This window comes from Populus trichocarpa, chromosome 17 (genome assembly GCF_000002775.5).
Source record: "Populus trichocarpa isolate Nisqually-1 chromosome 17, P.trichocarpa_v4.1, whole genome shotgun sequence".
NCBI classification, from domain to species: Eukaryota; Viridiplantae; Streptophyta; class Magnoliopsida; order Malpighiales; family Salicaceae; genus Populus; species Populus trichocarpa.
This window is the reverse complement of record NC_037301.2, coordinates 10,786,515-10,845,349: the sequence shown is the minus strand read 5'-3', so window position 1 is coordinate 10,845,349 and position 58,835 is coordinate 10,786,515. Positions and strand designations below refer to the sequence as shown.

The following is a 58,835-nucleotide window of genomic DNA, read 5'->3' as shown; positions in this document are numbered from 1 at the left end:
ATTTTGAGTTGTATTCTACTCAAAATAATATGTATTTGATCAATATAAAATCGAAAGACCCAAGTGGGGTCCGAAAAAATTCTTTGGCAAGTGTTGGGCTCAAATAAGGTGCCCGAGCCCATTAGAGGTGAAAGTGGGTTTGGGAGCGCAACCTGGACCAAAACACACTAAGCTCGGGCGTGACAACCCGTGCCCACGAGGGCTATAGGGTGCATGCCTAACACCATTTGGGTGTACGCCCTGCATAGGTGTACACATATTGGGGTGCACTAAGCGTACATGCACTGGGCGGCCATACGCCCATGCAGGGAGCGTGGGCTTGGGCTATTTGCTCGAGCCCATGTTCTTAGTGCGTGGGCTCAAGCTATCATGCCTAAGCTCATGTTCCTTGGGTGTTTTTTTTTTTTTTTTTTTTCTCTTTTAGAGGATTTCTTTGGGTCTATTTTAGGGGATTTTTTTAGTCAATTTTATTTATACCCATCAAATTCTGTTATCAATTTAAAAAGTTTGAAGTGATAGATTAAGAATATATTTTGTATATAAGTTTCTCATTTTCCATTCCTAACCAAACAACACATCTTGAAACACTAAACTACCTAAACCTTCAAATAAGGAACTAACTTTTAATGAAATTTAACGCCTTTCCCAATATCTGACACTAAGCAATGAATAGCTTCTACAAGGAGGATGTTTTAGGAATTTTTTATAATTTTTTTCTATTTAGTGTAAGAAGTTAAATTTTATGTTTAATATTTTTATTTTCCCTAATTTATTTAGAATTTTTATAACTTTTTTTTTATTTTTAGGTTTCTAGTTTGTTTAGGTTAGTTTTTAAGTTTATTTAAAGAGTTGTAAACCTCTTAGTGAGGAAGACTACATGAACATAAAATATTCAGTAGTAAAATTATAAATTAGGGTTCTGTGTGATAATTTTATTTAGCTTCAACGAAACCAGTGGTTATGTCTTTATAGCTTATTGTTTTTTTGTTTGTGTTTGTGTTTATTAATTGATATTAGAGTCCAATGATACCAGTGGTTATTTGCTTGCTATGTGCTAGAATAACCATGACTAGAAGAGGTAGTAGAATAAGACATGCTCGTGTAGGAGGTGATGAAAAGGTTCCTCCTGAGAAAGGGATGTTCAAAAGATGGTGATAAAATACATGTAAAGACAAATTGTAAAATTGAAAAGAGATGTTTAGATGATACAAGACATGCAAAAAACAAATTGCAATATTAACCTATTAGTTGGCGGAGGTAAGGAGCCTAGGATATCTTGAGAATAGTGATCATGAATCTATGGTTAATTTTGAGAACCTGTTTCAGATACGTAAGCACAGAGAAAATAACTTTTTGATCGAGATGAATATGACATTGAAACAAATTTTTTGAAAATTCTAATTTTTTTATGGATTAGAATCAAACATCAAAATTTGACAAGGATGATGAAAATGACGGTAAAGGAGAAGATTTAAATGCAAAATTTTTAATTAGTGAGCTCCACGAGAAGAGAACAAAATTAAAATTTTTAATTATGAAACATGCCGTGAAGGATGTGTGTTAAAGAAAAATTTTAGAATTAATGAGGTGAAAGCTGATGCTATTGCAATTCAGCTCATGAAAGACTTTGAAGTCGTTGGCAGTATCCAATCTAATATTATAGACTTCGTCAAAGGTAGTTTACAAAGAAAGTACCCATAAGACATGATTTTAATAAAAAGTCGTTGGCAGTATCTAATCGAATATTATAGACTTGTCTAAGGTAGTTTACAAAGAAAGTGCCCTTAAGACATGATTATAATAAAAAGTCTATATTTCCTGAAGAAAATAAAAAAAATAAGTTTTGTAGAATGAGTTTCGAAAATATTGAGGAGGGTGTAGGAAAACCTGAAAATGTACGAGAGAACACAACCCCATCATGGGTTGCTGTAATATGATAGAATGGAATGAAAAACATATTGGAATGATCAACAACTATTACTTGATTTTTCTATTTTCTGTTTGTGTAATTATCAATCTGTAAGTGTTTGTTTGGAATGCTAGGAATAGTAATCTAATGCATGAGAATAGCGTAGAGAAGCTCAAAATCTAATTAGAATATATCATGTTAAATTTGTGTTCAGTGGAGACTATGAATGATAAGTTGATAAATCCAATTTGGGGAATGCTAATAGGAGCTGGCAGGCATTGTATTCTGAAGGTTTATCTGGAGGCACTGTATGTGTTTGGAACACTGATTTTTCACAGCGAATTCGATTTGAGGAAGATGAAGAAAGAATCAATAACCATGCCTTTGTTCTAGGAAGCTGGGGATTAGTTTTGCTCGGTGTCTATGTATGAACTATGAAGGGCTAAAATCGAGTGATAGAATAGAGGATGGTGCATAGGATAGCCTCGTTCCTGTCTCCGTTTCTGAAGTCTCGAATCTCTTTTTGGCTGTTGTTTTAGCTGTCTTGATTTGTGGCATTTTGCCTTCTATACCTGAAGATTTGGTTCATTTTTTTTTGTCTGTTATTTTGTTCTCGCTTTCCACGATAGCTTTTGCTGTCGTGTGTTCTACAAAGATTGGCTTAAGAAGGAAAAAGAAGACATTGTCACACAATTAATTCAATCGAAAATGAAAAAAAAAACCCTTAATTAATACTTCAGAATCATGGAAACGAGTTTGGAATATCAATATTTATGAGCAATGCTATGATCATCTACACCATCAGTTGCTTGGCACTGACCGCATGCTAACCATAACATCAAGCTACAACAATATAATGGATATATGCAAAACACAAGCTCAGGATTCTACAGTGGCACCAGGTCCACTTATAACAAATTGAAGCTACTATTTATATATATAGACATGATCTAATGCTAGCAAGCTGCGAATCATATATTTTAAGCAGCCCACATTGAGAAATGATTTCAATCTCATCTTGCCTTTGGGTCAATTATTTCAGAAAACACACCCATTGCTCTTTGATCTGGATCACTTTGGGTGACACTTGCATGAGTGCTAACTGTGCTCCTTGAATGTGACTCGGCTCCACTAAACATGTCATCGTCATCAGTGGTCATGACATCTCGATGTGGTGATAATGAGCTTTTATTTTCCATATTGATCCCTTCTACACTGTTGGCATTTTTCTCAGCAGTTTGTTGAAGCTGCAATGCAAATTCAAGGCCCCAAACGACATCACCCATTTTTGGGCGTTCAATTCCTTGACCATGTAAGCAACTGTTAGCAATCTCTGCAAACTTATTTAAAGAGACAGGGGCAACCTCGCCCTTTAAATGTGGATCCACGATCTCATCAAGGGTTCCTCTTAGGTAACACTTTCTTGCCCACTCAGCTAAGCTTGCTTGCTCTTTCGGTGAACTTGGAATCACTGGTGGCCTTGCACATAGCACCTCAAACAAAACCACACCGAATGAATAAACATCAGATTTCTCTGTTAGGTGTTGCCTGCGGTAGTACTCTGGATCCACATATCCAAAGCTACCTCTAACTACAGTGCTAACATGGGTTTGGGATGTACTAGTGGGACCCAATCTGGACAGCCCAAAATCTGAAACCTTAGCCACCCAATTCTCATCTAACAATATGTTTGTTGACTTCACATCACGATGAATGATTGTGTGCTTTGCTCCTGAATGAAGATAATGCAACCCTTTTGCAGCACCAATGCATATTTCTAGCCTTTGCTTCCATGGAAGAGGAGAGCTCTTTGTTTTGTATAGATGTTCTCTAAGGGTGCCTCTGGACATGTAATCGTATACAAGGATCATCTCGCCATGATCATCACAGTATCCAATCAGTGACACTAGATGGAGGTGGCGAAGATTGGATAACATCTCAATCTCTGTCTGGAACTCTCGTGTCCCTTGCTTTGATGATGAATCTAGTCGTTTGATGGCTACTGCGGTGAAACCGTATTCAATGTATCCTTTATACACAGTACCAAATCCCCCTGAACCAATAATATTTTGATCATCAAAGTTTCTTGTTGCTTCTTTGATTTCAACAAATGTAAACCGTCGGCAAAGATCAGTAGGTAGTGATGAAGAGATTGTAGTCGTGGACCTAGATGTTTGTGATATTATAGTCCAGGAGGATTTTTCCTCACTCTTGCTAGGGTCCTTGACTCGCTTCTGCTTGAAAGCGAAGAAATAAAGAATAAGAGAGAAAGCAAATACTGCACCTATGGAACCTCCAACGATGCCTATAACCGTAAGTATTGATGATCTTTTGCCCGTTCTTCTCTCTTTTAGACTTGGATGTTGTTCTGCTGGTGGAGGAGCCACTGTTGGCTCAGGGTTGAATCCTGCAAGATTTCCATCTGTTCTATTCAGCTTGAATATTTCCAAGCCATTCAAGATTGCATCAGCATAAGTAGGTTTCAGTTCCATGTTAGGGTGTAGTTCGAGCCACAAGTCCTGCTTGCTCTGGCTCCCTTGAGGGACCTGCACGATGTAGTCTTTGTAAACTGGAATGCCGTTGCCACCGCTCATATGGATCACATCTGCATCATGCTCTGCTGTTTGATTGTTGATGAATATTAAAAATACCTGTTGATTTTCATTTTTGATCTCCATCCGAGTCTCACAAAAGTGGAGCCTAAGGAGATAATGGAAACCAGCATCAACTGGGAAGTTCCAGGTGAGATTGTAATTCAGGTTAAGAAGTGGTTCAGGACCCATTGAACGCATAGTACTATATACCATAACAGGTGCGGAGTAAGCTGGCGTTTTGGTTGTGTACTTTATCTTAACGCCTGGGAGATATGGAGTGTTTCCAGTTTGTCCACCAAGGAGATACTCTAAATCTTGATGCCATGTCCTGTACATTCCAGTATCTCCTGTGCTGCTGATATCTTTCCCCCCAACATTCAGTCGATAAACTGTCTCAAGCACAGTTGTGTTATCCAGATAGAAGAAGAGATCGGTGCCCACATAGGTCAGTGGATTATCATTGCCACGAGAATAGAAGCTGTCTGGCATGGAAACGATTTCGATACCATTAATGAAGGCAAAAGATGCTGGAGACGGAATGAAGTTTAATTCAAGCTTCTGGCTGTCCCACACGGTGATGATGAACTCTTTGGTGAAGTAGTCCACTGGAGGTCTTATAGCAGAAACTGTAAGAGAGGCACTAAAGTTGTTTAGTAGCTCGTAGTTATTGGCACTAAGCGAGAAATAGGATGTGGATATATCAAGATTTGAGTAAGAAGCTGGATAAAAGTAGAGACGCACAAATTTTGGGCCAGGCAAGACTGGAAATGTGTAAGTGAATTTAGAGTGAAAAATACGGGCTGTCATGTATGGGACTTGGTTGACAGAGGGGTCTTGATTGGAGGCTTCAAACACAGATGAGGCTTCTGGGGGGTTAGAGGCAGCAAACTTAGACTGGGAATCACCATCCCAACCACGACCATCTGGAGATAACAAATTAGAGGATGCACCACAGTTAAGGAGTATTAGATCAGTGGGGCTGTATGGCAGCAAGTAATCTGTAGTAGCAGTAACGTAGAGGAAGAGATGGAGGGGAGGGAGAAGGTAGAGAGCGATGAAGATGGACATTATGCTATTTCTTTTGTGGAATAAATTGGAGTAAGAAAACCTATGCATTAAATGCAAAGATTTTGATTTAAGGGAAGATGATCAATGGTGTTTTTGTCTCCATACAGTAGCATATTTGCTCAAGTTGAGAATAATCCAATAATATATTTGAAGCCCAGCGGAGAAGAAAATTCGACGATATGGCTAATGGGACATATTGGTCGCTGTACTTGGTCAGCTTTGGATGGCTGCTTTCCATTGTGTGGTTCTTAAAGACGCCATGAATAGTCTAATTTCAACACACTAGTTGCCATTTTTTTTATATTAGTAATGACTTGAAAGTACTCGGTTTCTATGCAACTTATTTTGCTTTTTCTTTTTTCCTTAACATGTTAATTGTTGGATTAAGATCACACGCACCACTTAATTTCTTGTTTGATTAATATTCTTAACGAGGTTGAATGTATTTCAGGTTGGTGTTCACCATAACAAATGCAGTAATCACAGCTTCGAGATTAGGCTTCAAAAGGTGCAAAGCTTCTTTTTCCTTATGGTCACCGCCTTGTTACAATGATTGTCGCAAGTGCCTTCTTTCCAATACACACATCTTCATTAATTATAGGTTGGTCTTGCTTCAGTCTTCAATAAGAAAAATCGTTCTTGTTCCTCATGAGTAGCTCTTTTACTCGCCTCAGATCCGTGGAGTCTCATTTACTCCTTTCTATTATTGTTCTTCAATGATGTCTTACTGATAAAATGCTCTTGTTTTTGGTTTTTATATATATATATAATTTTACACAGGAACTAATAGGAGGCTCAAAGGATCGACCTATTCCTTTTTGGTTCATGAGTGTGCCTTTTTGGGCTGAGCTTATAACCAAAAATCTTATCATCTGGTATAGTAATCGCTTACAAAACTTGGTTAATGATAAATCTTTCTTCCCATTAATCGAAGAATAATGGATTTACCTCTCGACATACTTGGTGCCGAATGAAATCAATAGCACTAGTAAAGAAGAGGCAAGCTGTCCTCTCTTCCCTGCAAATGGCAATTTGTTCTCTATCATCCTGTTAAGCTTGATTTCCATACATGAGGGGGAACTGAATGGAGTTCTCGGTGGATGAAAAATAATTGGAATAATAAATGAAATGAAATTGAGTTTCATTGTTGAAAATATCATGCTGAAATTACTTCAATCCTAAGGAAAATCCAAGTCCTCTACAATGAACAGGTCTAGCAGATGTTCTTATCTTGTACAAACAGGACACCTTAAGCAAACCTGTGAACATTCCAAGATCTGTTTTTCAACTTCATAGCTTGCAATAGATTAATGAGGAAGCTTCGCCATTAATTAGTGCACGAGAAAGACAATCACTAGACATCGTATCGACAAAGCAATTGCTTGCTATTTTCTTCAATTATAAATCATCATAAAGTACATTCAAATTTTATTGTTATACTCATCGGAAGCATGAGTAGAAAGAAAAAAGAAAGATTCAGACAGTCACCCTACACGAAGAGCAAACTGATCCACCCATCTTGGTGGAGCTCACATAGACGGACTGGTTCACCTTGCGCTTTATGGGTGGCTATTCAAATCGAAACCCACGCAGACAGATAAAGAACTGACCCCTTTGTCCCCTCTTCCTCGATCAACTACCACGTTTGCACCGATTGTAGTAAGTGCAAGGCCGAGAGTCACGATTGATCGGTTTTACACAGCTGCCATACATTTGTGCATTGCAAACTTGTTGTCGTTCTAAAGTCTTATAGTTAATATGATTACCCGGATAGGCCAGCAGTCTCTGATGCACTTCAGATTCCATAGAGAACTCCTCTTCATTACCTTCACCGATTGTGGCATTGAAAATGGGGCTCGAGTTGCTTTCAAGAAAGGCAGCTGTAGAAGTAGATGTGATCACAGAAACCAGCAGGATAGTTAAAGAGAGCCACCAGAGGAATTCAATACTTACGTTAGGCCTCATCTCTTTCTGTCTGTACCCTCTGTTACAGACTTTGAAGAGCACTAAATAGACGTCACTGCTAAGAAGGCTTCAAACTCTGGATATGGAGTGAAAGGCTAGCTTTTTTCCATTGACTTGCTTTTTTGTGAAGACATAGGTCTTCACATGACTGTGATTTTGACATTGTGCGCACTAATTGCTTACAGTTGGCAAACTGGTTGGATAATGGTCCTTGCCAATTCAATCGTTTCCTCATTGTTTGTTTGCGCCATGATAGTTGTTTTTATAATATTTTTTATTTAAAATATATTAAAATAATATTTTTTTAAAATTTATTTTTAATATCAATAACGGAAACACTCGCGTTTTCCAATGGGACATCTAATAATTGTCGGAACCATGTGCGAGTCAAGTGCATGGGCCATCAGCTGATGCTAAGTTCTGAAAAATTTGCAATTATTTTTTGATGTGATCCTGCTAACAAACACTACTAGCATTTCTTTTACTTTTATTTAATTAAATGGTAGGGTATAGCAGTTGGTACAAGGGACCATAGAAATGTTTTTTGAACTGGTGCTATTGGCATACATACCCATAAATCTATTGGCATAACATTTTGGAAATGGAATCTCAAGGTTTTTTCTTCTTTAACATGAAAGCTTTCTTTTTTCGTTTATTAATATTCATAAATTAAGAGAAAGTGTTGATTTTTCAATTGAATATATGTAAGGTATGAATTTGCTATGCGTTCAGAGCACATGAAAGACTTATTTATATTAGGCTTTTTGAACTTTAAAACTAATTAAATTCTGCTTGAAGTTGAAAATATGTCATGGATGACGTGATAACGTGCTAAGCACTTTTTGAATAATTGAAGTGGATGCAATTCTTTACTTTTTTATCCTAATATTTGGTACAGTTTTTATTATCTATAATTATTCATTCGATACACATGAATATTTATTTTATTATAAAAAATAGTATACTTCCATTAAAATTAACATCAATTGGAAATAGTATACACGCGAAATTTTTTAGTGGCACAAACAAAATAAAATAGAAAAATAATTTAATAATAATAATAAAATAAAAAAATTAGAAAAACCTATCATTGGTTTAAGATCCGAAACCTAATACTTACAATACCAAACAAAATATAAAACTACAAATTATAAGCAAATAGCATGCTGGCTTGTTTTTATTTCTATGCACGCAAGAAATGGTTAACTTAGAGCTAGCTTCATTATTGACCAAATCGGTTCCTTATGGCTTTTTATATGAAAATAAATTATGATACTATTAGTATATTTGTCATTCTTAACCCCATAATAATAATAATAATAATAATAATAATAATAATAATAATAATAATAATAATAATTTACAATGAAAATAACTAAAAAACTAATAAAATATTCCATATCCCGTATTAGCCTTAATAAATCATCTTTTATGCATATAATGCACATAAAGATCATATCAATTGAGTTGAAAACCTTTTAAATATGTTATTGGGTACATGTCCAAAGACGTCTTCAATCTGCGCTTCAAGCATGTGCACAGCTTTAAGAGGTTTTTTTGAAAAATAATAATTTTTTTATTTTAAATTATTTTTTTATATCTTTAGAAATTTTTTCCGTATTAACCAGACCACTCTTAAAGTTTCAATATTTAGAATTTTTTTTAGAATCAGGTTGAATAGAAGTAATAGCAATATATACTTCTATTTGAAACCATCAACAATATTTATTCTCGTATCATCAATAAAGCTATTTCTACATCATCACTTCCATTTATCAAGAGTTATTCCTAAACCATCAACAATATTCATTCTCATATCAGGTTGTATTTCTATTAATTTTTATTTCTATTTATTTTTTTATTAATGTTTTTTGAGCTTTATTTATTTTCAATTTTGACCCTAAACATTTTTTTTCATTTAATTTTTTAAATCAGTTTGGTACTCATTCTCTTAATTATTATTATTTTTTAATTTTATCCCTCATCATTTTATTTTATTTAATTTTTATATGAAATTTTGGTCTTTATTCTTTGATTGTTTTTTCATCATTTTCTTATTTTATTTTAATTTTCAATTTAGTCCCTCGTTATTTTTTTCATTTAATTTTTATGCCAAATTTGATCCTCATTTTCTTTATTACTATTTGTTTTGTTTATCTAATTTTTTATGATTAGGAATTTTGCTTAGTATTTTTTTAGAGTTTGTCTTCTATAGTTTAATCCTGGTCTCATTACACAGGTCACTAGTTTCGAGGATTAGCCCAATTTAATTTTAATTTTTTATTCTCTTTTCTTAAAATTGATTATTTTTTAATTTTATCATTTAACTTTAGGTTATTAGTCCTTGAGTTTCATGATTTTTTTCACTTTTCTTTTTTTGTCTTATCCTAGGTCATAGATTTGTTGGGTGAACCCAAGTTCATTCAAGTTTTTTTATTTAATTTTTTTATTTCATTATTTGATATTAAGTCATTGGGTCTTGAGCTTCATGATTTTTTCTACATTCTTTTATGTGGGTTTATTTCGATCTCATATCACATGTCTTAGATTTTTTATGGTTTTTTTAATTTTATTTTTTATTTCATCATTTGAAATTATATTATTGGGCCTTAAGTTTTGTGATTTTTTTCATTTTTTTAATTGGATTATCCGGAGTCACAGGTTTTTCAAGTTAACTTGGCTTGACTTTGAGTTTTTCAATATTCTTTTTATTCTACTTCAGTCTTTTTTTCTAGGTTCTTTTTATTTTAAATAATTTTTTTATCCAGATCACATTTTGTAGGTTGCGAGTTAGCTAAGCGAACTTCAGCTAACTCAATTGTTTTCACACTGTTTTTTTTAAATGATTTTTTGTTTCAATTTAATTCTTTAACATTAGATTGTTGGATCATGATCTTAATGATTTTTTCCACTTTCCTTTATATGAGGTTGACTCGAGTCATGAGTTAGTCAAGTTAATCCGGGTGGACTTAATTGTTTTCTTGACTTTTTATTTATTGATTTAACTTTGATATTTTTTTAAGTCTTAAAAAAAAACTATTTTTTATTCTGATCTCATATCGAGGGTAACGGGTAGTTGGGTGAGTCCGAGCTGACTCATGTTTTTTCTTTGATGTTTCTACTTTTGAATTTTATTTTTCTAGTTTCATCTTTTGACATTAGATTATTGAGTTTTAAGTTTTTTTTTTTCTTTCTTTTCTATAAGGTTAGCCTGATCTTTTATGATGGATCACGGGTTAGTCAAGTTAACCTGACTTAATTTAGGTTATCATCATGGGACCAAATTCTTTTATTTTTCAACACACACACACACAAACACACACACACACACACACACACACATATATATATATATATATATATATAAGAGAGAGAGAGAGAGAGAGAGAGAGAGTTCATTGAAGACATATTCATGATGAATAAAAGTACAAAATTAGATTAATTGAAATATAATTAGTTTAGTTATATAAATATTACTTAAGTTTGATGTCATTTATCTACACAACAAAAAAATTTAAAATTCTCGCAAAGATTAGAAATCACTTTTTTCCTTGACAACACAAACTCTCTCTCTATTTTTTTTTTTTTTTTTTGTGCTAGGAGTGGTAAAAAAGAGATATATAGAGAAAAGGAGATTTATCAGTAATATGCAAAGAATGATTCAAACTATTAATGTAGTTGAGCTTATAGTAATTAAAGGTTCTGAGTATTGAGATAAAGATATTATACAATTAAATGAAAATTTTATACAATTAGATAGAAATCTAATTTATAAAGACTACGTGGATAATCTAACATATGCTTTTATGAACTGGTAAGACATGTTTAGACCTAAGAGAAGGTTTTGTCACGTCAGATTGGGTTAACACATTAAGACTGCCTCTCTTATTAGACTGATGGATCTCTTGGAATTAGAAATCAAGCCTAGATGTTGTTGTTTAGGTCAATTTTGTTATTTTCCTAGGTTTTTTGGGATCTATTATTTAATTTGATTTTTTATTTTAATTTCCTTTGTGCTTTTGGATTTCTAGTTATTTTCTAGTAGATGTAGGGGTTTTTTTTTTCTATTTATAAGTCTTGTAAACATCTATTTATGGAGGTGAGGTTAAGCTCTGATTAACCTTTTTCTTCTTTCTTTTTTTTCTCTCTCTTGGCCTCAAAATTTGCACCAGCCTTTTCAAAAATTAATTATGTCCTCCAGGTTATATTTATATCAATTTTGGTTATCATTTTTTTTATTGCTATTTATTTTTGCTTTTAATGCTTTTTGAACTTTATTTTTTTCAATTTTATAACTAAACATTTTATTTTATTTAATTATTTAATCCAGTTTGGTCCTTATTCTTTTGATTGCTATTTTTTTTTTCAATTTTATTCCTCATCATTTTATTTCCTTTAATTTTTGTGTCCAATTTTGGTCCTCATTCTTTTATTGCTATTTTTTTTTATCATTTTCTTAATTTATTTTAAATTTTAATTTAGTCCCTCATTGTTTTCTTTCATTTAATTTTTATGCCAGATTTAATCTTTATTTTTTTTATTGCTATTTGTTTTGTTTATCTAATTTTGGATGATTAGGGATTTTACTTGGTATTTTTTAGAGTTTGTCTTCTATGGTTTAATCTTGATCTCATGAATCAGGTCACTAGTTTCGAGATTTAGCCCGATTTAACTTTGATATTTTTTATGCCGTTTTCTTAAAATTTATTATTTTTCAATTTTATCATTTCATTTTAGGTTATTGGATCTTGAGTTTCATGGTTTTTTTCACTTTTATTTTTCTATTTTATCCTAGGTCATAGGTTTGCTGAGTGAACCTAGATTCATTCGAGTTTTAAATTTTATTTAGTCTTGAGTTTCATGGTTTTTATTTAATTTTTTATTTCATAATTCGACATTAAATTATTGGATCGTGAGCTTCATAGTTTATTCCTCATTCTTTTATGTAAGTTTATCTTGATCTCATATCACAGGTCTTAGACTTTTTATGATTTTTTTAATTTAATTTTTTAATTTTATCATTTGAAGGTACATTATTATGCCTTAAGCTTTGTGATTTTTTTTTATTTTTCTTTTTGTGGGGTTATCCTGAGTTGCAGGTTTGTTAAGTTAACCTGGGTTGACTTCGGGTTTTTTCGATATTCCTTTTATTTTTCTTTGATCTTTTTATCTAGGTCCTTTTTATTTTAAATAATTTTTTATCCCGGTCACATTCTGTTGATCGCGAGTTAGTTGAGTGAATCTTAGCTATCTCAAATTTTTTTACATTGTTTTTTTTAAATGATTTTTTATTTCAATTTAATTCTTTGACATTAGATTGTCGGATCATGATCTTAGTGATTTTTCCACTTTCCTTTATATGAGGTTGGCCCAAGTTACGAGTTAATCAAATTAACCTGGGTGGACTCAATTGTTTTCTTGACATTAACTTTGATCTTTTTTTAAAAGTCTTTTTTTAATTTATTTTTTTATTCTGATCTCATATTGAGGGTAGCGGCTAGTTGGGTGAGCTCGGGTTAACTCGTGTTTTTTCTTCGACGTTTCTATTTTTAAATTTTATTTTTCAAGTTTTATCTTTTGATATGAAATTATTGGGCTTTAAGCATTCTTATTTTTTTCACTTAAAAGAGAAATGGGGGGGGTATTGGAATCTAAAAGTAAGTTTGACATATTCATTATGAATAAAAGTGCAAAATTAGATTAATTGAAATATTATTAGTTTAGTTATATAAATATAAATATTACGTAAAGTTCGATGTCATTTATCCACGCACAAAAAAAATCTAAAATCTTGGTAGATTAGAAATCCTTTTTTTGTTGCAGCAATAACTCTTTTTTTTTGGGGGTAAAAGTGGTAAAAAAGAGATATAGAGAGGAGATGAGATTAATCAGCTCCTTTTAATACGCAGAGATTCAAACCACTGATATAGTTGAGCTTATAATAATTAAAGGTTCTGAGCAATCGGGTAAAGATATGATACAATAAAATAGAAATTTTATACAACTAAATAGGGATTTGACCTAGACAAACTATATGGATAGCCTAACATATGTTTTTATAAATCAATGAGACACATGTTTAGACCTAAGAGAAGGTTTTGTCACGTCAGATTGGGTTAATACATTAAGACTGCGTCTCTTATCAAACTATTGGATCTCCTAGAATTAGAAATTAAGTCTAGATGTTGTTGTTTATGTCAATTTTGTTATTTTTTCTAGGTTTTTTTTGGAATTTATTATTTAATTTGATTTTTTATTTTAATTTTCTTTGTGCTTTTGGATTTCTAGTTGTTCCCTATTAGATGTAGAGTTTTATTTTTATCTATTTATAAGACTTGTAAACATCTAAGAAAGCAGACTTTATTAGTTTTATTTTTAGATAAATAAATTATAAATTTATAGTTCTTTTTCTATATATGCATAAAATTATCATTACAGGTCTCGATCGGCTGCATCAACCATGCTTTGAGTTGTTTAATTTTTTTTTTTATTATTTCATATTAAGCATAAACAGGTAGGTAGTGAAAGGGAAATTAAGAATTATGCAGAATTGAACAAAAAATGAAAGGTCAATTTTTAAAATAGGATGCCCACTCCGGAGTGGAAACTGGAATATCAAAGGCAAATACATGTTGTTGGCAAAGTTCCAAGCCTTCGAAATGTCCAATGCACGTTATGAGGCAACAAATAGAGTGGACCATTTGGAAGTGGAAGAAGTGACCTTTGAAAGGTCGTCTGTGTTGTGTCGTAAGTGACCTTTGATATGTCGTCTCGTCTGTGCTGTGTAGCAGTGACCTTTGAAAGGCATCAAAGACTTCCAAGTCGTTGGCGTTATGCAATCAATAATTCAACATTAAAAAAATCCGCACTTTCCAAGAAAATTATATTTCGCAAAATAATAACATTAAAGTCTTATAATGTTATTATCACTATATTATATACATGACAATCAATGTATTCTATTAGTTACTTCTTCAGCTGCTGACCTTTCTTTATTGATTTTCATAAATTTATTGATTTTTCGTCCCTAACATGTGAAAATTAGCTGGAAATGACGTCAGATTTTTCGTCCCTAACATGTGGACCTTTCTTTATTGATTTTCATAAATTTAGATATAACTACTAAATTCAGGTTGTTTTATCTTATTAATTTATGCAATCATTTTAATTCTTATTTAATATTTTTTTTTTCTTATTTTCTCTACAATATCACTTGATAAGTTGGCAAAGATAATGATGTCCAATATATTTCGGAAAATAATAACATGAAAGTCTTACAATATGTTATCAATTTACTATTTTAATAATACCATATATCTGCATGCAATAAATATATTTTCTAGTTTTTTTTATTGTGTGTAAAGAAAATTTTATGGTGCTCAAAAAATAACTAGTGATATTTTATTAGTTACTTCTTGAGTTGACCTTGAAAAAAAAAAGAAATTAAAACTTATAACTCATCAAAAATACTAATAATATCTATATTTAAAATATCTCTCTCTCTCTCTCTCTCTCTCTCTCTCTCTCTCTCTATATATATATATATATATATATATATATATATATATATATATATATAATTTTATTAATTGACTTTATTATTTTTTTATTGGAGAAATATTCTTTAGAAATTATTTTAAAATTAAGAAAAAATAGAAGAACTTCTTCTATTTTATTTGAATCTGAGTATATGTCAAATAATCTTGTTTTTATATGTAAAATAAAATTTGGTTTCAACATATTTTGATTAAACATGTTATGATAGGAGTAAGGAACACATTTTTTGGGAAAAAAAGTCAGCTTTTTTATTTTATAAATAAAGAGTTGCTTGCATAGAGAGAATCTTCTCAGTCTACTGATTTCCTTTCATCCAAGTGATCCGAATTTTGAATCAGATAGCTTGAGCATCCCTAACTTCTTAATTACTAAGCATGCACTTGTTCATATTGTTAGCTTGAAATTGTGGTGATCTTGCGGCTGAGTGACCAAATAACATGAAAAATTGGTTCCAATTAATGCTGAATATGCAGAGTAGTGCAATAAAATCATTCTATCAGACACAATAATTATCACTACCAAAATTATTCAAACAAGTAATGCATATATACGCATCCATAGGTATTTCAGCTAGAAACCTTTGTCTTGAGGCCTATACTAACTTAGCATGCTAACTAGCTTGCTTCTCATCGCCCTTTTGGGTTCATGATCTCAGAGAACACAGCACCAGACATCATTTTCTCCGACTCGTTGCTTAGAAAACTCTGTCCGTGGCTGCTGATTGTTGTTGCCATTTCCAAAATGCGGGAATTCACAACTAGTTCACTGCCAGTACTAAACAAATTACTGCTGTCATCGATTGAGGAGCCTTTCAGAGGACTCACCATGTCAACTTCTTTCTCAGTTTGAGCCCCTTTGACATTCTCGTCTGCGCTCCCTTGCAGTTGTAATGCAAACTCAAGGCCCCAAACCACATCCGTCATCGATGGCCTTTCGATTCCATTCTCGAGCAAGCATCTCACTGCAACATCAACAAATTTTTTCAGACAATCTGGTGAGATCTTTCCATCCAGATACGGATCAATGATTTCATTAATCGTTCCGTTGCTGTGGCTTTGTCTAGCCAACTCTGCTAGACTTGCTGGCACTGCTGATCGGTTTATTGCTGGTCTAGCACACAATACCTCGAACAACACAACCCCAAATGAATAGACATCAGATTTTTCTGTCAATTGCTGGCGTTGACAATACTCGGGATCCAAGTACCCAATGCTACCTTTCACAACGGTGCTCACGTGGCCCTTTGATGTGCTCGTAGGGCCTGTTTTGGACAATCCGAAATCCGAAACTTTGGCCACCCATTTCTCATCCAGCAAGATATTTGTTGTCTTCACATCACGATGAATGACAGTGTGCTTTGCACCTGTGTGAAGGTAATGCAACCCACGGGCAGCACCGATGCAAATCTCTAGGCGTTGAGTCCATGAAAGTGGAGGATTATCAGTTCTGTAGAGATGATCACGAAGCGTCCCCCGAGCCATATAATCAGACACCAGGATCATCTCATTATTCTCATTACAGTAACCAATTAGAGAAACCAAATGGCGGAATCTAAGCTGGGAGAGCATCTCGATCTCTGTCTTGAACTCGGTTGCACCCTGCTGTGAACTTGGATTCAATCGCTTGATCGCAGCATGAAGAGAATGATATATTCTTATTGTATTACAAAGAAAGCAAAGGTTACAATTTATATTAATGGCTTAATACAAATAGCCTACATTATAGCCTACGATCAGAACTAATTATCTATGAATAAGGAAACAAATAAGTAAAGATTCAATTACAGTATTTGCCTAAACTTGATTTCCTATTCTGTGGTTGATTTCCTATGCTGTGCTTGGTTTCCTTTAACACTCCCCCTCAAGTTGGAGTGTATGTTAATTACACCCAACTTGCTAAGTAAAGTCTCAAACTGTGTGGAGCTTAATGGCTTAGTAAACAAGTCAGCCGGTTGATGTGTAGTTTGAATGTAGGTTGTCTGAATCATTCCTGCTTGAATTTTCTCACATATCAAATGACAGTCTATTTCTATGTGCTTGGTTAGCTCATGAAAGACGGGATTCGATGCTATGTGCATTGCTGCTTGATTATCGCAGAATAAGGTTACCGGCTGTGTGTGATTTATCTGCAAGTCCTTCAAAATGTTTTTCAGCCATGTAAATTCGCAGCATGTAGTAGCCATGGAGCGATATTCTGCCTCTGCACTTGAACGTGATATTGTTGTCTGTTTCTTGGTCCTCCATGAAACTGGTGCTTCTCCAAGTAAAATGCAGTAACCAGTAACTGATCTTCTCGTGTCCTTACAACGAGCCCAATCAGCATCACAAAATGCTCGTAACTGAAGTGCACCTGTGGACGGCAACAGGATGCCTTGCCCAGGTGTTTGTTTGATATATTTGAGCACTTTATAAGCTGCATCCAGATGTGGTTGGCGGGGCTTGTCCATGAACTGACTTAGGATGTGCACAGCATAAGTCAAGTCTGGTCTAGTTATTGTAAGGTAGAGTAACCTGCCAACTAACCTCTTGTATGTTGATCCATCTTCCAAAAGCTTTCCATCGGATTGTGTTAGGGACACATTTTGCTCCAGGGAAACCGAGATGGCTTGACACCCAAAAACCCCGCATCATCCAAAATGTCGAGTGCATATTTTCTCTATGACAAACTAATGCCATGTCGTGATCTGGCAACCTCGATGCCAAGAAAGTATTTCAGTTGCCCCAAGTCCTTAAGTTTGAATTGTTTCGACAAGAAGAGTTTGGTGTTCTCTATGTCCTGCAAATTATTCCCAGCTAATATCACATCATCAACATATATCAGTAATGCTAGAAAGTTACCATGATGGCTTTGGACGAACAAGGAATAATCAGATAGGGACTGATGGAATCCTGCAGCCTTGAGTGCACCGGACAGCTTGATAAACCACTGTCTAGAGGCTTGTTTTAAGCCATACAGGGATTTATGAAGTTTGCAAACGCGTGTCTCCCCCTTTCGCCCGAAGCCAGGAGGCAAAGTCATGTATACGTCCTCATCCAAGTCACCATGCAAGAATGCATTGTTGACATCAAGTTGATGTAAATGCCAACCACGTAAAGCTGCCATACTAAGTAAGAGGCGGACAGTGACCATCTTGGCTACGGGAGCAAAGGTTTCCTGATAATCAACGATTCAACGCCTTCAACTTGGTTGTAGCCCTTAGCCACCAGTCGTGCCTTATAGCGTTACACTGTCCCATCGGCCTTCAACTTGATTTTGTATACCCATTTGCAGCCAATTGGCCGTTTGTGGGATGGTAAAGGTACCAAACTCCAAGTCCCAGTGGCCTGTAAAGCAGCTATCTCATGGTGCATGGGCTCACGCCACTGAGGATGTTGAACAGCCTGTGAAAAACTAATGGGTTCTTTGAGGAGAGTGAGTTGAGCAGTATAAGCTTTGTGATGGGAAGAAAGGTGAGTATAAGATAAATAGGCAGAGAGGGGATAAGCAGTACCTGAAGTGTGAACCATGTTCGTGGATGATGTCGGGTCAGGCCTTGAAGGGAGAGTCATGGCAAGATGAAAATCCTGCAAGTAAGAAGGAGTGGTGATAGAACGACTGCCACGACGAAGGGTAGGAATGGGCACAGGTGAAGAGGTGTTCTGTATGGGAGATAAATCGAGTAGTGGATTTTCAGTAGGACTGGCTGGAGATGGGGACTCTGTGAGGGGAGCTAGAGGAGTAGATGAGGTGGGGGAAGGATGGGTCTGGGAATTGGGTGAGTTAGGAAGTGGAGGACAGGGAAGCAGAGGAGGGGGTTCAAAATGTATGTCGAAAGGTAAGGATGGAGTGGGAGTGGGGGTGGGAGGCGAAAATGATGGGGGATTAGTAGGTGATGCAGATGTAAGAAAGGGAAATATGGATTCAAAGAAAACGACATCCCTGGAGACTATTATTCGTTGTGTAGCTAGATCAAAAACTCTATACCCCTTTTTCCCATAAGGATAGCCAAGAAAAATACACCGAGATGCTCGAGGATCAAATTTGGAGCGACTTTGGGCATGGGTGGAAACAAAACATAAGCAACCAAATACTCGTAAGTGCGAGTCATTGGGAACTATGTTGAAGAGTTTTTCATATGGTGTTTTTCCATGGAGAGTGGGGGTTGGTGTTCGATTTATGAGATAAGCGGAAGCAAGAATAGCGTCACCCCAAAATTGGTGAGGAAGACCGGCTTGAAGAAGTAAAGCACGTGCCATATTTAACAAATGCCTATGTTTGCGTTCGGTAACGCCATTTTGTTGTGGAGTGTTAATGCAACTGGTTTGATGAATAATACCTTTGTGAGCGTAAAAGCTTTCAAGTTTGAATTCAAGACCATTATCACTACGAATCATTTTGACTTTGGAATCAAATTGGTTTTCAGTCATGTTGATGAAATTGACTAGAAGATCCCTAGTGTCGGATTTGTGTTTCATAAGATAAATCCATGTGCATCTAGTATGATCATCAACGATAGTAAAAAAATATTTGGCACCTGAAATAGAAGGAATTTTATAACCACCCCAAATGTCAACATGGATTAAATCAAATGAAGATGTAGTAGTAATGGAACTTGAAGAAAATGAAAGTCTGGTTTGTTTTGCTAACGGACAAATCAAACACTTGTCTTTAGAGCAAGAATTAACTTTAGGAAATAATGGAGAGACTTTGGTTGAGGGATGCCCAAGACGTTGATGCCAAAGGTTCGGGTTAGAAGTTTTGGCATGGTTGCAGGTTCCTTTCTTGGCTTGGTCGAGAAAGTAGAGACCCTCCCGTTCAATTCCCGTCCCAATCATCTTCCTCGAACGTAGGTCCTGAATCACACAAAATTGGCTTAGAAAAATGGTTATGCAAGAAGAATCAAAGGCTAGTTTGCTAATGGAAATTAAATTCAATCGGAAATATGGGACACATAAAACATTATCAAGGATCAAATCAGGAAATAGATGAACTCTGCCTATGTGAGTTACTTGTGTTATTGATCCATTCGGTAATTCAACAGTGTGGCCATTAACCGGTCTTGAGTATGTGAGCAGATTTTGGTCATAAATCATATGATCTGTGCACCCACTATCCAAAATCCATGTGCTCCTGTTGCCATTGGAGAAGAGTGAAAAAGCTTTACCTGAGAGCTCATCATGAGTTGGACAGTTACTAACATGGTTGGCAGAGGATGTTTTAGTTTTTAACATGCTGAGTATCTGTTTGCACTCGTCAGGTGTGAAAGGAAAGTTCATCTCCTTCCTTTTATTCTCATGGGATGCAACTTGATTTCCCTTGGAAATTGCCATATTAAACTCAGCTTCAGTTACTGCTTTCTTCTTGCGACAATATTCAACCGTATGTCCCTTCCAGCGGCAGAAAGTGCATCTGAGATGTGCGCGACAATCCTTGGTGTTGTGATTTGTTCTGTTGCATCTGGAGCATCTCTGTTCAGTTTCAGTCTCATGGCTTGAATTCTTTACGGCAAAGGTAGCAGCCTCTGGTTGAGCAAGACTTTTCCCAGTTGTCACTTCTGATTGTTTTTCATGACGAAGAACCAGTGAATATGCCTTGTTTATTGTTGGTAATGGATCCTGCAACAGAGTGTTGCTACGAACACCCACATACGAATCACTAAGACCCATGAGAAATTTCATGGTTTTCTGTGTGTCCAGATATGCAGCCACTTCCTTGGTTGATCCACAAGTGCATGTTGGAAAGGTGCAGAGTGCATCACGCTCATCCCATAAACCTTTCAGTTTTGTAAAGTAGGATCCCACAGACATGTTGCCTTGCACATAGTTGTGAATTTCATTCTCAATATTAAATAACTGAACCACTTTCACATGTGAGAATCTTTCTTGTAAATCAAGCCACATTTGTCTGGTATCCTTGCAGTTGATGACGCTGGCTGCAATATCTTTGGACATAGATCCCAGCAGCCAAGTTTTAACCAAACTATTACACCGATTCCATTGTTGATGCTCATCTGGTTTCTTCTCATCAGGCTCCTTCATTGAGCCATCTATAAATCCAATCTTGTTTTTAACTGTCAGAGCCATAGTCATGGATTGGCTCCATGTGCTGTAGTTGTCTTCAACCAAAGGTTGTGGCACAAGAACAGCGCCAGGTTGATCTGAATGGTGAAGGTAAAGCTGGTGATTGGGATGATCCCATCTTGCTCCTGAAGACATGCTTCCTTGGTTTTCGTCTCCCATGGAAGTTGGCTAAAGGGTTTGTGTTTTATTTTGATACCTAGATTAATTGCTCTGATACCATGAAAAGAATGATATATTTTTATTGTATTACAGAGAAAGCAAAGGTTACAATTTATACTAATGGCTTAATACAAAGAGCCTATATTATAGCCTACGATCAAACCTAATTATCTATGAATAAGGAAACAAATAAGTAAAGATTCAATTACAGTATTTGCCTAAACTTGATTTTCTATTCTGTGGTTGATTTCCTATGCTGTGCTTTGTTTCCTTTAACACAGCACGATTGACTCCACCACCAAATATAATCCTTTGTACACGTTACCAAAGCCACCAACACCAATAATGAATGAATCGTCGAAGTTGTTTGTGGCTGCTATGATCTCGACTAGCTAGCGAGAAACGGTAGCATAGATCAGAAGGTAGAGATGACCTATGGGTCTTTGTTGACTTTCTTGAAGAGGAAACAAGAGGGCTTAAGTTTGAAGCTGCATCACCAGAAACCAAGTCCTTGAATTTTTGGACTCTTCTCCGGAAAATCAAGAGAAATAGAACAGAGACGACAACAATGCCCGAAACAGCAGAACAATAATGGCGACTGTTCTTCTTCGACTATGCTTTGGCTTTGTTGAGGTCGCGCTAGGAGTATTACTAAAGGGGCTGTCAGGATACGCGTCAGGATTTGGTCCGGCAAGATTGTCTGAGTTGCTCAATTTGAAGATTTCAGCTCCATTCAACATTGCATCAAAAAACTTAGTAGACTGAATAGGGTGCAATGCAATTGACAAATTCTGTATCTCTTCGTTTCCTCTGGCATCCATCATCACTTCGTAATCTTTGTATATGGGAACCCCATATCCATCAGCCCAAGAGATTATATCTGCATAATTCTCTGCCGTTTGATTAGCGATATATATTTTAAAGACTAGATCGCCTTTTTGCAATATAATCGGTATAAACTGACAGAAATGAAGCCTAACAAGATAGGTGAATCTGGAGTGGACCGGAAACTCCCAAGTCAGATTGTATTTCTCATTTACAGTTGAATTGTTCGCCATGGCCCTAGCAGTTCGATAGAGCACGTCAGGTGCAGCATAGCGAGTGTGGTTATTATACTGAAGTTGAATAGTGTCATTATATTCAAAAGCGCTTGGTCGAGCATCCGTCAAGTAATCGACATCGCTTAACCAACTTCGAAACATGCCAGTGTCGTAGGGCGGTGTGATCTCTCCCCCACCCACATTTACTCGGTACATGATCTCTAAAGCAGTTTTGTTTTCAAGGGGAAGATAGAACTCCCGGTCAAAATCATACGGCCCTGGGTCATCTCCTGCAGTACTGTAATAAAGATTGGTGGGCATGGATACGATTTCAATCCCGTTGATGAAAGCATATGCATCAGCTACATGAGGGCTTGGCGTGAACGTTATGCTCAGATTTTTCTGCTCATCTTCAACATTTAAGATGAATTCTCTGGCGTAACCTCCTCGTTCACCACGTGGGTCAGTGTAATGGAAGCCACTGAAGTTGCTAAGAAAGGTATAGCGACCGGTTGTGACAGAAAAAGATGCTTTAGACCTGTTGAAACCAGTGTAGGAAGCTGGATTGAAATGGAGGCGAACAAACTTAGGTCCTGTTGTTGTGACAGGAAATGTGTAGGTGAATTGGGAGAGAGAGACGCGAGCAGTATAATAAGGTACAGAGCTAGTGGAGGCTCCATTTGCTGTGAGATTTGTTGTGGGGCTGTCTTGATCTAGAAGGGCCACTTTTGAGTTGATGTCTGCAGTCCATTGCCTACCGTTTACAAAAATCTGGGAGGATGAACCACAATCAAGCGCTATGCTATCGAGAGGGACGTAAGGTGGTGGTAGATCCCCGGTTACAAGGATGGTGAGATGGAGGAACAGGAAGGAGAGGTGCAGAGGAGTGAAGAGAGATAAGTTTGTGAGAGAGAGAGATTTGCTGCTGCTGCTGCTACTCATTTTGTTTTTGGCCAGAGGAGGAGAGATGAAGAAATCAAGAGGAGAAGCTCCTTTTAATTACATGCTGAGAGGAGTTTAAGTCATGCTATAGTTGACCGATTCTAATTTTTTTATTCTAATCGTTTTCAAGTAGTAGTAATTATAAAAGTCTCATTGAGTAGAATCAATGGAGCATTTGGCAAAGGGACAATATAGGAAGACCTTCGAAAGGTCTTTGATAGTACGAGTGGGGTTCCAAGTCGTTGGCTGTATTCTATCAACTTTATCTTTAGAATAAAAATCTGATATATGTTTTTCTTTATTTTTTTAGGAATATATAATCTTTAAAGATGTTGCTCAAGTGAAGCAATTTGGTATTTCTTTATATTAAAAGCAATCTTGGATAATTTCATGATCAAAAGAATCTGTATGTAGTCATCTTATAAAATATATTAAAATAAATTTTTTATTCAATCAAACGATAATAGAAATAAACACACATATTAAATTGATTAAATAAAATAAAAGAAAAAAAAATAATATGCAAGGCTGCACATATTAGAAATATTATTTGAAAATAATCTTTTTTATTTTTAAAAATAAAATTCATCTATACAAAATATTAAAAAAAATTATAAATAAATCAGAAAAACCTCCTCAAAAATTAAATGCATAATTCAAAAATAATTGTCATTTCAAAGATGCTCTCTAAACAACATAAAAAAAAAGAGAAGGGGTATTAATCTAAATATAAATAAAAAATATTAAAAATACATATAAAAAAGAATTAATTTTAAAAAATAGAAACACAAAAAACAAAAGCAAAGGCCAGGCGCTGCTGGACCTAGCAAGTCAGGTCAGCCTGTTTGGCCCATTTTATTAGGGCCCATGCGCGTTGACCTTTTTTTTTGTTGCAAATTGTTTATGAAAAAAAATAAGATGATGCGTCACCTGTGAGCTATATTTTTTTTCTCTCTTACAAAAACGTTGTACATGCATGCTTTTTCGATGCATTTTTTACAAAAAAAAAATTAAAAGTTTAAATTAAAAAGCTCATGTATACATGTAATCAAATAAATCAACAACTATGTGAATTAATAATCGAAAAAAAAGATATTGATGATAACTAAAAATAAAATTAGAAGATTCAGATGTGTTAATAAACAAAATATTTATCCGGTTGTGTTTTTTGAATTTATTTATTAAAATTAATATTTTTATTCAATTAAATAATATTAAAAATAAACACACATATTAAATTGATTAAATAAAATAAAAGTGAAAAAAAATATTATGCAAGGCTATATATACTATGTTATCTGAAAGTAAATATTTTTTATTTTTAAAATAAAATTCTTGTATACAAAAAGATAAAAGAAAAAATTGTTGATGAATTAGAATGAGTTTTTCAAAAATTAAATACAAACAACACTATATAAAAATAATCTCTATCCAAAAAAAATCAACAAAAAAAACCACAAATGAGGGATATTAATTAAAACATAAATTTAAAACATATTAAAAAAAAAGACACTTAAAAAATACCAATAGAAAAAGCAATATCAGGAAAAAAAAATTGTTTAGTTGTTGTGGCTTAACTCGTTAAACTCATGACCCGAATAATAAATTTAACTCAATCAAGTTCAATAATTTTTTCCCTTAAATATATATTCAACTTTTAACATAAAAAAATTAAACCCGTGACTCGGACCATAAACTCAACCGGACTTAATATTTGTTTCCATTAAATTAAAAAAAAATAAAACCTTTACTCGGATCATGAACTCAACTGGATTCAATAAATTATTTTTCCTTAAGTTTATATTTAACCTTTTTAAAAAATTAAAAACACATAACATGATTGAAAAACAATTTATATCCAAAAAAAGATTAAAAAAATAAAAAAAATCATAGATAAGTAATATTAATTAAAACATAAATTTAAATTATCTAAAATCAAATATATAAAAAAAGATACCAATAAAAATAACAATATAAAAAAAATATTCAATTGTTATGGCTTAACTCATTAAATTCACATTTCAGTTTATAAACTCAATTGAATTTAATATTTTTTCTTTTAAATTTATATTTAACTTTTTTTAAAAAATTAAACATGTGATCCGGATCTACATCTGAAACAGGTAAAGTATAGTGCTGTTGATCCACGCTAGCATGAAATTGATCTCTTGTGATGTCATTTAATTTCATGTATAGGAAAATATGAGCTAACCAGTCAATCATTGCCACATTCCTCATCTTTCTTAGCTGCTTGCTTTTATATTTGATTAGATAGACAGCATTAAAAAGAGCTAGCTCAAAATAAGAGAGATACCATGAAGAGTCTTTCCTTGTCAGCTCTGACATTGTCGTCGTCGTCGTTGACGACGATGCTGCTCAACACAAAATGTTGCGGTGCTAGTATTTCACTGCCGGAAATGGACGGTGACGTCCCCTTGTACTCCATAGCTGATTCCAACTTAGATTTGGAGTTCATGATGGATTCTGAAATTAACAGGATTCTCGTTGCCCCTCGCCGTGTTGGAGGTGGTGCTCTCAATCCTCATAAACCAGCGTTTGTTACACTCAATGTTCCTCAATGTTCCTCTCATTTAAAGCAATTTTCATTGCTCGATCACTAATACCAACTTACTGTAAGTTTCTCTACAATGGGTAAAGGAAAAGGATCAAACCCATCATTTCCGTTCTTCAGAATGATTTCATGCTTCTCGTTTATTAATTATTTTCGTGGTGAAATTGGGATATGGATAGCATGGTTGCCTTGGATTTCTGGGTTACACAATCAATTTGGCAGATGAACAAGTACTCCAAGCCACATTCCATGGTTTGTTGCCAGCATGAATTCTTGGGTCCAAAATTGTTATTTTTTAAACTGAATCTAAGGAAGCTTTACATGTTGTTAATGGTTCGAGCAGTTGTCATCCATGGTATGCAATTATCATGAATATTGTTCGGTCTCTTATGCAGCAGAGTTGGGGGTGTAGGCTGTCACATACTTTGAGAGAGGGGAATGCTTGCGCTGATTTCCTTGCCAAGAGTGGTGCGCAGCAGTCTAATGATTGAGCTGGGTTATGCCTCGTTTACTTTGTGATCATTCGAGCCCTTCTTTCTTGAGACCCTAGTGTTCGTTTCTTCTTCCCCTCAATCGCTCTCTCTCTTTGTTTTTTGTGTTCCATAATGCTTTTCTTTTCCTCCTTTTTCCATCACTATCTCTAAGTATTGAGGTTTTTGTTGCATCACTGTCTCTGTGTTCCATCATCTTTTTCCCTTCCTTTTTCCATCATTATCTCTTTTAACGGGGGTGCGGCACTGTTATTAAACCCGGCCCGGCCTGGCGGGTCAACCCGGGACCCGATCGACCCGGTGACTGGACCGGTCCGGGTTTAATAAAAGACTGGCTGTGGCAACAGCCCGGCCAAACCCGGGCGACCCGGCGGGTCAACCCGGAACCCGGGTGACCCGGACGAGACCCGGTTTTTTTTTTTTTCAAATGTGGGATTTGAAACCCATTAGTATATATACTCTATGTTCCCATGAAAAAAAATCATGTTTTTTCAATATGAGATAAAAAACCTTTTGGTTTAAATATTTCAACTTAAAGGATTGGAAGCCCTTTCATATATATACACTATATTTCCATGAAAAAAAACCACGTTTTTTCAATGTGGGATAAAAAACCTTTTGGTTTAAATACTTCAACTTAAAAGGATAACATAATATCTTTTCAATGTAGGATTTGAAATCCTTTCATATATATACACTATGTTCCCATGAAAAAAACAATTTTTTTCAATGTGGGATAAAAAAGCTTTTGGTTTAAATACTTCAACTTAAAAGGATAACATGGTATCTTTTTCAATGTGGGATTTGAAACCAATTAGTATATATACTCTATGTTCCCAAGAAAAAAATCATGTTTTTTCAATGTGGGATAAAAAACCTTTTGGTTTAAATACTTCAACTTAAAAGGATAATATATTATCTTTTCAATGTGGGATTTGAAACCCTTTTATTTATATACTCTATGTTCCCATGAAAAAAGTTATATTTTTTCAATGTGGGATTTGAAACCCATTAGTATATATACTCTATGTTTCCAAGAAAAACGTTATGTTTTTTCAATGTGGGATAAAAAACTTTTTTAGTTTAAATACTTCAACTTAAAAGCTTAACATAATATCTTTTTAATGTGGGATAAAAAAAATTTAAATATTTTTTTAAACTTCATAATATGTATAATCTATATTTACATGAATTTTTTCATATGAAATATTAAAACTTTAATTTTTTTTAATTTTTCCGGGTTAATCCGGGTTGACCCGAATTGACCCATGAAACCCGGGACCCGGCCTCTTGGCCGGGTTTAATAACTATGGGGTGTGGTGTTGTTAAGACCCCACCATGTGTGTGCTTTGTTTTGTCTTTTCTGTTTCATATAACATAATTTAAAATTCATCCTTGAGTTTAGAATATCATTATGCATTCTTCAGTATAAAACTAATATTTATATTTTATTTCCCTTTAATATTCTTTTTTGTTTAATATAATTAATTGTTAATAAATGTTTATAGGGAGGGAGCTTCATTCAAGTTAGTATTAACATAACTTAGAATTTTCAAAAAACAGTTAGATTATTTTGTAGAACGGTCAAGCACATTGCATGATTTGTCGCTATATAATAGATGTCATGATTTTTAAACACGAAATCCTTAAATGTCACAATTATGAATTATAAAATATACAAATTGTGTTGTTTTACTAATTCTTTTTTAAATTATACTATTTAACCAATATTTTTAATTTTAGTGATAATTTTTTTCTTAAATCAAATATTTAATGTGCTCTTATATGCATTTTTATGCGTATTATGTTTGGTATGTGGTTTTGAGACCTTTTTCATTATAGTATCTTTAATTATTTATATTGTTTCCACTCAAAAGAAAAAAAAACTCTACATTATGCATATTTTATATTTTTTCTATTTTCAATAAAAATATTTTTTTTCCTTGGAAATACATAAATTTTAATGTAAATTTTTTAAATAATTTAATAAATTTATGCAATATTTATGAAACATTTTATAAATTAAAATATTAAATTAAATTAAGTAAGAAATCATAAAAAAATCTCATGACAAAAAAAAAAAAAAAATTAGGCGTTGGAGTTGAGCCCAGGCTCGCAAGGGCCAATGTCCATGCACGCCCAGGTCTTTTTCCAGGCCCAGTAGCCTTTTAGAAAACGAAGATATATCGATGGGCGACCATTTTTTAATCCTTATTTTTTAATCATATTTTTAATTCACCCAAAAACACTTATAAATGCCCCTTTAATTCTCTTAAATACAAATCTAACCTCAAAGCCATTTTTAAACAACAAACATACACAAAATCTGATGTGAATGTTTTTTAGATCTAGGAATTATGATAGAATTTATGATCTTAACTTTTTCGGCTAAGCAAATTCAATGGTCACAGATTCATACAAAATTAACGGTTGAGATTGGAAAGTGTATGGCATTTTTTGAGATGTTCACGAGGATAGATTTACAACAAAATTATATTTTTGGGTCCTTTGAATGCTTAATGGCAGTTACCAACGAGCCCAGTCCATCTCAAATCTTCTTAGAGTATTTTTGAAATTGTGATTACATGATAATTTAAAGTGTTATTTTTAAAAAATATATTAAAATAAAAAAAATTTAATTTTTAAAAATTATTTTTTATATCAAAACATTAAAACTATTTAAAAATATATAAAAAAATTTATTTTAAGTAAAAAAAATTAAAATATTTGAGAAGTACAATATTTCCACACACACTAAGAACCCGTTTGGCTACGTGGTGGCGTCCACGTTTCGGGTTCGGCTACGTGGTGGCGTCCACGTTTCCTGCGGCCAAATTGTGCAAGCTGTTTTGTTAATTAACAAATATTTGTTACTGTACATGAGGCCATGAAATACTGCGTTTGAAATGCAAGAAAAAAAAAGCTTCCTGCACATTTCAAAAAAAGAACCATGTTCCACTGTTCAGTGAACAGTGAATGCATGGCTCCACTGTTCACTGAACAGCGGAGGCATGCATCCACTGTTCAATGAACAGTTTTTTTTTTAATAATTAGTGCAGTCAATTAATTTTACTTGCACTGAACGTGAACAACAATTTTTTTTTGTTTTTTTTTAAAATTAGTTTAAAGTGAATTAAATTTACTTGTACTATAATCTCAATTTTATTCCTGATAATATTTTACCTAATTTTATAATTATTGTCGGATGAATTTTGTACATAATGGAATTATAGATAGTTTAATGGAACAATAATTTTTTTATATATATAAAATATGATTTATTTCATGATGTAATAACAATAGTTAAATACACAATATTTAAATTAAAAACCATCAATATTAATATATATTTTTTAAAATTATTTTATAACCTCAATTTCAAAAGTACTCTTAACCAAACACATTAAACTACTTTTTCTTCAACCTCAATTTCAACCACAGTTTTAACCAAACACCTATTTTTTCAAACCAACCTCAACTAAAAGTACTTTTTATAAAACAACTTTTTTCAAACCACAACCACAACAGCTACCGCAATACCAAACACACTCTAAAAGAGCTAAGAACATGTTTGGGAACGCCGTGCAAACCGTGTTCCTAAAAAATTTAATTTTTTTTGTTAAAATTTAATATGATTTGTATGTTTTGAATTGTTTTAATGTGCTGATGTTAAAAAAAAATTTAAAAATAAAAAAATATTATTAGTATATATTTTAATATAAAAAATTATTTAAAAAACAACTGTTATCACACGGTTAACCACCTTCTAAAAGAGGGAGAGAGAGGTGTAATTGTCCAGAGAAAAAAAGGGTACGAACGAACTGTCATTGCGTTTGTCTTTGTAGTGTGTACATAGAGATGGCCACAATAGCGCATTTGGACAAATACAAGAGACAATATATTATGCTCTGAGCACACAAGACAACAAAAGGAAATTAATTGGACCTTAGGATATATATATATATATATATATATATATATATATATATATGTGGCATGTGCATCCCCAGATCGACACCAGCATAGCTCCCCCCCAGTTGAGCCTTCGATTCCAATTTTTCATCATCTACACACCACGTTATTTTCCGCGCGGCTTCAACCAAGTTGAAACTTAAGAACATAAAATTTAGATGGATCAAAAAAAAAAAAAAAAATTTGGTGTTGTCGTTACATTTGGTATAATAATTTAAATCTAAAAATTATAACATCACTCTTTACTTATTCTTAATTTTAAATTAAATTATATAACAATTATAAAAAAATCAAATAAAAAAATCAATTTCATTTTAGTTAACTTGTCAAACTCGTATTCTAAGTTATAAATTTTACCCGGTTAAATTAATTTATTTTATTTTATTATATGATAAAAAAATAAAAATCAATTTATAATCATTACAATACTAAATAAAATAAAAATAATAGACTTATTATAGAAAAGCGTAATCACGTGAACACATATATTTAAAACAATTTTTTTTTATTTGCGCATAGCCTTCTTTTTTAAAAAATAATTATTTCTCTAATTGACCTTGAAACAAGTGTTATTTAAGAGGTAGCATTTCTACATGAAGACTTGATCGATTCTAAAATTGTAGATAAATTATTAAAGACATGCTAGCTTTTGGCTGTGAATTGCGAGAGAGAAAAAAAAGTTACGAAGAGAGGAATAATTGTTTCAATTGTGTAATTCAATAATTCAAAGAAATATGTTTGATCAAAGAAATAACTCTTTGGAAGTTTGGTTGTGATTGCTTTTTAAGTGTTTTCCATGCCGAAAATTTTATTAAAAAAATATTTTTAAGATCAGCGCATTAAAACGATTTAAAATATATAAAAAATATTATTTTTTAACAAATTTTTTTTTAAAATTTTTTAAAAAAACGGGTTGGCTGCATTTCTAAACGAGCTTTTTATCCTTGAGCTCAACTCAATAACATGAAATTTGTGACACCATAAAACATTCCTAGAATATTTTTATTTAAAAATTAAATTAATTTATTTTTAACTTAAAAGAGAAATTCACTATGAAATTGAATTAAAATTTTGACTTAATTAAAAAGCAAATAAAAAATGAAGTTATGGACTCTAACTTGTACTACCTCCCTTCTTCAAGAAAATTGATTTAAGTCATGTTTTGTCACACAAATTTTTATTTATTATTTTTTTAATAAATTATTTATGAAAAATAACATTTAAATTATAATTCAAAATAAAATATAACTTCCATATATCTTACCAAATGGTATTAAATTCAAATCCTATGATTAGATTTTTATATTCCATTAGTTATATTCGTAAAAATATTCTAAATCTCAATGGATTTTTATATTAAGAACGCATCAATTTGGGTGGGGGACCACAATAGCATTTCCTTTTAAAAAAAAACAGGTAAAAATAGACACATGCAATGGAAGTAAAGCACGTGGACTTTTTGGGTTAGCCGTTAGGGTCAGAGGATTCTATTATAATGGTTGGTTGAATTAAAATAATATTTAAAAAAAAACAAATTAATATTAATTTATTAAAACAACTTAAAAATATATGTTAAAAAATTTAAAACAATAATGAATGGTGGTTAGTACTTAAGGTGTATTTGGTTTAGTTTTTGTGGTTGAATTTAAGGTTAAGTAAAACTCTTTTATGCACAAAACTCAACTAAAAAGCTATTTTTTATTGTTTTTTTTTAACATTTTTATAATTCTATACACAAAACTCCACCTCCACCTAAAAAAACAACCACCCTTTTAATAGTTTAAATAAATAACAATCAGCAGCAACGTCAACAATAACTATAACGATAATCTTTTCTCCTCCGAGATACATTCTGAGGAGGTGGTTGTTGTTCATGGGCAAGAAAGAGTACCTGGATTGGACCTCAAGATCCATTTCATCCTCAGGAAGTGAAAGAGTCTCTCTTTTGACCTCCAAAGATGTAATTTGATTTTCCTTGTATTTCTTCTATGCCACAGGGTATTTCTTGAATCACTTGAGATTTTACTATTGTTATATGCATGTGCTCTTACGTTTTTGATTGCCTTTATTGCTTGCTACATGCATGGGGAAGTTTTTTTCTTTTCTTTCTCTTTTTTCTTTGAGAAAAAACATAAAATTTTGGTTCTTTCTTAAAATCTATTAATTTGGCGTGGTTTTCCAGTTATTTTTTATTTTTAATTATTCATCAAGCTTCTCCTTCTTCTGAGGTTTTTGAAATGCTTGTAATTTGAAATGTTACAGTTCTGTTTCGTCTTGACTGCTTTTTTTGTTGGGTCTTGAAACTTCCAGTTTCATCGAGGAGGGTGGTGTCTGATCATGGGTTTTTTGATAATTTGGTCTTTGTATGGATTCCTAAATTTTTTCCATTAATCATTCATGTGGGATATGAGAAAGGATTAATGGGATTTTGAATTGAAGTCTTCTGTTCTAGCCAAGTGCTTTGGAAATTAAATATTGGCACATTAACATGAAAGATGCAGTTGATTCACTTTGATTTTATGTAGGCAAAGAGGAAATCAAATGAAGGCGAGTCACCTGATGGTCCTGCAACTGACCTTGAGCTTGGAGGCGGAACAGAGGTGGTGGTTTTTCATGTTATGTCCTTGAACATTTATGTTCTCCATCTTCTTGAAGTTTTTATTAATGTTAAAAATTTGGAAAATTCAGGCCGCAAATGTTGGATTTTCTCGAGTTTTTGCGCTGGTGAGTGGAAGTTACTTCTGATTATTTCTTGGGAAGAATTGAAATGATACGTGTTAATCTACTATCAATCTCTTATTTTACAGGCAAAACCTGATGCAGGGAAGTTGATTGTTGGCACCATTGCACTGTTGATAGCGTCCACATCCAGTCTTCTTATCGTAATCTACTTCTCTTCCATTAGTTCTGTTCGTGTAGTTGTAGCAGTATCTTGAGCTTTACAAATCTTCTAAACAATTAACTACCTTCTCTTTTCTTCTCATTTTGCTAAGATTCTCAACTCTTTAATGACTAAGCATGAGTATTGTCTAAGGTAGTGGCATGTACAAGCAAAACATTGCAAGCTCTAAGAAGTTGAAAGAGAACTATCCTTTTGATTTTAAAATAAACCACTAGTTCAAAGTGAACTTTGACTTGTCTCTAGGCTCGTGTCCTGTTAAGATGTTTGTGCCTTTTAACATATTATGAGTTACGTTGCAGCCAAAATATGGTGGAATGATCATAGACATTGTGTCAAGAGATATAAAGACTCCTGAACAGCAATCGGAAGCTCTGGATGCCGTCATGAACACCATATTATATATTGTGTTGATTGTTGTAGTTGGGTACGACAAAGCTTAACTTCCACATCATTTTATCATGTTTGATATGCTTTGTTATCCCTTTGAGAAATTTATTTGTTTCCACTTTTCATTCGTTTTCTCATTGTAGTTTTGGTTGCTTCCACAATGAAATAGGATTTGTGTTGATATGATCTTATTACGACACTGATTGGTAGTTAAATTAGTATTTTATATGACTTGTTCATTTTCTTTTCCTTTCCTTTTTTTTTTCTTCTAGAGAATGGCTTGTTCTTTGTTATGTACCACTAAAAAATATTTTCTTCTTCCCTTCTTCAAAATAAAGAATTTGGTGATTGCAACAACTGTTCTTAAACATTAAGATGCGTGGTTTGTTTCTAAGGTTTTCTACAGAATTCGTCAGCATGAAAGCTATTCAAAAGATGTAATTGTCTCAGATTTAAAGCCTCAACAGTTTGGTCTACCTGTTTGCTTCCTATTCAATGTTTGCCATGAGGCCATTAATTTGAAGCGCGGATCCTTGGTTCTGAGGTGTTCTTTTGGAAGAATCAATGATACTATACTCTAATTAATTACACATGATGTGAGTTGTTTTAAGATGCTCGGACATTGAAGCTGAACTGTGTGCCCAACAAAATGCTCCTTGAGAGAGAGAAAGGGAGGAAAAAAAAAAACCCCACCCTGCATGCCTAAGTTATCACAACAGCATTTGGAAGAGAAAATAAGAACCCATGCACATATGTTACTGTTACCAGAGAAAATAAGAGCAAATGCACACAAGTTAGTGTATGTCCTGGGAATTACAATCATGTATTATTAAGTAAATTAGTATTTTCTAAATTGTATGACATGCAGCAAGTTATTCCTTAGAAAGGCATTTATGACAGATCCGTGGTAAATGTGTAAAACCAATAGGTCATTGATCAGCTTATAGTTTCCACCCATAGCGAGGTGCAATACTAGTTGTAACATTTTAGGCAGTAGGCAACTAAGTTGTTAGACTAGAAGTTTGTAAATGAAGCTAAAGCCTAAAATTTCCATGAATAAATGTAATTTAACTTGTCACTCCTGCTACCTAGAAGTTTCTGCTTCGGTCAAGATTAAGTCCTTGATGTGCCAATCAAGATTGTTTCATTTGGTTTTAGTAATTCTGAACACGGTGCATTATTTTTAGTGCTTAATTTGTATTTAATTTCAAGGGAAATGTTAACTAAGACTGCCTAAGATTTCCTAAATATAGCAAAAAGTTAAAAGTGACACCATAGATCTCATCAGAAATTCATGCTAGTTTGTTACCTGTGACAATTTTATTTTCCTTTCCAGTTCATGTTGGCCTCTTCTCTTCTTGTTTTGGCTGCACTCAAAATTTCTCTTTACTATTGCTCTCTACAATGTTGAATCTTTTACCCTCTACAAAATAGCACTGTGATTTTACAGCTTTAATTTAATTCATCATAGACACGTACTTTTCCTAATCACAACATAAAAAAATGCTTCATCCAGATACCTATTTTAGATGAGTTAGATTTCTTAAAGAGTTTACCAACCATATTTTTCCATTTCACTTGTTTTAGTTCTCTGTGCACTGCACTTCGGGCATGGTTATTTTCCTCAGCTAGTGAAAGGGTTGTAGCTCGTTTAAGAAAGGACTTATTCAGCCACCTTATCAATCAGGTGAGTCCCTTAGTTATTGAATCCACAAAACTACAAATGTCTGTAGCAACATTTTTTTATTACACTAGTTCATGCAACACCGTTTTGTTAAACTCTCACTTGCTCAAAGTTTGAGTTTGTAGGGAGAGGTATTTTTTTATGTTGTATTACTCCATACATGTCCCCTCTTTTATGGGAAATATATGTAATGCGTGACCTCTCTTCTGTGAATCCGTTGAAAAGTGTTTTCATATATGCTTTTATAGTTGATGATCACTGATGCAAGAACATAGGGTCTTGTGAACCAATAGGTTTTGATACCATGTTAACATCCACTCAGTTAAAGAGCTTAAGCTTATAGACAGATATATAGTAATCTTAATTTTTTATTATATTTTAAAAACTATGAATTATTTGTTGAAGTATCACAGAGATGGCTGGTTATGCAGTACGAAGCTATGGAAATCATTTGCTGATACTGATTTTCAAGATTTATCTTTTTATATTCTCCTCATTATCATCCAGCCACTCAGAAACTCCTTACTTTTGACGTGGTTTTACCTCAACAGGAAATAGCCTTCTATGATGTCACTCGAACAGGGGAACTTCTCAGCAGACTGTCAGAGGACACCCAGATCATAAAAAATGCCGCAACAACCAATCTTTCTGAGGCATTCCGTAATCTAACAACTGCCTTGATTGGCGTTTGCTTCATGTTTTCATCATCATGGAAGTTAACATGTAGGTATTTCTTTATGTCGAAGGGTTTATAATACTGCTGTTTTATCACTGTGGTATTCTGCTTATTGTATCTTTTTTCCTGGTTAGTGTTGGCTTTGGCCATAGTGCCACTTATTTCAGTTGCAGTAAAGAAATTTGGGCGCTATCTTCGTGAACTTTCACATGCAACTCAAGCTGCAGCTGCTGTGGCCGCCTCCATAGCTGAGGTTTGTAGGAAAGAAAAATGCTTATTTTACTTATTGTTATCCTATCTCTTATTTATTTTCTCTTATGCAAAACCACATTCTCAGAATTAGTTAAAGCATTTAATATGAATACCATAAAGAAAATAACAACAAACTTGGCATTTGGTGTGGTTAGGAAGGTTCTAAATCCCTTTTGTTTTCATTTTGATCCATGAAAAACAAAGATTTCTTTTTTCCATGCCTCAACTGCAGAATCTAGTCATGTAAGCGTCACCAGGGATATGTATGGCTAAACAGAAAATTTGTTGCTGATAGAATGCATAGACTGCCTGGCAGAACCAGTTTGCAGATTTGGTGAAGGATTTTTGTGTTAAAATAACAAAGTGTTTTTTTCTGGTAATGGAATTTCCTTTATTCCCCTCCACCCATTTATTAATGAAATAAATGCCGTGAGTCTTCTAAGAATGCTTGCGAATTCAGTTCATGAGGCTATTCTGTAATAAAATCAAGTATGAAGAAATTCCCTGTAGTCTTCTTTTTCCATAATTTGATACTTATGGAGTGAAATGCAACTACAGTTGCAGGAAACTCTCAAGTTTTTTCTTTTCTTTTCCTGAGTAAAATTGATTTTTAGGAGTCTTTTGGGGCCATTCGAACAGTTAGATCTTTTGCTCAAGAAGAATTCACAATTTCACATTATTCGGAAAAAGTTGATGAGACGCTGATGCTAGGACTCAGACAAGCAGTGAGTCTCTCTCTCTCTCTCTCTCTGCATGGATAGAAACTTTTTCTGAGCTTCTGAGTATTTTTTTTAATCTTTTCTACTACAGAGGATAGTTGGCCTATTTTTTGGAGGAATAAATGCAGCATCTACATTATCTGTAATTGTAGTGGTAGTTTATGGAGCATACTTGACGATAACAGGCGTCATGACCACAGGCTCTCTTACATCCTTCATTCTTTACAGCCTCACAGGTACCCTTCACTGTTCAACTGCCTGCACTGAATACTAACACAGCTCAACCACAAATTTTTGTTTCAATTAGAAACATGTTTGAAACCTTCAAGGAAAATATTTGAGAAAGTTAAATTCTGATGTTTGACCAAAAATCACAAACCACTTGCTAGAGAAACTTGTCACAATATGTGCCTTACAATCGTCTTCACAGAATGAGGAGAACTGAGTGTTAATCTAGGTAGAAAACATTGGTATGGTGCTATAAATTCTTTCTAAATCCTTAATTTTATGCAACTATCCATTATCATTCTGCCTGTGATGGTTAAATCACCTGATGCTTTATGTTAAACCAATGTTCTATGTGCAAGCTTCCATTTTTCTTTACTCAGAAAGGTGTTTGCTTCCTTGAAAGCTTCACTTTTTTCATAAATACTCATTTTTTGCCTATCCTTCTGCCTGCAGTTGGCTCTTCTGTATCTTCTTTGTCTGGACTATATACAACTGCAATGAAAGCTGCTGGGGCAAGCAGGAGAGTGTTTCAGCTCCTGGATCGTATCTCAAGCATGCCAAAATCTGGAGACAAGTGCCCTAGGAGGTTAGTTAACCCCCCCCCCCCCCCCCCCCCCCACACACACACACACAAAAAAGTAAAAAAAAGAAAACACTATCTTAAAATCTGTTTTACTATTGACTTTCTCTAAGAACCGATTTTGCAGAGACATAAAAAATTTATTTCATAAGGGGTCCCGAATTAGATTTGTTTTCTTTTTGTTGGAAAGTATTCCAACCTAATATCTGTATTCTTTTGTCCATCAAGATTCTATCCTCTGTTGAAACTATGGCTTTTTGAGCAGTGATCTGGATGGAGATGTAGAATTAAATGATGTCTGGTTCGCTTATCCTTCTCGTCCAAGTCACATGGTACTTAAGGTAATAGCTTTTCTTAATCACACAGTTAGAGGTATTTAACTATGATAATTTTCTAGACAAAAATCAACTTATCTTGCTCAAAATTTCTTTTATTTTTCATCCTCGCTTAGCTAGAATCAACTGCATTGACCCCCCCTCCTCCTGGACTGGCCATGCAGACTAAGACCTTAGGCTCTGCTAGTTCCCTGGTAGAACATGAAAGACCAAGAGTAATATAAAATGAAATGTAGGGCATAAGACTTCAGTTTGGCTCTGTTTCATTACCTAGCCAAGAAAGCTGAAGAACTAAATAGATTTACGTGTAGGTAATCTGACTGACTGACAAATGACAACCACTTTGACTGTAGTATCTCAAAAGCACCACAAAGCTGAAGAACTTTTTCATTTTTGAACTTAAATGACCTCATGTTCTTATTATCGGTCAAACTGCAGGGTATAACATTGAAGCTGAGTCCAGGCTCAAAAGTTGCCCTTGTTGGTCCAAGTGGCGGAGGCAAGGTAACATTAATATCATTCCTCAATTTTTAAAGTTTCTTTCCCCACTTTTTTCTTTCATGGCAAGCATATAGCTCTTGGCATCATCTTGCCTTAAGAATGAGCACGTCAATGGAAACCAACTCTCATTACATGCTATAGTCTTTTTGTCATCTATTTGTTTGTTTATTTTGTTTGTTTTCTTTTGCAGACCACAATAGCAAACTTAATTGAAAGGTTCTATGACCCTCTCAAGGGACAGATTTTGTTAAATGGGGTTCCATTAGCGGAAATATCACACAAGTATCTTCATGGAAAGGTATTCTCTTTATATGTCATGGTCATTTCTGTTCATAGACTATCATAGCAGGTCACGCAAGCATAAAAGATTTGACAATGGACATGGTTATGTTGTTGAACCTGTACAAATCTTTTATGGGGTGCAGGAAAGCTGATTTTATCTCCCTAACGAAAGCTTTTCTTGCATCATCACCATTTCCTCTTTGATCTTCTTTTATTCTGGTAAAATAAGATTTTAATCAGCATCTCAGCTCACAATTGTGGTCATTGGCATTTGGAGCATCATTATTATGAACTGAATCATGACTTGATCTACGAGCATCCCAATCAATGTAATAAAGTGCTCTACTCTCTCTCACGGACACTCTCACACGGTTCAGTCATACAGACTTGATCATAGGTTTCCTGGTCAAAATTTTGATTGAGTTGAATATGCTCAGATTTCTTAATAACCAAGCTTTTTATTTTTTTCTGTGATGAAGGTCAGCATAGTGAGCCAGGAGCCAGTTCTCTTCAACTGTTCTATTGAAGAGAATATTGCCTATGGATACAATGGAAAAGCTAGTTTTGCTGATATAGAAAATGTAGCTGTAAGTATTTAGTCATCCTTTCATTTTTATCCAAAAGCCATCTATAGAAGTTTTTGTTTGCAGCATACATACATATTTTCTTATGAAGTGATGACACTGCAGAAAATGGCCAATGCCCATGACTTCATAGATGCATTTCCTGAAAAGTATCAAACAGTTGTAGGCGAACGTGGGTTGAGGCTGTCGGGAGGCCAGAAGCAAAGAGTAGCGATTGCCAGAGCGCTATTGATGAATCCAAGAGTTCTGTTACTGGATGAAGCCACTAGTGCTCTGGATGCTGAAAGTGAATACCTTGTTCAGGTGAGATTGATTGGCATTTCCGAACAAAGTACAGATCTGAAACTTTCTCAAACAAAAGATTAATATAACAGCAAATAAATAAATGGGCAGGAATTTTGAATTTGATGCTCATTTCAATGACAATTCTGTATCTTTTTGCACATGGTTAACCGACAATAAATTCTTGTGTTGGATAGGATGCCATGGACTCTCTGATGCAGGGCAGGACCGTTCTCGTCATTGCACACAGGCTGTCAACAGTCAAAAGCGCAGATACTGTTGCCGTCATTTCTGACGGTCAGATAGCAGAAAGCGGCACCCATGAAGAACTTCTCAACAAGGATGGTATTTACAATGCGCTAGTCAGGAGGCAACTACAAGGACCCAGCACCGCACTCTAGTTTTTGGTAGGCAACAGAGTGCTTTGAACGAATGTCGCACATCTGGAAGCTTGCCGTTTTGTCCTCCATTTTCCTATCCATGGAGTTTTCTTGTTAATTCCATGCCCCTTTTATTGTGCAATGTTTTTATGGAAGAAAATAAATCTTGGCAACTTTATCAATATAACTCACATAAGCAGCTTGTCCGGAGGTGTAAAGGCAGAACATGTGTCAAGAGGCGAGTAGTTCTGATTTCTAGATCACGGTTGGAGCCTTCAGCTGTAGAATCCAGAGCCTCAATATTAATCCTAACATAAACAGAAATTTCCCCCAATTATGCGATTTGCTTTTTATTAACATGCACTAGCCATTCTTGAAGACATGCATTATTGCACTTATTGCTATTGGAACCTAGGGCTCAAAAGTCCTTGGCTAGGGGCGCAGAAAAAGCAGAGCTATTACTCAAGCATTCATGATAGTGAAACAAAAGTTGTCACAAAAAAGAAAGTAGACATTGAATTTGTACATGATACATCCAATCCATCCATAAACCACCTCGCATGGTAAATGCTAGAACAACTAAAAGAGCTCATCTCTCAAAAAATTTCCAAATACACTATCAATTTTCAACTGAAGTGAATGGCAACCAAAAGTAGTGTATTCCAGCCCACAACAGATTCAGATCCATCTCCAGTTAGAGATTGACCTTTTAACTAAATGACCCCTAACGAATCATCATTCCCTGCACTGCCTGTGAACTATCTTCAGTGATCTTGTTAGCTTGGATGGTGTTGATGACACTCTCAATATTACCCTGGAAAACATGCAACTTCAATGTTAAAGTCCAATCACAATGAAACTAGCATAAAAGGTAGGGAAATGTTTGACTTTAATAAAATTTCCTTCGCTTTCCCAGGACCACCCAGCATTGGACTTTCTATTTTGCTGGGAAACAGTATACCAGCTCTTCCTTTGAAAACATTTCAATATAAAATTTTGATCCTCAGAAACAATACAGAACGCATATTCCAGATGGTAAATGCAAGAACTAAACAATATTGACTCTAGGAATTCTCACCCTCCATGTACCAAGCTTTGTCCTTAGCGCCTGCCACTGTCGCAGCCCAAATACACGCTCGGTACAAGAACTGCACATCGCATTGATATTAGATTCTAAAGTAACTCACTTTTGCAAGTCATTGTGAAGTTATAAGCACTGGAGTCCTGATATAATGAAAAGGGCACAAAGACATGTTTCTCTGTGTTTGTGTGTGTGTGTAGAGGGAGAGAAAGAGTACCTCACAAGCACAACTTGATTCAACTGGTCCATTTTACAGTCAATTAACTTGGTAGTTAATGCCTTGACTACCCATAATTCCACCTCATCATTATCAATCTGCAAGGATGCTCCAAACAATCTGATTAAAATAAAGACAATGACAAGCCTAGTAAAAGCAGAATGGTGAGCCAATTTACCCGAAGAGTATCTTTGATGAGGGCATATGGAATTCGACCAGATTCATGTGATGCAAGATCCACCAAAGACATCAACCGCATCTTCGCTATACAATCTTCATGAACAAGACCTATAACGAATAACAAACATGAATAAACAAAATACTCTTAATGTTTGACATATGAAACTTTGAAGAAATATCAGCTCATCTAACAGCCAGTGACTTGGATTAACAAGTCCAATAGTAATACCATAGCTTTTCAGTAGAGCAGAATTCGCAGCTTGAAACTCCAAATAAGCATCCAGTCTTTGAGTCAGGAAGATCTTTAGTAGCTGATATACCAATGCATATTTAGCATCCTTTTCCAATTGCCCTACAGCAGGCATATCTAGAAGATCACACTGCAGCATATAATTGAACAAATTAATATCTCAACTCCAAATTAGATAAAAGCCAGGAAAAAAGAATCTTACACAAACTGAAAAAATGAATTGATGCAAAAACAACAAGCCATTACTAGGGGAAACAAACAACACTCATAGAAATCTGAAGTAAGCTGACCACAGGGGTAGTAAAGACAAAAAACAAATGCCTAGATATGGAAATCTGAAGTACAACCAGCATTTTTATTCTATTTCAAATTCCGAGTCAAGAATTCCACAATCCCTTTATATTACAATTGCATTAACATAATCGAAGATATTTTCTATCATTTCAGAACAAGAAAGTTTAACCATTTTAAGAACATAACAGAAATTACAATAGCTGAATAACCAAAATAGCCAGTTTCCAGGCACGGTTAAAAAAGGATTGAACTGTTATGTAAGCTCCCAAAAAAGACCATGATTATTTGCCTTTTATGGCTGTAATTAATGTATTCTCTTCAGATTGAGCACATCAGGACAGCCCACGAGATGCCTGTTCATGCTTGAAGATAGCACCCAAATAGATCATCAAAATTCAGTAATACCTGAAACATGTCAGGTGCCTTGACAAATTCGATAATTGTACGGGCAGCTTCCTCCTTGGCTTCACCCATTTTATATGTGTCCTCGTCGGAGAAAGTTGCTAAATACTTGGTCAAGAATTTGAAAGAATCCTTTGCAGAGCTGGAAGAACAATAGAAAAGTAACACATTTTCTGAATACAACTACAGAAGAAAAATGCACGATGGAACTTGAATAGATGAAAAGGATCTCTTCCTGTCATACCTCTTACTATCTTTTAGTGCATTAGCAACACTGAGAAAAAGCTCTCTCTGATCTTGGACTTCAAGATTCCATTCTTTCAAGAAACTATCAATCTTTTTGAAAGAAGGAATGACATGTTCAGTGACTTTTCCACTCACTGCCAAAGTTAGGGCCTTCATGAAAACATAGAACCGGCAGTATGCATTATCCAGTAGGTTGTACAGATTGAACAAGCTGGTAAAAGAGGTAGGTATAAGATAGTGACTTCAAAAAATTATAAACTGTAATGAATATCATCATGCCATATTACATCTTTAGGCGCAATGCAGGCTTGTCACTTGGTTGTTGAATAATTTTTGCGCATATAAGTTTTGCCATCTCAAGTTCTTCATCTGGACTTCTAGACTTGGTGACGAGATTGCAAATGACAGTGAAGATACACTCAAGATCTAGGGAAGAAGACAAAAATTGACACACTGGCTTATGTTAGAACTATGATACGTATCTCTAAGAATAAAAATGCAAGTTACAATATCTCTACCCATTTCATTATTGCTGTCTAAATAAAACACCCAGCTCGTATTTTGTTAGCATAAGCACTTTTGACGATCAAATAAACATCCCTAACGACCTCCTTTAGATGCCAAGATTAAAAAAATCTAATGAAAACCCTCCTCTGCTCCCCTACCATAACATGAACAGCATGCTGATAGTAATAAAAACTGCAATCTCATTGCCTCTAATTCATATATTACACATTCACTAAACATTTTGGCGTTAGCTAACACCTTTTTTTATCAACACAAACTAAATTTTCGATGTGAAAAAGAGAGTACCTTTCTCAGAGACCTTGGAGTTTGAGAAAACAATGTCAGCAGAAGTTAACATTAAAGAAGTCAAATCCAACCACCTGTTCATCACCATACATTCCTGCGCTTCCACACACAGCCTACTCACTTGTTGCTCCATAACCTACCATACCAACCAATCCGACCGCGAAACGCAATTAAATATACACATTCAACAATTTTAAATAAATCAGCCAAAATAATATTTCCCATTAGGAATTCAAAAAAAAAAAGCGAATTAAAAAAGGATTATACAGGGAGAGAATTTAAATAAAAGATTATATTTAAAAAATAAGATTTATAGATTAAGAAGACGTATAATAAAAGAAAAATTGATACCTCGGGACCGGCGTCGGACCAGGCGAGTTCGGAGGTGAAACGGACGACGGAGAGGGCTGGATCCTCTTCGGAGGTGGGGACGACCGTTGTCATTGTGGTTCTGCAGATTAACCTCTGTTCTTCTGCAACGTCTTTTTTGGTTGCCGAGAGAGAGAGTGAAAAACCCTAACTTCAAAAAAAAAAAATGATCTTGTTTGGATGGGGGCAGTGGTGTATATGTAATTTCCTTTTTATTTTGTTTATTTTGCCTTTTTATATCTTAGCAATGCGGTTAAATTATATTTAAAAAAATATATTTTTTAAATTTTTAATTATATTTTTTATGTTTTTAAATTATTTTAATATGTTAATGTTAAAAATAAATTAAAAAAATATTATTTTTAAAATATTTTCAAATAAAAATATATTTAAAAATAATCTTTATTTATGACACTCTCAACCAAATCTTTCCAAATTATCAAATTATATAAAAAACAATTATTTAATTAATTAAATTGTTTAGTTAGTTATTACCACATCAGTCAATAAGAGTTAAGAGACTGCGATATGGGCAAGTATGGAAGATTAAGTATAATTTAAAGCAAGAAATTAAGGTAATTTATATAATTCTTTGGATAAAAATGGGTTCCGTCACAAGTATTGATATCTGAATGAATGATGATATAGTATATGATATCAGCTTAATTTGAGTTTAAGTTTAATTACACAGCTCATTATAAGAACAAAATTATATATATATATATATATATATATATATATATATATATATATATATATAAACTTCTCTGTAAAGCTTTTTTTTTTTTTTCCTCAACAGTTATCTATAGTTTGCAAATGAAATTTATTCACCCATCAAGAATTCTTGCTTGTACATCACTCAATATCGACATCTGCCCTTGATCCTGAAGAACATGAGGTACTGAACTCCAAACCTTTTTTTGGGTGGATATATATAAAATTGATCTCAAATTTTTTTTTTATAATGAACCCAAAAAACTTTTCTATAAAAAAACATATTTCAAAAACATGTGCTTGGACGTGGTAGTCCGAGCCTAGCTCCCAAAAAATATGAGCTCGAGTAAAGAGCCTGAGCCCACGCACCAGGAACATGGGCCCGGGCAAGTGCATGTACACCCATGCATTGCACTTAGCGAACACCTAATGCACCGTGGGTGTGCTGTCCAACACCTTCGTGGGCTATCATGCCTGAGCCTAGCGTGTTTGGGTTTAAACAGCATACCCGAATCCACTTTCACTTTTAAAGGTGCCCGAGTCCAACACTTGCCACAAAATTTTTCTCGAACCCCATACAGATCCCTCAATATTTTATGCTGGTCCAATACTAATTATTTTAGTTAGAATACAACTCAAAATATCATGAGAATAAAATTACACTTCAGCCTATTCTCTCCGTAAAAGGATAAGATTCATACACTTCAACTCCTTCTCTTCATAAAATGACAAGATTCATGAGTTATAAATATATCATGAATCCCTAAAGTCAAAGGTTTACAATCTCTTTATTCACAATATTTTTAGCACATATATTTTCAGAGTCTATCTCTCTAAAATATCATTGCACTCTTTTTCTCCATAAAGTTCTTAACTTTACCACCAGAGAATCCCGATATTTATAAAAAAAGATCTTTTGCAGGTACCAACTAATGATCATTTAGCTTGCTAGCACCACATGCTACTACTAAAGTTACCGGTCACCTGCCTTACTAGATATCACTTGCTACCACTTATCAACCCTCTAGACTTTTCATATCAAGTTACCAAATACTTTAAGATTCTTGACTATGAAGAATAAATCAGATTACTTAAATTAAAAGACAAATTATTTAGCAGATCAATTTTATTCCTCGACATCTTTGATTATGGTAAATTTGAACTGGTGTGAGTTCATTACGCCTGTCAGAATATTGGCTTAAGAAGTTTAATAAGAACATATTAGCCAGCACTCGTCACTTCTAGCAATGTTGCCTGGCAGAGAAAATGGAGACATTGAAATTGTGTAATTACTTGATAAACCATTAATGAACTGACGTTTAATTAGAACCAGATGAGAGTTACATCCTATTGCAGAAGGAGGGAACAGTTCTTCATGAGCATGGATTATTAAGTAGTTGCTAGATTCTAAATCTTTTCCCAGCTTATGCTTCTTCAATTTGAACAAGGGCTTAGAACACAGAAGAGTTTCCATACAGAAGCAAATAACTGGAGGTACCATTCATGCATAAATTACAGAATGAAGAACGCAATACCTTCTTGCATTTGATAAATCATCCATAGCTTAGTGTGTTCCATCACAATTACTACCATCATGGCAACACATTACGTTGCACAATGATTAAGTCCATAGTTTTTGGAAAGAGATATTAAGTATCCTAAACGACAATTATATGTGCTGAACAATAGACAGCAGATAGAGCAAGTCAGTTCCCACTACCGCCAAACAGGTAGCCCAAGGAAGATCCACCACCAGGGGCAGCATGAACCTTGGTGGATGGTCGATCCTGCACATATATAGCAAAGCCATTCACAAATCATTACCTCAATGATAAGATGACAAGATGCAGTAAGGAACATTCAAAAATAGAATTACGTCGCCAATCAACTCAGCCATCTCTCATCTATAATCTACTGAAGAAATAATATATGGCATATCAGCAGAAACATGCACCCTCGAAGTTCTATCAAGGAAACGTATGTCGGGAACGTGTACATTTGTTTCCTTTGACAAGGAAAAATAAGCCTGATGAGTCCCCGGAAAGCCTAGGTTCCATCCCATGAGTGGAATGGAACACCCTCAAAGTGTTGGCATGCCATATATGTAGAGACAAGCCTTACTGTTTTCATTTTTTCGTTGCATTTTAGTTTTAGTCACCAAAATAGAAGAAATCACATGATGAGATTAAACTCATTAAGCAGCCTTTAGAGTATGAACTTAATGAGGACATTACCGTGATAAAGTTGCCACAGTTCTGTCCATCTGCCCGGTAGTAATTGTTCGTAAGATTTCCATGAATTCCAGCTGGAGTCTGCTTATCAATTGGCGGGGAAGCAGAAGCAGGCTTCGGAGAAGGGCTTATGCTCGCAGAGTTTCCCACATTCTTGGCAACAGGAGAGTTGTTAGCAGGCTCCCCATTACCAAATAGGTAGCCCAAAGAACTCTGTCCACCACCAGCACTGACTCCACGACCCATTTCTTCCTATTATTTGCCTTTAAATACAGAAGCTGGAACCTGTACATAAGATCAATGATGAGATCTAAAACTTCAAAAGTACCGCAAACACTGACTTCACATACAGTAAATTAGTCACCAACATTGCTAGAGTAGATTTTTTGAACCTAAGAACATGGTGACATGAGCGTTAATCTAATTGATTGAGCACCTGGCCATATGATGCCCATAAAGGTGATTGATCTAAGATGGTGCTTTGGCAGCAGTGTCTGTGGTAAGCACAAAGCAACATAACTAAAAGTTCAAGACTATTTTCTTTCCTTAGTTTCTCTTCAGGTGACAACTATATATCATCAAGAACACAAAAGTTACATGCACATGTGACCCTTTTCAAAGTTAATGACAAGAATATAGTTTATGCCATATAAGTGAAAAACTCCTAGTCTTCCCACAGATTGCAAACACCTCTGGGGAAGCCTTTCCTTAAAACTGGAAATAGAGCAGCAAACAAGATGCACAATTGCGCATTTGTTTCTAGAAATTGGTCATACGAGGCTATTTTAATTACAAGCTCCAACTTTTCTTTAGCTAATTTCAGCAGTGAAAATCCATCAAATCCCGTTTTCAGTTTCTGCATTGGCTAATAAAACATCCAAAATACAACTAACATTTGACAAAAACCACAATGCCCCGTTTCAATCCTATGAAACTCCATAAAAAAGCACAAGATGTTCAGCTGAATTCCACAGTTTGAAGATCTGCTAATCAGCTTTGAGATACACACATTTGCAAATAAGACAATAAAAATATGTCAGCAGGTGTTACGTTTTTGCACAATGTTAAACTCTCTCCTTTTAACTCCTATAATTTTATGGCCTACAAGAAAAACATGATCAGATCCAACATGTTGCATGTTCAAAACATACAAAACACAGATTACGGCAAGAAAACGAAACAAGAACGCTAAAAAATGTAAAAAAAAAAAGAAATAAATTAGTTTTACAAAAAAAGAAAATGGCAAACACACCAAAGAGTAACAATGTGCTGTATGCAAGAAATGGATCTGAACGTAAAGTTAATGTACATTGCTCTTATGGAATTGCATACCTTTTCCTTTTCAAGGACAAAACCTGAAGCAAAGCAAGAGGGAAAAAAAGGGCTGGGAAACTAGCAAAAGCCAACAAGGTGGTTATATACAAGATGAGAGAGAGAAGCGAAAATTTGGTTGGATTATAAATTAAAATAACATAACAATAATAAAATAAGAGATTTATCTCTTAATATAGCTCATCCTTCTGTTAATAGAAAGATATTTTATTGGATTTTTTCATCAATATAATAAGTGTTTTATTGAATAATAACTCTTTCTCTGATATTTAATTTCCTTTAGAATTAAGGATTTATCAGTTAAATCATGACACAGAAAGTTAATGATTTTTTTTTCTAGTAATCTTTTCATTCTTTAATTGATGGATAGTTGTTATTAAAAAATATTTGGTGTACAGAAACATCATAGCACATAATATTGATAAAGAAATTCAATATAAAAGTATAAGAATTAATTATACAGCTTTTTTTTTTTTGGTGAAAAAGCTTTTTTTTAAAATAAATTTTACTTCAAATAATTTTTTTTATTTTTTTAAAATTGTTTTAATGTATTAATATAAAAAAAATATTATTTTAATATATTTAAAAAATATATTTTTTTAAAAAAACTACTAATATAATATTATCATATTATATTATGTTTGATATTATTGAGCTTGGATAAGAAATTATTTGATTTTATGCTTTAAAAATATTTTTAAATATTTTTAATTTTTTTAATTTTAAATTAATATTATTTTGATATTTTTAGATGATTTTGAGGGCTGATATAAAAAATTATTTTTAAAAAATAAAAAAAATATTATTTTAATATATTATTTAAAAAAAATTAAATAAACAAATATTATCACACTCAAATATCCTCTAAATTAAATAATATCTGAGAATCGGTGTCATTATGTTTTTGAAGTATTTTTTATTTAAATTAATATTATTTTTAGTGTTTTTTTATTTTAATATATTTATGTTAAAAATAAATAAAAAATTATTTTAATATATTTTTAAATAAAAATATACATTAAAAAAATAAAATTTACCGCTGGCTATTAACGGCCCACGGGACTCACGAGGGATTCCTTTATTAAGCAACAGGCAAGTAATAAATGATTAGAGTACTATGATGTGGGCACGCATTACACTAGATTCACAAAATGGGTACTAGATTTTCATGCCACGTGGTAGACACATCGTCATTCATTGAAAATGGTGGGGTACATTCAGCCACTTGGCGAGGGCTAGTGGGGTGACATCTTCCTGCCTGTTTGGGGATGTAGTTTGTGTGTTTTTAAAAATTTAAAAATTTATTTTTGTTTAAAATAATTTTTTTATATATTTTAAAATTATTTTGATATGTTGAGGTGAAAAATATTTTTTAAAAAATAAAAAAACTTTATTTTAATATATTTTTAAATAAATAGTACTTTAAACCGCCGCCACCACTACAATATCAAACTTAATTATTAATATTATAATTTAAATTGTTTGATTTTATATTTGTTACAAAAGTTTAATTCAATCTGAGTATGAGTTGAAAAATTAATAATGAAAAGTAAGAAAATACAAGAGCTTTTATGTCAAGACTACATATAAATTATTGGATTATTAAAATTTATAAATAGATCTTATTTTAAGATTATGCTCAAATGTCTTATATTTTTTATTAGAGTTTTTTTTTTAATATTTAACATTACTCGAGTTCATAATATAAAACACATACATATGAGTTTAAACTTTAACAACATAAATATAAAGGTTGCCACTCATTAAGGTTTTTATTGTCAATTTAGTCAATTATATACTTGAATTATCATGTTTTGAATAAATATTTACTTTTATTTCATTTGTTTAGTCAACGAATCAAAATCTAACTTTTTAAAAAAAAAAAACTTTTTAAAAAAACTTGTTATTTAATATTTTAAGTCGCAATTTTTTACATATGGTAATAAAAACTAAGTAAATTATATATACTTGAATTATAATGTTCTTATTATTATTATTATTATTATTATTGTTATTATTATTGAAAAAACAAGTCATGAACTTAATTTGAAAAACAAAATTGAAAACTATAAAATTTTTAACAAAGAACAAAAAAAAACAATAAAAAATAAAAAAGGAATAAAATTGAAGTCATTATTATCATTGAAAAAACAAAAATTATAAACTTGATTTGAAGTATAAAATTGAAAGCCAATAAAAACTTTTACAAAAAGACAAAGAAAAAAAAGAGAGATTAAAAGTAGAAAGACTGAATAAAAAAATATTATATATATAAATTAACAACCAAGGGTTAAATTAAAAATAAATAAAATTTTAACAAAAGAGAAAATGATAAAAATACGTAAATTAAAACTAAAAGTACTGAATATGAAATACTAATAACAATGAGACCGTAGTATATTTATCGTGGTAGGAGAGAGAAATAAAAGAAGAACAAAAAGAAAGGGTCATCGGCCATATTTGGAGGACATGCGCCACTCATAATGAAAGAGAAGATGACGAGAAATAAAATGAAACGACAGAAACTCATTTTTTTACCACCAGAAGTTATCGCACGAACTAGCAGCTTTTTAAATTAAAAAAATATTATTTTAATAATAATTTACATTACTACCCTTAACCAAACTAACAATTAACAAAAACAATCGAAGTTAAAAGATCCTAATAACCTTGCCCGCAACAAAATTAAATTTCTTGGATCCAATGATACATGTGTTACTATATATAAAAAAAGCAAAAATACCTAAGTACCCCTACTTGAGATTATCTTTTTTTTATCTTGAGGATATTTTGATTATTTTACTATTTATTAAAACATTAAATATATAAAAATATCCTCAAACAAATTAATAATAACTAATGTGTGATGTAAAAATACTAAAATAACTCTAGTTAAAAAGCAAGTATTTTTTTTTTGTTGTTGGAAAAGATAAAATAATCATTACACTAGTGCTGACTAAGAAAATATAAAAAGAGCTACAGTGATTTTACCTTTAATTTTAGTATTTTTGTTAAATGGATGAATGACAGATATATTCTAAGAAGTTAGTTTAAAAGGATAAATACACATCACAGCTTTAATAAGTTATAATTTTTTACCTTGATATTTTTTACTGGGGCTTGTAAACCCAACCCAAAAACTTGATTTGAAGCTCTATAATGCCCTTCTATTAGCAAAGTTGTCAGAGATTTTTTTTTTCAAAGCCCAAAAACACCTCGAATGCTTAATTTTCTGCTTTTTAAGTGATTTAATAAGTGTAGATCACGTCCAGGTTGTTCATGTTTGATGATTCTAACTTTCTGCATTCTTCATAAACTCATGAGCCAGTCGTTAAATTACAGAGAAAAAATAACAAGGTAAGTGATAAAATTCAATAAAAAACCCCACACTATAAATGATGTAATTAAAAAAAAAACACAGTTAAGAGACTACTTCTTTTTACAAAATATTTAAAATAATATATTAACCTTATTCAACCGACTCCATGCATGCAGATTTGATTTGTTGTTTTGATAAGGACCCAATATGTTTTTATATAATGAAATGAGTTTCTCTTTAATTAGGTTCATAATACTAGAAATCAAAAAAGGGTTGTACATGGATTGACCCGAAGAGTAGTCTTTATCTGTTGCTTTATGCAGTGAAATAACTGGTTTGATTGTTTGAGAAATATTTACGAGCAGAATGAAGATGATGAGAGTACGTAGCCAGCAAAAGATTACCAAATCCATGATGATGGCTTCCTCTTGCATGGTAATCAACTTTGCATGTTCTTCGCCCATCACTGCGAAAGAAAGCGATTAGGGATTTATATGCGGTGGTCTTGCTGGACATTGGAATCAGAAAATACCATTAATACAATTGTGAGAGATCCTCTTGGCTACAATTGAAGACGTATGCTAGTGAATTTATTTACAACTATTGTATTTGCCAAACTACCAAGGAACATACAAGTTCATATGTTCTCTTACAAGTTCTTAAGGTTATTTAGGAGGATTTATGTATGAATTTTGTTCTTGAATTACCCTGCATCTGTCAAGAATGGATTCCAGCAGAATTGCCCTTCATCTTGATCAAAGTCGACGCAGAAGGAAAGAACTACAAGACAAGAAGAGGGTATCACTCAGAACTTCAATGTCTTGTACCAGTATAGATTTCTACCAGAAGCTAACACTATCCAACAGATGAGAACTGTATTTGGTTTCCAGTTTAGACTCAAGATCGAGCCCTTTGCAAGTAAGCGGCACCGACATGGACTGTCTAGCAGATGTGCTGATGCACCATGTTCGTAGAAAGAAACCTGAGAAGTTAGCTTAGGAGGGTAGACTTGCAGTAGCTTCAAAACACCTAGGAGTTTTGGGGAAGACAACCCTCCCCCACTTGAAAGCTCATTAACGAGTTTAAAAACTTTCAATGCTATTGTGAAACAAACAAAATGCCTTCATTGCTTGTTCATTGACATCATGGAACAGTGAAAAAAAGGTTTGCTCGAGTAACAAGCAAGCTGGAGAAACTTTGGCGCTGAACGCTTTGTGTCACAACCCCTAGACTGAACAATCTATCTCCACGGCTTGAAAAAAGAAAAAAAAGATCTGGGCCACAAGTTTGCTTTTTATTGATATTAATGGTAGAAGGAGAGAGAAAGACTATACATATAAACAATAGTTTCGTTGCCGAATATGAAAGCGATGTAAGAACAGAACTTTGTCTCTATAAAAAGGAGAGACATATAATAGACAGCAAGTGAATCAGAATTATTACCCTCCATTTTCCCCAAATCATTTGCACCATGTTCTTTTAAAAACAATGTTTCAGGCCCTCAGATTGACATCAGCAGACCTGTTAAATTTTGATCCCATTATAAATTGCTCTTTTCCATTAATACGTATGCTGCCATCACTCACCATTCTATCTTGGATTTTTCACCCAATTCTCTTGTATTCTCCTTTTCCAAACAAGCTTTAACTCAAGCTACCCGTCTAGTGAGATTATGAACAAACCCAAGCTACTTGTCTGAAGGTGTTAACATAAGCAATTTAGCAAGTCTAATGACGGACGAGAGCAAAGTACATCATTTCTGTAACACCCCTCCCCCCCCCCCCCCCAAAAAAAAAAAAAAAAAAAAAAAAGAAAAAAGAAGAAAAAGAAAAAGAAAAGAAAAGTGGCAGAAGATGCTAGAAATTTTGTGCAAATAGATGACAATATCTAATGCTATTTGCATGTACATAACCACCCAGAATCCTTTCTTCTAATCGGTGGCAGAGAAGACCGATGAGAGTAGCAATCCTGTACTACATGAAGCTCTATGTAAGAGGATTTTCAGAGAGGGTGTTAAATAATAACCAAAAACTTTCAAGTTGATGGGATCTTCGATATCTCTACCAATAACTTGTGCAGGGCTTGTGGCTTAGAGAAAAAAGGCGAGTGATCAGCACCTTTTAAACGAAATACTTTTTCTGGGGGACTTGAGTTTATCATGCTTTCCTGTAATGTGATAGGTATGGCATTATCTTCAGGAGTCTCTATATAAAACCTCCTCACAGTTCCATACTTCAAGTCAGAAAGACTCAGCTTCTCCAAAACCGGTGGAAAGGGAATTGGTCTAATTGAAACAGATGCCAATGCTACATCCTGAAACAGGAGGCACAAAACAGAAACAGCAGCAGTGAGCAAAAGAAAAGTGATTCAACATACGCACATGCAGATTCAGTGTAAAAGTTTGAAGAGAACTAAACCAGTGTTTCTCCAAATTTAAATTTTAATCTAAGCCACACAATCTCTCCAATGAGACTTTTTAAGGTCTCCAAAGAGCAGTATGCTCACCACAAAAATGCTAGCCATGGCCCAGACAAAAGCATAGTAGACATTTTTTTTTCATCAATGGGGTGTCCTACAACGCTTGATTGCCAAAACAAAATGGCCAGAGTGGGCATTGCAATTAAAGTAGAATCTAGTGCGAGTATTTGAAATCCACCTTTATTAGTTTCAGCAGGAAGCTTCATTTTTGAATACCTATGTAACCAAGTGCACATGATGTTTGAGCTAACATTAGATCCAACAAGGTTCACATAGAGATATCATAACCATGAAGTGCCAATTTAAGACCCAACAAGATGGTGATGGCAAGCATCTAAAGATGATAATAGTATTTGATACTAGAAACTTCATGGCAATTTCTTTCATTGTGATGTGCGAACTTCGCATTCTTAGATGAGAATATGTTTAGAAAGTCTAATAAACCAAGCCAAAGCTAATAAGAAGCTCAAATCCAAATTTAGAAAGAAACTAAGTGATTCTAACAAGAACTCCATACTCAATCTCATAGATAGATATAGAATTCTATGGTGAGGTCTAGCCAGCAATTTAATATGTTACAAGTGCAAACATACCTTGCCAGGACTTTGATTGAACAACAAATCTCTCAATATTGACTTGTCCAGATTAATGGCAGTTGGAGGATTATTATTCCCATTTGCATACACAAATATTTGTGCCTGCTGCATTAAATCACTCGAACCTGCCTGAAATAATTTTCTAATTTAGTACGAAGGAATATATACCAAAATCTAGCAATAACATGAATAAAACCATTTCTAGAAAACCGAGATTATCAGTGTTACACCTAGTAAAATGCCTTCAGGAATGCACTGACAAACTAAGCTAATCACTAACATGTCCAACTTACGCCACACTCTGTCCAAAGATTAATGGGGAATAAAAGGTTCATAATGCCGGAACAGAGGTAATTGCCAAATCAATACATAAAACTTGTTCAAGTTGGAATTACTAGGGATGAAATAATGGGCTCACCGCCTTCTGGGAGAACATATCAAGAGTACTTTGTCCATTAGTCAACATTGCCGCAGCAACAAAAATAGCCTTTGAAACTTTATGAGGAAACAACTCCATTGCATATGATATACAAGCACCACCAAAGTCATGGCCCACCAATATTGTCTGCACAATTCAAAACAATAATATTATATCTCATGAAAAACTGTTCTGCTAGCGTATGTGTCGTTCAAACACAACCAGCAAAGAGCTTAAAACTAAAACCTTGGCTTGAGGTCAAAAGGAGCATTTACTTATCCAGGCTAAAATGCAACAACGAGTCAGGGGCAATCTTTGCCATCTTTTTTGAAGAATAAAAGTGTATCTTGAGTTGATGGACACTTTCCATTTGTAAATAATAAATGACAGACCTATATGGCTTGGTATTCCAAATGAAATCACAAATACCAATAATTGTAATGTTTTCTTTAATGTTAATTCAATAGCAGGTAAAAGCTGCTAGAAAATCATATGACACTCGACACCTGAAACTAAGACATGCGGCACCTAAGGTTCCTGAAGAAAGTGAAACTCCATACAGATCTCACTGGTAGAAACATTCATCATTGTTAAGCAACAAAAGGTCACATTTCATAGGCAAGTGAAGAATGCCCCTAGCTTATAAAACATAATTTATGAGTCTGAAGAAAACAGCTAACGCACATGATATCATTGATCAGGTTTATATTTTTCAGTAACTTGGAAGTGTAGATTTCTCAATCTCAACTGCAGCACAAAGAGTAGTACACAATAACAGAAACAGATGAGTGGCAAAGAACCAGAAAGAACCTTCTCCCCATCAACCAGCTTGTCAAGAAAATCAGTAAGAGGCTTCACATATTGAGAAAGACTGGTGATGCCATTTGTATCAAAAGAATGAATGCCAGAACCAGTTAAGTCCACGGCAGTAACTTTGAAACCACCCTCTTCTAGAAGTGCTATAGTTTTATACCAACACCAGGCACCAAAGCCACCTCCATGGACAAGGACAAAGTGGTTGGTCTCAAGATCATCAAGCTTAATATCCTGTTCAAATGAGAAAATGTTAGGAAAAGAAATAAATAATGAGAGCGATTTAAAGGGGATGGAGAAAACAATCTATCTTCTGATTCAATATATACTTTCGCCACTATTTATTAGATCACATTGTATTATAGTAGTTTCTAGTGGGAACATAATAAATTAAGACAATTTTGGATCTTGCTCATAGTTTTACCATATAATACCTATACCCATTCACCAATGTTTTAGTGAATATAAGAGTAATACTAGCTGTTCCAACAGAACAGACAAGAAATGCATCTAACTAATAAATTGCGTTAATTACAGAAAAAGGAAAGAGTTTATCTGCAAGCTTAAGATTAATTCATATCAATCTGGACAGGCTTAAAATCCATCATTGAATGGGGCCACTAATGTAATATGAGATAACAACTTCAGAGTCCATCGCAGGTAATAACAGTAATGGAAAAGGTAACTTGCAAAAAGTGAATAGCTCATCCAGCTACCACTCAGTTGACATTAATTCGTTAACAGTCATCATGAAAATGGATTATCACATATAGTGTGCGTCTCAAATTACAGAAGGAAATGAGAACAGTGTTAGATGGTCAGCAATAAATGAAAAATGAAAATAGATATCTACTCTCTAATAAATCTCCTTCAATTGCTTCCATGATGTACATTTAAGGATTTCATGGCATTTACAAGCACTGCCAAAAGACAGGACAGTAATGGCTTGGGCTTTGGCATCTAGAACATATATTGCTTAATAATTACTCAACCTAATCAAGTCATTTCCCCAAAAACTTTATGATATCAATGAAAACAAATCTGTCACCAAGAGAACCGAATCCCATTAACAATTCATTTTTCTTCTTGATTGTGTTATACGTAACTACAGAGCAAGAAAGAAATACAACCACAAATGACAAAAATTAGTAAATTTACCACCTTCATCATCCCCAAAACAAAAGCCAAATACTTAAAACACAACTAACCACACAATTAATCAACTTATAAGCCAATTTAGCCTAAAAACACGACCTTTTCACGTGTAGTTAGACATTACAACATGAAATTAGAACATGATTAGCAACTTGACACTAAACAAACAATACATGAAAAAAATCAATAAGCACCATACAACTCGTATATATCATAAAAAATCATAGCTCCCACAAACACAAGATTCTCAATTCCCATAATTGACAACGTAATCCAACAAAAACCACAGAATTCACTAAAACCAACAAAAACCCAATAAAACAAACCTGGTTAACAAGCTGATGAGGCTGCAATAACGGGTCAGTAAGTGACCGGGCTCGAGAACTAGAGCTCCGAGGCAACTGGCTCTTCTTTGACCCAGAACCGTTCGGGTGTCTTAAAGAAACGGAGCGATCAAAAGGAAATGACCCGGAAGCGGAACCGTTTTGTTGCTGGTGCTGCCTAAACAGAATTGCTGCAGCTAAAGCATGTTCGTGAATCAATTCATCATGGTTGTCTTTACGGGTTGATCGGATCCGGGTCCACCTGTTGCTTGAATTGGGTGCGGTTTGCGGGTTACCCTGTAAACGTTTTGTGGGTTTCTTGTTTTTTACAGGAGTTTTGGGAGAGAAACAAGTGCATAGGTTGCCCATTACACGTTCATGTAGTTAAAGAACGCAAAGAAATGGAAGGAAAAAAAAATACAAAAAGAAAGAAAGAAACTTGCCAGTTATGTGAATGAAAAGATGTTTATGCGTGGGTTTTAATGCTTAGGCAGAGAGAGTGTGTCGCGATGGCGGCGGGCGGGGGGGCGGCGGTGGAAAAAGGGGAGAGTTTTAGAGAAGGTTTTATAGAAGTTGGTGACATAGTTGTATTCATGTCAGCTTTATGTCGTCGTGAGTTTATTCTATGCAACTGTCTGTATCTATGTTTCTACGACGTGTGTGTGTGTCTGTGTGTCGGAGTATTTATTTTTGGAATAGTATTGTACTTTTTTTTTTTAACAATAAGATTTTTTGGATTCTTTTTCAAACTTCCACCTTGGATTATAAAAAATAACGCTTCTTGTATTCACTCTTTGCATAGATTACATCTATGCATTTCTAATTTTTTTTTTTTAAAATCATTTTCCTGGCATTCTCTCATAGACTCCAACTTTGTTCTCTTTCGATTAATTATTATTATTATTATTATTATTATTATTATTATATATATATATATATCATTTACGTCAGTATCAAGTATTTTGCAATACCCTAACATTCTAGCTTTTACGTATAAATCTTTAAAAGATATTAGTGTATGTATGTATGCCCTAAACGAAATACTGTAGTTCCGTAGTTGAAGTTTGAAGTTTTAGAGGTTTAAGGTTCAAAACCGACAAAAAGATATTAACGATTAAGAAAGTAATATAATAAAAAGAATTATGCAAGAATTTATGTAATATTTATCCCATATATATCAGATATTTCCACTTGCTCTCAAATTAAAGTTAAAAAACAAACTTGACCACGTTAAAGAAAATTCTTTCGATACAAGGAAACTTCCTTGCAGAGCAGCTTGTTCATCAAATTTGTCTGCGTCATTAAATCTGGTATGGTACATGCTTGCTTATACTCCTCGGATGTTACCATAATTGCAGCATGATGGAGCTCTTTTGGCACTTCATTTTCCTAGCCTACAGTAAGGATTTGATCAGCAGGTAGCTGCCTAAAAGGCTACCATGGAGCTCTTCAATCACTACTGCTTTTGCTCGCTCCTCCACTTT

At 33.9% G+C, this 58,835-nt stretch overlaps 5 protein-coding genes and 1 pseudogene across 7 annotated transcripts; 1 reads left to right on the top strand and 5 right to left on the bottom strand.

The window, feature by feature from the left end:
- Positions 1-2,651: 2,651 nt before the first annotated feature.
- LOC18107319 (putative receptor-like protein kinase At5g39000) lies at positions 2,652-5,770 on the bottom strand. The gene has a single exon (XM_024589091.2). The coding sequence runs from the start codon at positions 5,617-5,619 to the stop codon at positions 2,923-2,925; it is 2,697 nt and encodes an 898-aa protein (XP_024444859.1). The 5' UTR covers positions 5,620-5,770; the 3' UTR covers positions 2,652-2,922.
- A 9,752-nt stretch (positions 5,771-15,522) lies between these two features.
- Positions 15,523-23,370, bottom strand: LOC18109527 (receptor-like protein kinase FERONIA; annotated as a pseudogene).
- Positions 23,371-32,117: 8,747 nt separating this feature from the next.
- Positions 32,118-40,454, top strand: LOC7484581 (ABC transporter B family member 27). 2 transcript variants are annotated; one of them, XM_052448460.1, is made up of 17 exons: positions 32,118-32,288; positions 32,854-32,928; positions 33,017-33,052; positions 33,136-33,210; positions 33,530-33,654; positions 35,205-35,304; positions 35,853-36,024; positions 36,112-36,230; positions 36,844-36,954; positions 37,040-37,184; positions 37,630-37,759; positions 38,022-38,097; positions 38,530-38,595; positions 38,783-38,890; positions 39,354-39,461; positions 39,564-39,761; positions 39,938-40,454. In XM_052448460.1, the coding sequence occupies exons 1-17, from the start codon at positions 32,202-32,204 to the stop codon at positions 40,139-40,141; spliced, it is 1,935 nt and encodes a 644-aa protein (XP_052304420.1). In that variant the 5' UTR covers positions 32,118-32,201; the 3' UTR covers positions 40,142-40,454. The 2 variants fall into 2 exon arrangements, with proteins under 2 accessions (XP_052304420.1, XP_052304419.1); XM_052448459.1 differs by having other exon boundaries at positions 32,119-32,288; positions 37,630-37,762.
- Positions 40,455-40,610: 156 nt separating this feature from the next.
- Positions 40,611-44,159, bottom strand: LOC7484580 (uncharacterized). The gene is made up of 10 exons (XM_024589090.2): positions 43,955-44,159; positions 43,604-43,739; positions 43,078-43,216; positions 42,789-43,001; positions 42,548-42,686; positions 41,828-41,978; positions 41,597-41,706; positions 41,419-41,516; positions 41,199-41,268; positions 40,611-40,934 (listed from the first exon to the last, which is right to left on the bottom strand). Exons 1-10 carry the CDS (start codon positions 44,045-44,047, stop codon positions 40,845-40,847), a joined length of 1,239 nt encoding a protein of 412 aa, XP_024444858.1. The 5' UTR covers positions 44,048-44,159; the 3' UTR covers positions 40,611-40,844.
- A 2,047-nt stretch (positions 44,160-46,206) lies between these two features.
- On the bottom strand, positions 46,207-48,290 carry LOC7484579 (protein SPIRAL1-like 1). The gene is made up of 3 exons (XM_002323870.4): positions 48,250-48,290; positions 46,921-47,202; positions 46,207-46,473 (listed from the first exon to the last, which is right to left on the bottom strand). Exons 2-3 carry the CDS (start codon positions 47,161-47,163, stop codon positions 46,393-46,395), a joined length of 324 nt encoding a protein of 107 aa, XP_002323906.2. The 5' UTR covers positions 47,164-47,202; positions 48,250-48,290; the 3' UTR covers positions 46,207-46,392.
- Positions 48,291-52,843: 4,553 nt separating this feature from the next.
- Positions 52,844-57,966, bottom strand: LOC7467904 (putative methylesterase 11, chloroplastic). Of its 2 annotated transcripts, none has more exons than XM_024588675.2 (5): positions 57,355-57,966; positions 55,871-56,107; positions 55,064-55,207; positions 54,640-54,771; positions 52,844-53,881 (listed from the first exon to the last, which is right to left on the bottom strand). In XM_024588675.2, the coding sequence occupies exons 1-5, from the start codon at positions 57,718-57,720 to the stop codon at positions 53,603-53,605; spliced, it is 1,158 nt and encodes a 385-aa protein (XP_024444443.2). In that variant the 5' UTR covers positions 57,721-57,966; the 3' UTR covers positions 52,844-53,602. The 2 variants fall into 2 exon arrangements, with proteins under 2 accessions (XP_024444443.2, XP_052304219.1); XM_052448259.1 differs by having other exon boundaries at positions 55,061-55,207; positions 57,355-57,957.
- Positions 57,967-58,835: the final 869 nt, after the last annotated feature.

Coding starts and splice junctions, on each gene's coding strand:
- LOC18107319 (XM_024589091.2), bottom strand. CDS start 5,619: ATGCATAGGTTTTCTTACTCCAATTTATTCCACAAAAGAAATAGCATA.
- LOC7484581 (XM_052448459.1), top strand. CDS start 32,202: ATGGGCAAGAAAGAGTACCTGGATTGGACCTCAAGATCCATTTCATCC. Junction 32,929..33,016: donor AGCTTGGAGGCGGAACAGAG/GTGGTGGTTTTT, acceptor TGGAAAATTCAG/GCCGCAAATGTTGGATTTTC. Junction 37,763..38,021: donor GGAGACAAGTGCCCTAGGAG/GTTAGTTAACCC, acceptor CTTTTTGAGCAG/TGATCTGGATGGAGATGTAG.
- LOC7484580 (XM_024589090.2), bottom strand. CDS start 44,047: ATGACAACGGTCGTCCCCACCTCCGAAGAGGATCCAGCCCTCTCCGTC. Junction 43,217..43,603: donor CTCCAAGGTCTCTGAGAAAG/GTACTCTCTTTT, acceptor CTTCTTCCCTAG/ATCTTGAGTGTATCTTCACT. Junction 43,002..43,077: donor CCTGCATTGCGCCTAAAGAT/GTAATATGGCAT, acceptor CTCTTTTACCAG/CTTGTTCAATCTGTACAACC.
- LOC7484579 (XM_002323870.4), bottom strand. CDS start 47,163: ATGGGTCGTGGAGTCAGTGCTGGTGGTGGACAGAGTTCTTTGGGCTAC. Junction 46,474..46,920: donor ACTGTGGCAACTTTATCACG/GTAATGTCCTCA, acceptor ATATATGTGCAG/GATCGACCATCCACCAAGGT.
- LOC7467904 (XM_052448259.1), bottom strand. CDS start 57,720: ATGGGCAACCTATGCACTTGTTTCTCTCCCAAAACTCCTGTAAAAAAC. Junction 55,208..55,870: donor AGCTGGTTGATGGGGAGAAG/GTTCTTTCTGGT, acceptor TGAATTGTGCAG/ACAATATTGGTGGGCCATGA. Junction 53,882..54,639: donor TCAATCAAAGTCCTGGCAAG/GTATGTTTGCAC, acceptor CTCCTGTTTCAG/GATGTAGCATTGGCATCTGT.